Source organism: Aotus nancymaae, unplaced genomic scaffold (genome assembly GCF_030222135.1).
Source record: "Aotus nancymaae isolate 86718 unplaced genomic scaffold, 86718_ANA_hifiasm-v0.15.2.pri h1tg000016l, whole genome shotgun sequence".
Lineage (NCBI taxonomy): Eukaryota > Metazoa > Chordata > Mammalia > Primates > Aotidae > Aotus > Aotus nancymaae.
The window spans coordinates 51,823,489-51,895,577 of record NW_026988428.1 but is presented as its reverse complement, the minus strand read 5'-3'; the positions used below and the strand labels follow the sequence as shown (position 1 = coordinate 51,895,577).

General features: G+C 38.9%; 1 protein-coding gene across 8 annotated transcripts; it reads left to right on the top strand.

The window, feature by feature from the left end:
• The first annotated feature begins 17,906 nt into the window (after nt 1-17,906).
• Nucleotides 17,907-56,917, top strand: MDM1 (Mdm1 nuclear protein). 8 transcript variants are annotated; one of them, XM_012444947.3, is made up of 15 exons: nt 17,907-17,964; nt 20,256-20,370; nt 24,406-24,773; nt 25,850-25,984; nt 28,571-28,738; nt 30,163-30,281; nt 30,360-30,459; nt 35,202-35,231; nt 35,565-35,740; nt 36,548-36,868; nt 37,768-37,880; nt 37,975-38,084; nt 49,088-49,340; nt 54,483-54,542; nt 56,106-56,917. In XM_012444947.3, the coding sequence occupies exons 6-15, from the start codon at nt 30,217-30,219 to the stop codon at nt 56,216-56,218; spliced, it is 1,341 nt and encodes a 446-aa protein (XP_012300370.2). In that variant the 5' UTR covers nt 17,907-17,964; nt 20,256-20,370; nt 24,406-24,773; nt 25,850-25,984; nt 28,571-28,738; nt 30,163-30,216; the 3' UTR covers nt 56,219-56,917. The 8 variants fall into 8 exon arrangements, with proteins under 8 accessions (XP_012300370.2, XP_012300371.1, XP_012300365.2 ...); XM_012444942.2 differs by lacking the exon at nt 17,907-17,964 and adding an exon at nt 19,160-19,266 and having other exon boundaries at nt 30,178-30,281; XM_012444941.2 differs by lacking the exon at nt 17,907-17,964 and adding an exon at nt 19,160-19,266.
• Nucleotides 56,918-72,089: the final 15,172 nt, after the last annotated feature.

Genomic DNA, 72,089 nt, shown 5'->3' with positions numbered 1-72,089 from the left:
TAGACAAAGGGTGGGTTATCATGAGTTTTCTAGGAAAGGGGTAGGCAATTCCCTGGACTAAGGGTTCCTGTTCCTCCCCTTTTTAGATGATACAGGGTCACCTCCTGACATTGCCATAACATTTGTAAACTGTCATGGCACTGGTGGGAGTGTCTTTCAGCTTGCTAATGCAATATAATTAGCAACATAATGAGCAGTGAGGATGATTAGAGGTCACTTCCATCCTCATCTTGGTTTCAGTGGGTTTTGGCCAGCTTCTTTTCCTCATCCTGTTTTCTCAGCAGGGTCTTTCTGACCTGTATGTTGTGCCAACTTCCTATCTCATCCTGTGACTACGAATGCTTAACCTCCTGGGAATGCTGCCCAGTAGGTCTCAGCCTTATTTTACCCAGCTCCTGTTCAAGATGGAGTTGCTCTGGTTCAAATGCCTCTGACATATTTTCTCCCTCCCTTTTACAAGTGGACCCTTAATCCTAACAGTTATAGAGAGATGAAGAGCCATCTTCTGTAACTTTTTCAGGCTGAATAGGGGCAATGATATTCCTGTCTCAGGTCTTTTTTAAGGGCATTAATCCCATTTATAAGGGCTCTGTCCTCATGACCTAATCACCTCCCAAAGGCCCCACCTCCTATTACCATCATCTTGGGGGTTAGGATTTCAATGTATGAATTTTAGGAGGACACAAACATTCAGCCCATAGCATTACAGTTTCCTATTTTCTTGCAAAGCAATAACCAAGTGCTTGGTAGGACTTAAGAAAGGAAGATACCCAGTAGCTGGGGCTATATTTGTTACCAAGGTAGGTGCACAAGAAGTGCCTACCACACACCAAGGGAGCAATGCGACTGAAACCAGAAAAATCACCAAATCCCTGGGGAAAGCACTGTGTCCTAGTTTAATGGGCGTTGCTTTATCTCTCCTAGTGGTATGTAATCGATAACTTCATAGATTTGATGACATATGTTAGTGTGAAGCATTTGCAATCTTACTTGGCCACAGGCTCTTGTTTCCCTAGAAACATCTCTTGGAACTACTGTTCTGTAGAATATAATAATGATAAGATATAATACTTACAATCAGCCAGTCAGTATTTACATTTTTTCATCTATATTGACTAAATTAATTCTCACTACCATCTCGTGAAATAGGCACTATTATTATACCCATGTTGCAGATGAGGAAACTGAGGCACATGGAGATTAAGTAACTTGCCTAAACTCACACAGCTAGTGTGGGAGAATGAGGATTCAAACCTGAGCAGATTGTGTGTTCTTTAGCACTAGGGCCCATAGTTTGGAAAATGCTATTCTAGCCACAGACTAGGGAGGAGAATGCTGCAAATCTAACTCATAGTTAAAAAATCAATAAGTGCTGCAGCCACCATTGCTTCTTAAAATAGCAGGAATTTACAGGGAAAAATAGATTTCCTTGCTCTTTGTTTATATGGTGAATGCATTATTACCTTTTGCACATGCCTTGTTCACTCCCTCCACGTTGGGCACATTAAGAAAGAAAGTCACTCTTAGTGCCACATTGAAGTAGTACAAGTTTAACCTGAATAAAATACCAGAAAAAGCCAGATAAATATCGGTGCCAATGTAGGGCAGATCTGAATGCCCTGAAACGATCTATTGCCTTACAGGTTGTTGCTGCAGTGAAAAAGAAGCTGTTGCTTTTTTTTTTTTTTAACCACAAAGTTGTGGGGGACTTATAGAAACTAGACCACTTTGTGCCACATTTCCCATCTTTTGACTTGCTACTCTTTGTGAGAGATAAATTTCAATGAACCAGATGGACTTGCTTCTATTAGCTCAGTCCCTAGGGAAGAGGCAGGTGACAGAAGGAGTCAGGCAGGAAAATAACCCAGAGAACAAAAGATGGTGTCATTGCTTGGAGTCATGGTGCTGTTCAGGTGCCATCAGCTCAAGTTTCCCAGGCAGCTGAGCTGGGAGGACGATTCTGCCTACTCCATCTTCTTAAGAGGTTTTGAAATCTGCATCATGGTTTCTCCACATGTGGGTTGCTTCTGAAGATTTGTTTGGTCTGCCTGAGATATGTCTGGCCCTGTACAAGCTGCTAGTGAATGCAACACTAGTACCTATCTAATGGTAATTTAAGGAAATTATATTCTTCTGGAGACAAAATGCTGTTCCATTGCTATTTATCTGTGCCAACTGGATAAGAAAGGAAGATGATTCACAGCCCTGTCCACCGGGATCAGTGAAAGGCTTCATTACACCTTGGTTCCAGGCTGTTTTTTGGGGCAAATGCTTTGGCATTTGTGGATTCCAGAAGGATCGTAATGATTCGACATAAATCAAGACTTAACTTGTGTATTAACTTTCTTTTTTTATTTAAATTTTAAAACGTGCACCAAGCTGAATTGGGTATTAACTTTTAAGAGAGAGAACACACAGGTGTTAGACCAGTTCTATAGTGTCTTTCATGTTCTTCCCCAAGATGGATAAAAGATATGGATTTAACCTGCATACATGAATCGTAGCCCCAAATGAATCAGATGGAGTTGGCTAACTTCATGGCAGCTGGCTAAATGGCAGCTATTGAAATAAAAACAAAAGCAAAATGACAATTCCAGAGCTGAGAGACAGTTAACAAATGGAAAGTTCCAGTATGTAAATAAGTCATCCTTGTGTATAATAGCCACTTCACACACATGTTATGGTACAAGCCAAGTGGTAATATAATTCTGACAAGGCTCATTACACTCAGTTTATAAATTAAGCTTCTGGGCTTAAGCCTCAGAGACACTCTTTGTTCTGGGAAGCTGCAAACTATAAGGCACTTGATAAGAAACTGCTAGAAAGAATCCAGCTGTTAGCCATTATCATGTTTCTTTTGAGCATACTGTACAAGGTATGCATAGGTACAGAGAGAGTATCCGAGGAGATTAAAAACCATGGTTACATGAACGCACTCCTATCTCAGGGGAACCACACTGACTTTTCTCTCACAATGTAGGGATGCTTCCTGCAGTTTCTCTGCTTAATCTGGCAGGTCTTCTTTGGAATCTGTAGTGCCTTGAGTCACTTTCAGCAGGGTTGGAGGATAGAAGCTACTAAAGCAGAATAGATGCCAGGGCAAGACAGCTACTAATCCACTTTAATGTCAGTCAAGAATGTGTGTGACAGCTGAAACATCCTCTCACACAAATATTTTGCTGGAGGTAGAATAACTTGTAGGTAACTACCATTTCAGAGTCACTTAATTATCTTTGATACAATTAAATCTGAAGTCTTTTGCGGGTGGAAATCATCTGAGCTTAGGAAAAAAATCATATTTGAATACTAATGAGGTGGTATAAAACATTCATTATATAACAAGGTTTCTTAATTCCCATTTCATTTAAAAAATGCCCACTACTGTAGGCAAATGTAGCCATTTTAAGAACTTTTTAGCCAGGTTTGCACAATCTCCATGTGGCAATCAGAGCAGAAGAGCTGGCCTCTCACCAGGCAGAGTTTTCTGAGGTAACAGGCCACTGGTTTTCTCTTCTCAAACCTAAAGCCAAGAGGCACAACTTCCTAATTAGGTCACAGGAAAATGACTGATTAGTTCAACTCCATGACTTGCCACCTCGGTCTGGAGACGGGCTGTAGTCTTTTCTTCACACATGGGAGGTAATGAGTATAGGGGCAAGAGCCCAGTGTTTGGGGCTATCGCTTTGAGTGTTAGTGTGTTGGCTGCTCAGCCAGACATCAAGGGATCACCCAGCCCTTCGCACTTCCTTCTGAGGAGGGACAGGACCTGGATCACCCAGCCCTTCACACTTCCTTCTGAGGAGGGACAGGACCTGGAGCTCAGGTAGGTGAAGACTAGCTGCTATTTGTGGGGGGTACTTGGCTGATCTTCAAACAGACTCAAGCTAATGTAGCACTACATTATTTGTGTACAGCCAGAACTGTTCCTTTGTAACAAGGCAAAGGAGAGAAGTGCGTTTTTCAGAGCACACCACATAACACCTATTCCCTTTTGGGATAGGGTAGTTGGGCAGTTGCCAATTTATAGGGATACTCATTTCATAACGGACTGATGGTTGGGCCTAGGTGAGCTCTCAAAGCAGTCCTATTGACCTCACCTAAAAATAGGGGACAGGAGGACTTGTTTCTTTTTTAGGTTTCTTCTGTGATTGATTTAGAATCAGAAAAATAAAAAATGACAAATTGCATCTTAAAAATATGTGACTCCTGGCTGGGCATGGTGGCTCATGCCCATAATCCCAGAACTTTGGGAGAGTAAGGTGGGCAAATGGCTTGAGGCCAGGAGTTCAAGACCAGCCTGGCCAACATAGCAAAACCCCATCTTGACTAAAAACACAAAATTAGCTGGGCGTGGTGGTGGGCACCTGTAATCCCAGTTACTTGGGTGTCTCAGGCATAAGAATCATGGACCTGGGAGGTGGAGGTTGCAGTGAGCTGAGATCACACCACTACACTCCAACCTAGGCAATATAGTGAGGCCATCTAAAGAAAAAAGAAAAAAGAAAAAAAAGTGACTATCAAAAAGAAAAAAAAAGTGACTCCTACTTATTCCTTCCCTTCACAACTCAGAAGTGCAGAAATGTTGTATTACTGAAGGAGGGTGAGGTTTTGAATTTCTCTTCCTTGGGTCTTCAATGTATTTTTTACAGTATAATCTTCTTAGAATGTATTTTTGCATTCCTTCACGTATCTCTATATGTGAAGATTACTCTGAGTCAGTGTTCAATCATGGGCAAGTTACCTAGCCTCTCTGTGTCTCAGTTTTCTCAGTTATAAAATGAGGATAATAATATTTCTACTATTTCTAACATAGAATTATTGTAAGGATTAAACAAATTAATATATGTACAGCTCCTTGGCATATAGTATAGTGTGTATTATTAGTAGTATTTTATATTTTACCAATTTATGAGTCTTTTCTATGTATTCATGTCTTTCCCAGGTGTGGAGTAGGGAAGGATGGGGCAGGGATACTGAACTTTAGAAAACAGATTTTATAATCTAAAACACACAAAAAATGGCTTACATTTTGAAACTACATGGAATAACATGCTACAGTATGTCATCAGGGTCAAATATTGGTTTCAGGTGCTGAAGTAATAGGAAGAATGAGGTCAAGTGGGTTTTTGGTCCTCAGGGAGGAAGCTGAGATTGAGCTGGGCAGAAGAACAAACAGGTAGATTGAGTTCGGTAGAGAAGAGTAAGGAGGGAAATTTAGGTGGGAACAACATGCGAGAAGCAGAGACCAGAAAGAATGACATGGTCTTGGTGCAGTAGGGAGACAGGGCAGGCAAAGTGGAAGGAAATAAGGTTGTATAGAGTGGAGCCATATGGAGGAAGTTCTAGAAAGTGCTCTCTTGCTGGAGGATTCTGCACTTGATGGGAATGGAAACAGGGAACACTAAATGTTTCTGAGTAAAGAAAAGAACAATAGTTGGGATCTAAAGAAGATTTCATTATTGGGGCTGGGGAGCTGAGTCCATGGAGACTGTAGCCTTGGCTGCCTTGGTGTGAGGAGCTGGGACTGGACTGGGGCATAGCAGAGGGCAGAAGAGGAAAGCAAAAGATTTAAGTGACACATCAAAGGAAAAATGAGTAAGAAAATTAGCAAGAACTGTTCGTTAACTGACTGAATAAAGAAATTGAAGTAAAGTGCAAGTCAGAGATTATTACAAATGTTCAGTTATGTGGGTCTGAGAAATAGAGACACCATGGAAAAACAAGAGGACAATTGGTTAAAGGAGGAGGGAAACAAATGAGGAGTGTGGTGGTATATAAATTCAGTTGGTGGTGAAAGTGTGATGTCCAACAATGATAACTAATCTTTATTATTTATGGTGTGCCAGGCACTGGGTGTTTTACACATGAAAACTCATTTTATCCACATGGAAACTTTTGGAGACAGACACTCTTATTATGCTCATTTTATGAAGGATGAGAAGTTAAAGATAACCCCAAGTTTATACAGTTAAATTGGGGTTTAAACCCAAGTGCTTATTCTAGACCACTACTTTGCTTAACTGCCTCTCAGGAAGTCCAAGCTCTGATGGGAAGTCAAGACTGAACATTATGGTTGACAGCTATCAGTGCAGAGGTGTTCACTGCGGGTATGGGGATGGAGGAGCTGTCTGAGGGAGGATGCATGCAGATAGGACAGCAGATAACCAAGGATGAATACCAGGGGAGACCTACAATGAGAAGTCAACACAGTGAAGGGTGCAGAGCCCTACCAAGGGTGAAGGAGACTGGAGCACAGCCCAAAGGCTTGCCTTGAAAGGACTGGTTTGGTGATGGGTTTGCAGATGGAAGTCAGGGTTAAGAAGTGAAAGCTGAGGCCAGGAGTGGTGGCTTATGCCTGTGATCCCAGCACTTTGGGAGGCTGAGGCAGGCAGATCACTTGAGGTCAGGAGTTCAAGACCAGCCTGGCCAACATAGAGAAACCCTGTCTCCACTAAAAATAAAAAAAATTAGCCAGGCATGGTGGCACATGCCTGTTACCCCAGCTACTCAGGAGGCTAAGGTGGGAGAATTGATTGAACCTAGGAGGCGGAGGTTGCAGTGAGCCAAGATGGTGCCACTACACTCCAACCTGGGCAACAGAGTGAGACTCCATCTCAAAAAAAAAAAAAAAAAAAAAAAAAAAGTGAAAGCTTCATTCATGATTGGAGGGGGAAGTGACAAAGTTTAGTCAGGGAAATGAAGAAGAAAGAACAGAATGGCCAAATGAAGGGTTTGCTTGTCTTCCCCCTACTTCCCCTGCAATACACACAAAATAAGAAAGACCTGTGCCTCAAGAATATAGAGGAAAGAAGGAGGAGGTAATGTGGAAAAGGAAGGGTGCACATGTGAAAGAAAAAATCCTGTAGGCACTGTAAAAGGGGAGAATCAACAGCTTTTACTCTAGCTGTGAGGAGAGGACTACTGCATCATCAAGGTTGGAAATGAGCCTTAAAATCAGGTCACTTATCTGGCCCTTGAGATAGATACACTGTATTGAGGAGGATAAACCTGAATATATAATTTCCCCCCCAATTTATTTATTTAGCAAAGAAATACATGTGGCATCTTCACTTGTCAGCAAGCCTTGCCTACTCTGCTTTAAGATCTATCAATAATAGATCTTAATATTATCTTTCAATAATAGGATCACTTCTCCACTGATACTACCTTACTCATAGCCACTGGTAATATTTGCCTGGACTGGGGCAGTCTTGCTGCTCCCATCCTTGTCCTCCTGCCATTTATTTTCTTCACAGATGCAAGGGTAAGTTTTTTAACAATGTAAATTGTATCGTGACACTATGGTGTTCAGGACTCTGCAATGGATTTCCCTGTCTCAGAATAAAATCCAAAGTTCTAGCCACAACCTCCAAGGTCATCACCTACCATTACCCCCAGAGCTTCCTCTGCTCCAGACACATTAGCATTCTTGTTCTTGTCTCAGGGTTTTTGCATACGCTCTTCCATATGGAACAGATTTAACAGCATATGGAACAGATTCATTCATTCCACAAATGTTTGTTGAGTACCAACAATGTTACAGGTAGTTGGGATACATCAGTAAACAAGGTAGACAGAGAACCTTGCCATTGCTATGCTTACATTCCTAGCATATCTGCATCTCTCACCCCCTCTGCTCAAACGTCACATATTAGAGAGGCCTTTAACCATTTGCTCTCAAACAGTGATCCCTCCCCCAACCCCCTCATCACATAGTCCTTTATGCCAGTTGATTTTACTTAATAATTCCTATCACCATCTGACACATGATATAATTCATTCCTCTCCCCTCCCCTCCCTCCCCTCCCCTTCCCTCCCCTCCCTCCCCTCCCCTTCCCTCCCCTCCCCTCTCCTCTCTTCTCCTCTCCTCTTCTTTTCTTTTCTCCCTCCAGTAGAATGCAAGCTCCATAGCAGGGATTTCCCTTGTTTTAGTGTCTGCTGTAGTTCCAGAACTGCACCTAGCACATAAAGGTGCAATCACATATTTACAGAATGAATTAATGCATGTGCAGGGTGAGCACTTTTAATTTGGAAACTCTTGTCTTCAATTATGGGAAGATTTCTTGCATTGTTTCTTTGGTAATTTCCTTCTCTACATTTTTTTTTCTGTTTTTTTCTTTTCAAACAGAGGTATTATGATGTCATATTCTGGATATTACTGATGACTACTGACTTTTATGGTCTTTTAATTGATTTTCTTTTTGTTCTAATTTCCAAGAGGTTTCCTCAGCTTTATTTTCTCTTATACATCATTTAAAAATTCTCCTATAATGTTTTTAGTTTCTATGAGTCCTTTTATGTTCTCCCATTGTTTCTATTACATTGGTATGATCATTTTATTTACAAGCTGGACTGAATAGGGGAAAGACTTTATTCTTTCCCATTTCTCCCTGCTAAATCCCATTCCTGGATGCAATCTCATTTAGGTTCCAAACTTCTTCAGTTACTCCTAGTTAGGAAATAAAAAATCCTTTGGTTACTTTTAGTCACAAGAAGAGCATCCTTTTCATGATTTGTAAAATTCACATGCAGCTTAAAACTCTGATCTGGTTCCCTTTTCCCTTCTTCCTGTCTCCCTATCTTCCCAACCATGTGTCTGGTTAGGGCTTGGATATCTGGGTTGGGAGAGATGAACAACTGACATTTCTGCTTCTCTGCTTCTCCTTCTACTACTCTCTGCTTTCTAGATGCTATTTCTGACATTTTCAGAGAAGGAGAGAGGATTAATGAAAAAAAGGCCTTTTGTGGCTTATGCAGTTTGTAATCTGATGATTTCCTCTGAGGTGGCAGGTACACAATTGCTGGCTCTTTCCCTTGAGGGACGTTTTTGGAGGCCTACCCAGTGAGGACCTCTGACTCCAGCTCCCTTTTTGTGGGCAGAGCTGCACTTCAGGGACCACACTGATCTCATCCTCAGCACCCAGACTCTGGCAATCCACAGTTGGGTCACATTTCCCCTCCAGGCAATACTGTTAGGTAGGATTGAACAGGACTCCAGGTTGATCCTTCCATCTGTCCAGCTTGGCTCATGAGAGAACTCACACATTCTTGTCCTGTTGTGTATATTGTTCCTAATGCACCCTCCTCTCTTCATTCTATGTTAAACCAGCAACTCCAGCCGCAAACTTTCCCCATTGCATTTCTCCTAATTAGATAGTAGCCACTCCATATCACAGAGTCTAGGGAGCACATGGGACATTCTCCAAATGGTCCCCTTGAAGCTCTTCACATTCAATTTGAAGTTAAAGAACGCATACCCTTTTCCTCTCTCCAAAAGTACATTCAAGGAAGCATTGTGTAGGGCACCATACTTGGAAGAGACTGGAGAATTGAGGACCATAGATACTATTTTTTCTCCAACCAGAGAAGGAAAAAGGACTTTCTAATAATGCAGCTCTATAAGCTGTCTAACAGTTCACCTGCTACCGAGGGCAGCAGAAATGTCCCAGCTTGGGCCCCAAAGTAGGAATGTATCCCTGAAACGTTGCTTTAGTCCCAGGATCTGTATCTCTTATCCACAATGTTCTAGAATAGTCAAAATATATGCATGCCTCTGGTAGTCACAGAGACAGGGACATAATATCAGAAGAAATATTCTGACAACTAACAGTACTTATGTAGATTTTGAAGGACTGTTAGAGAAGAGTTGTTGGGGCAGGATCATGAGCATCAGACAGACGTAGGTTTGACTTTTAGCTCTATCACTGATTAGCATGCGACCTCAGGCAAATTATTAAACATCTTAGAATTCTATCTGCCAAAAAATATTAACAGTAACACCTATATCCTAGAGGTTATATAGGATATATAGGTTATATAGGATATATCCTAGAGGATATAGGTGTTACTGTTAATATTTTTTGGCAGATAGAATTCTACATCCTAGATACAGTTGTCTGTATGCTGGACAGCCTATTGCTCACTCCACACCATCAGCATCATAAGCCTGTCTAAGGCTGGGAACTACCTTTCCCAGAATCTCCTTTTTTTTTTTTTTTTTTGAGATGGAGTTTCACTCTTGTTGCCCAGGCTGGAGTACAATGGCATGATCTCGGCTCACTGTAACCTCCACCTCTGGGGTTCAAGTGATTCTGTTGCCTCAGCCTCCTCAGTAGCTGGGACTGCAGGAGCCCACCACCATGCCTGGCTAATTTTTGTATCTTTAGTAGAGATGGGGTTTTGCCATGTTGGCCAGGCTGGTCTCAAACTCCCGACCTCAGGTGATCTGCCCGCTTCAGCCTCCCAAAATGCTGAGGTTACGGGCATGAGCCAGTGTGCCCAGCCAGAATCTCCTTTCTTATGTAATTCCGGGTTGGAGTTAGTGAATGAGACTTTGAGTTTGCGACCTGTGCAAGACTTGGTAGGCGGAAATGAGGGGAGACCATTGTTCTCAGGGTAAATCTTGCTGAGGCTTATCAGACATGGTCACCAGACGTGGGAGTCCACAGACCTTTCTATGAGCTCTCACTCTGTAGTGATGGCAGGATTCTCAGTCTTTACCCATGAGCTCCCTACCCATAACAGGCTTTAGGCTGAAGTCATTAGCAACATTTTGTTTTTCCAGTCTTTGGGCTGTCACTGTCTAGACTTTCACTCCTTTACCCTCTCTCACATCTGGGAAAGGTTACATTTCTATATGAAGCTTCTTATTCCTGTACAACCTATAGTGGCTCTGATTTCCTGACTGAACCATTATGGTACAGCATGCACAATCTAAAGACACGTAGCAAGGACTTAATCAATCATAGCCAATAATAATAATAATAATAATAATCAGAAAAAGCATTGTTCAGAATAATTTGAGACTAATAGATGAATGAAGTTAAACTATGTGAGTCCCATTGTTTAGGTAGAGCAAAGATGAGGAGGGATACAAAAGGAGACATTCTTGATAATCTAATGACAAGAACTGCTCCCATTTCTGTAACACTTTTCAATTCACAAAGTGTTTGCATATCACCTGTCTCTATAGTTGCAGAGTTTAGGTTTCCAATCAATGAACTGCTCACATGCTTTATGACATGTACAGTTGTTACTATGCTGTGTGGTAATTAGGCATAAGTGGTAGTAGCTGGTTTATAAATGACTGCAATTGGAATTAATTTTAGGGAGCCAAATTTTTTTCTTTTGGTTCACAAATATGGACAATTTTTCTTCATATTTGTTTTATAGTCTCATAGATAAAAAGACAAGTCTGTATCGTTCCTCAGATCCAGTTCCTTTTTTCTGCTGTCTTCCAGGGCTTGGGTTTCTCTTCTCCTCTCTACATCCAATTCCTATCCTTCCTTTGCCTATGGACGTCATAAGCACAATGTCCTGTTGGCCTCTGAATCTGGCTTTCCTCATTGTTTAAATGGCACCAACACTACCAGAATGTCTGGGAGCACAAGGCCATAGACGATCCGCCTCAGGAGCAAAGCATAACCACTTTGACACAAAGCAAGGAAGGGGAGACCAGCCTAGGGAAGGGGAAGGAGGAAATGCATACCCAGTGTTTTGTCTCTGGGAGTTTGGAACCAGAAGTAGGCTGGAAAGCTTACGAAAAAGATAAAGGATTCTTTTTAGGATCCTGGCAGTAGAAGGAGCCAGTTCTTTGCTAAGGCAGGAACTGGACAGGATGAGTCAATGTTCCATCTGGGACTCTACACTGTGGCAAAAGAAACTCATGCTGACAGGTATTCCCCTTCACTTCTGAAGGTTTGAAGACTAAGAGTCTAACAGCTGCATTGAAACTAGCTCCCAATAGGACCAGAGGTTTTTTTTTTTTTTTTTTTTTGTGTGTGTGTGTGTGTGTGTGTGTGTGTGTGTAAGGCTTCAAGTACATGCTGCTTGTTAGGAATACTGACTGCTTAAACAGGAACATGCTTTCAGCGATGCACTGTCCATATTTCATTTCAAGGAGGATGTGTTGCTGCTGCTACTGGGAGTGCTCTCTGCTGTCAGCCCCTTTAGAGGTTACCTTCACCTTTTTCAAGGTTACAGCCTTCCTAAGGAGGCTCATTTTGGCCCAAGGCAGGTCACCTCTGACAAACCATTTTAGTTCATGACTCTTCGTGGGGCTGGATGAGGCTGTCAGGCCTGCCTTGCAGCTTGACTTCTCCTTCTACCCAGTTCTGCTCCCTTGCCCTCCCTTCCATAGGTGTTGATCTCAGGGGCCCTCACTAATAAACATTCAGCAGGTTAAACTTCATCTCTGGGTCTGCTTTCCAGAGAATCCAGTCTGCAACAGACTGTTCTCCATAACTTCAATATTTGTTAATATCTCTATTTTACAGTTATCTCCTCTGCCATTTTCTTTGACCTCACTGCTTTATACCCGTTTTATTCATTTACTCTCATTCCATGAAGTTTTAAGAGGAAATTGAGATGAATGCATGTGTCTGCCCTGGCATTCAGTTACTGTCATTTTATGGAGTTTTAAGAGGGAATCAAGATGCATGCATGTGTCTGAACTGGCATTGCATTAGTCACAGTTAAATTGCAGATAATATAATTTATTCTAGCTATTTAAAACAGAAGGGGTATTTTCAGGGTATTCAGTAATGAGGAAGACTATTGCAATACTAGTCTACGGATTCTTCATTCTTCCTTTACAGCGTGACTCTGCCACTCCTTCCCTGAAGGGGTTGAGTCTACTTCCCTAGAGCTTGAATCTGGGCTGGTCTTTTAACTTGCTTTGGCTAACAGAATGTGCTAGAGGTGATGGTATGCTGTTTCTAAGCCAAGTCCTCAAGAGGCCTCGCATACTTTGGAATCCTTTGGAATCCTGTGTACTTTGGATCCCTTTTGGAATCTTTCCTTTGCCATGAGAACAATCCAGGCTAGCCTGCTAGAAGGTGAGAGGCTATGTGGAACGATGATGAGTTGTCCTAGCTGAAGCCATCTGAGACCAGCCAGCTTCTAGCTAACCCATCAGCTGGCCACAGATTCATGAGCAGGCTTAGTCAGATTAGCCAAACGCAACCTATATCAACAGCACGGTCAACTGACCCAGACATTCAAAAGCAATAACAAATGGTTATTATTTTAAGCTGCTACATTTGGGAGTGTTTGTTATACAGCATTATTGTGGTAACAGACAACTGATAGAAGTGGCTTAAAGAATCATCAGGAGAGCGGAAGAAGTAGACTCCAGGGCCACATCACAGAACAGACTCACTAAAGGAGTCTACAGTCAGGAAGTCATGGAGCCAAGAAGCTGCCTGCTAAGTTGAGACGCCTTTGCTACAAGCTCTGACTTCACCTCTGCTATGATCAGGAAGCCGCTGGTAGAGCTGCCAACTTCAGAACCATGCTGCTGTTGCTGCAACTGTCATGATTTACACCACTGTAATAGATGCCTGTGCTCTGCTTTTTTCCCATCTAACTCAGTTTATGCGAGTGCTTCTGATCAGCAGAATGCAAATTATACCCGCACTTCAGCTGCAAAGGGGTCTAAGGTCAAAGGGATTTTTAGTTTTCCAGCTTCTGCAGTAGGAGAAAGAGGTTGGCATGAATTTGGAATGAGTCAGTCTCAGCATCACCACAGCATGATTAACTAAAATACATATGATTCCTGAAACTTATTCCATAGATAGTACTCAATGATACTAAAACAATATATTTATATGTGCAGTATTTTACATTTGGGCATATCATTACATTGTCAACCATCATTCATTCAATCAATGGAAGTTGAGAGGCTAAAGGATGAACTGAACAACATGGTACTAAGATTTTATGAACTAATTGCTCTAGCAAAATACATGTAAAAATATTTTAAGGGAATCAACAATTAGCCACAAAGGAGAGGAAACTGATTTTCTATTCTGAAAAATTTTTGATTCCTTATTGATACTTCAGATACCATTATTAGTAGAAAGACAGCTGATTTCAGAAAGAATAATAGTAGCCATCTCAGCTTAAGCTGCAGTTATTAAGATGCACATACATTAACTCTGTGATAAAATAAATATTTAAAAATTTATTTTGGCATAAATGTAGAGATTTACAAGATTCTTCGAAAGGCTGATCTGACCTCAAGACACAGAATCTGATTTTATGAGATGACAGAATTAATGCTTTCAAATCAGCAGTTAGCAATTCTAGAAATTATCTGTGTCCCTGTGGGGTCTTTCCAAAGAGATGGTGAGTTAGGACAATAAATAATCAGTGAAGAAAAGGAAAGGCAATTCTTAGAAAAAAGAATCATACAGTGAAGGTATTAAAATGAAAGAAATTTTGTGCCCCAAGTTTATTCCCTGGGCCTTGTTCAGCTGCAGCACAGCATTATTACGATATGTGAGGCTTGCCAGTGGTTTATGTCTTACTGAGAATTACTTTACTCAACGTGGCCTTGTATGGTGAGGAATCCTCTAGGCTCACCAAAAAGAAAAAAAGTCTTGTTGTCAAGAGAACCTGGAGTCCCTCCAAAAGGTGCCCCACTGATTCAAAAGCCAGACACTCCCTTGTCAACAAAGGCATCTCACGGCTAAAGTCTGGAGGGCAAATTGCACTTGGCTCATTGGTAAGTCTTAATCATAGACCCTATTTATTCGATTCTTCCTGACATTAATGTGAAGTATCAGCAATTTTGCTTCTCAGACAGAAACCATGGATTTGATTTTGTCGTTTTTCTTAGTTGTGCAATCAGAAATTCATTCATAGGAGGAAAACTCAGTTAATACCTATGGAAAAATGCAAAAGAAAGCGGTTGTCAGACTGATTGCTTTTTGGCAAAGGCTGAGCTCAAGATTTACCAATGAAAGCCCAATTAAGTGTGACCTGAGAGAATGCTACAGAGCTAAAGAGCATTACTAAGCCCCAAAACTGGAATTTCAGTTACCTTGTAAGGTATTTCAGAGAAAATTACATATATGTTAACACAAGGCTGTGTATCACTATATTGATAAAACAGTAGTTTCTAAGCAGCTTTACTCTGATTTCTGAAGCAACAAGAAAAAAAAAAAACAGAAAGCAAGTAATTTACCTTTTTGAGAACTGATCTTGAGCAAATGTTAGTTGAATCTTCTTAAAGAACGTCTGGCTTGGATTCAGCTACCCAGGGCAGAACAAAAAAAGTAAAAGGCCTCTAGATCAGGTGTTTCCCAGGATGGAATTTAAAATCAGTTCCTTTATCCTGCCTGTTCTTTAATCGCCCATCATAGATCAAACTTTCTGGCTCCAGATTTAAAAGCATCTTTAGAATACCAAGGTGCTCACACTTAGCCCCATTCTCACTTCCTCCTTTCTATTTCTTGTGTTCTTTGTGTACATATAGGTCCCGCATTAGAAGATTATAATCATATTCAAAGGCACGGGCTATGTCTTATTCATCTTTGTACCTCCCTTCTTTAACTTTTGTCTGATGTGTTTGCTCATATATACTTTTCTTTTGTTAAATAAAAATAAATATAGCTAGAGGTAAATGCAAATTCTCCAATGTTTCAACTGCTACTGAGAAAATGACAGGAGATTATTAATTTGTGAAGTGTTCGACTTCCTTTTTTTTAATAGAATGAGCAGTAGATGAGGATATCTACATTTCAAGTGCAAATAAAATTCGTTTCAAAGGATTTTGATATGTTTTTGTCTCTAAAAGGAGCAACAGCCTTATTGTGATAACTATGTCAAGATAAATCTAGAAACGGCCAACGGAGTTATTTTATTTAAGGGGAATAGCCCCAATAGTAACTATCAATACCTTAACGTTTCCTTATCTTCTCAGTAAACTGAATAAAATGCTCTTTTCTTTATAGCTGCCGCTAATGAAGTTGTACTCATGAGTGAGGGAGAAAGTGCCTGTGAATGACATCATTATACATCATATGACAGTTTTTATTTCTTTTATTCACTTTTCTTTCTTTTATCTCAACTTATGATATACCATACACAGTCTTCTAGGCCTTGCTTTTTTTCTTTGAGAGTTTTCTATGTTAGCTCATAAAGATGTGCCTCTTGCTTGTTGGGGGTTATATGGAAATATCCAATTTAATAAGCAGTTGCATGTCAGTTCCAGTCTTACCCTTCAAACTCTGCAAACCACATTACCAGCTCCCTGTTATGTTTGCCAAGAAAGGATGCTAGGGAAAGACTGGGATGCTCTTTTGCTTGCTGTTCCTCCCTGCAGCACCTGAACAGTGATCTTCTACTCCACAGTGGCAGCTGATTGCAGTCTCCAGCTTTTCTCTTTTCCAGACGTTCCCAGAGGCAGTCTCATTTTGTCTCCTCAGAGGCACCCCACCAGTGGGGCAGTGACCCTTTCTCAGAGGTCTGACCAACTCCAGGAGGCCTCTCCTACAAACCTCCACATTCTAGTAACCTCAACATTTTCTTTTTGTTCTCTCAGCCTTAGAGTGTGAGCTGCTTCCTGGACATCCTCTTCTCTATTTCTCCTTTTGGCTTTAAGTTCTCCAGTAACTAATGAACCAATAGCTTATATTAAGTTCTCTTGGTTGAAATGCCTAGTGTAGGGTCTGTTTTACTGACTGGACCTAACGTATCTGTGCAGGATCAGAAGGCCTAAAGGAGAGCAGCTTGCACTACTGTTTGGATTTGGATGAACTGTAATGTATTTGACTAGTTCTCTCTAAATGGACATTTAGGTTGTTTTCGACCTTTTGTAACTAGAAATAGTACATTAAACAACCTTAAATTAATATTTTTTTTTCACATATGTGTGAGTCTATCTGTAAGACAAATTAATAGAAGACGAACTCCTGGATCAAACTGCCAAAATGCCTTTCATAGAGGTTGTGCAAATTCAGTCTCTCACAGGCGATAGACAGAAATCTTTGTATGAGAAACAGAGAAATCAATGGAGGGAAGAGTGAGCCAGGTGTGATACCATTGTCCCAGTAAGAGGGCTTAGCTAGTGGGAGAGAGAAGCACAGCATGAGATCTGTCACTTGAGGAGTTGCTTTTTGGCCTAGACTCCAAGGACTTCATTTTGAGCCCTTTGGAGTTGAGAAAGGCTAAAATACAAATGAAAAGAAGGCTCTCTAAGATATAGTGTTACTCACTTCAAAGAGGGCAACGCAAAAAGGAGAGGTGCTTTGCCGTAGATTACCACCAATGCCAGGCAGTTTGAGGAGTGGCTGTGCCCAGTTGCTATGCCCAGTGGAGACTCAGTATCAAGCTAGAGTGGCTGTGATAGCAAGAGTGACACCTACAGATGCATGGCTATTGGGACAAGTGGCAGCGCCGCTGGGCATACACTCTGTGGTTGCTGTGAACACACGGGAAATACCTCCTAGGGACTCCCCAAAACATGGGTGGAACTTTGTAGGGTACTGGGTACTGTTTCCTGCAGTAGAGGAGAAAATAAGAGCTGGTAAAACACAGGCTACAAAACTCATTTACTATAAGGTTGTCACTTTTTTTTTTTTCATTTCTGTATCTTTGCCTCTTAAACTGGGGTAGGCTTTTGTTTAACAATAGCAAAGTAAAATCTTCTTCCTTAAGTCTTTATGATACATCTCTAGGAAGCCTGGGATGTGACTAAGTTATTTTTACCATCTGCTGTTTGGTTTCCCTGTCATTTACTCCCTGCTCAGCAGAGCTCTTCTGCAGTGATCATTGCCCTTGTTTAGCAGACAGGCTACATTCTACACATTTGCTTTTGCTGATTTCAACTTAGCATTTTGTGGTAACAAAGCAGTGTGCACAACCAGAGTTGTGCTTTTCTTACCCTGTAAGATGGGCTGCCTTCCTGCAGATGACTTTTGTTTTATGTTCCACTGTGTCTTGTTTGTGCCATTCTTAATTTACACGACCAGAGATGCTGTCATCACCAATTAACATTAATCAAGGGCCCCCTGGATGCATGGCTGCATCAGGACTAATTTAATATGCTCTTTGTTCCAGATATCAGGTGGCTTCTTCAAATGAATTTTTAAGTATCTCAGTGATGATGAAGAACAGAGACATCAATCAGGATTCGGGAAGACAGCTTTTGCGGAAAATGCTTACCGGGAAGCAGCAAGGGTTGGTGTTGATATTTGAAAGTTTAAGAGAGGTATACTTTTATTCAGTCAACACATGACAAATGTAAAAGGCAGTCATTTGTTGTTCCTGGAAGAAGACTGGCAGCATTCCATTCAGATATCTGCCCTTTCATCATCCCACTTTTTATTTATTGCAGTCCTTTCAGTCTGAATATTTCCTCCTGAGGCATTTTCTGCCCTCAGAAATGACTCCCTGCTCCCAGTTCCTGTAGGCCTTATCATTGACACCTTTCATTTGACACATTTCATTACACCATTATTGAATAAATATATGTACGTCCTTCCCAAGTATATTAGAGAACTATCTGGACAGTTTATTTCTTTCCCAATTCTCAGAATCAGCAGTGTTCTGTCAAGAAATATTTATCGACGATGATGGCAATAGTCTATTAAAATCAGACAAAGTTTTGTTTTTAAAAAACAGGTGAGAGGAGAGACAAGGCTAAAGGTTTGAAGTTGAGTCTCACAAGCATCTTTAATAAACGTTTCCTCATCTAAGCGCTGTATGTACATCATTTTGGGGAGGGTAGAGATTGAGGGAGGAAGAACATCACTGGAGGAAGAGACAGCACTTTGTCTTTCGAGTTTCAATGAAGTTTCAAAAATTCTGCCTAAGCTATATTTATTTTTGGCCTTCCCCTTTTGATGTGACAATAAACTGTAATGCGGCTGTCGGCTGTATGAACCGATATTCAGCAGAATACATCTGAGCACTTTCCTGGCAGAAAAAGAAGCGTTCGGTTCTATCATAGATTTTAGAATTAAGAACACACTTTCACGTTTGATGCTGTCAAGCATCAAACCTGGGCCGGCGAGGCTGGCGGCTGGCGAATTCCACCAGCACGCAGATGCATTGCTGCGCAGGAGCCCGCGAACCAGGGACCAGTCGACCCAACCCAGGGCGGCACTACCGGGGTCCCGCCCAGTCGGGTTCCGGGAGCCTTATTAGGAATCCTTCCGCCCGCCATCTCTATCAGCCCCCAGGATTTGACACGGGAGGTGGGCGGCTCCCTTTCGGGTACTCATTGGTCAAATCCTAATGGCGGTGAGGCACTCTGCGAGTCTCTATTGGCCCTTAGGCTCCAAAATGGGCGGGGGAAAACAGAGCGACAGGGCTCTAGGCGGGAAGCGCGGAGTGCGCCGGCGCGTAGTCGGGGACGCCGGGCCGTGGCTTTGCTAGGGAACCGACTGTTATCGCCCCGCCCCTTCGGAGCTTTTTGTCCCGTTAACTGTCCGAGTGGCTGGGGCTCCGGCGCCGGGCGACATGCCGGTGCGCTTCAAGGTGAGGCTGGGGTTCCCGGGCCGGAATGTGGCTGGGAGGAGCCGCGGCGGGGTTGGTACGGAGCGCCGAGGTCACTCTGCTTTTCTGCACCGCAGTCCTCGGCCAGGCTGAAGCTGCCAGCCCCGGGGCCTGCCTGCGGGGCCCCAGAATCTGCCCCCCGCGTCTTACCTAGCTCCCTCACCGCTCACTCACATTTCCAAGTTGCCGTGTGCGGAAGAGTCAGATGGTGCGAGATAGATTTACTTAGGGGGACTCAAGAGGAGTGGAGATGGGAGGAGGTCACTTTGCAAAGAGCACTAAAGGCGACTTCAGATTGGGTTTAGCACTTAACCCCCATTACTTTTAAAACTTTAGTGTATGTGGCTTTTAAAGGCTTGAGAAATGGATTCTTAGTAAAGACGGGGTATAAAGAAATACACATTTTTCATCGTGCATTTTGTCCTAGCGGATGTTGAAAGTTCCAGGTAGCTGGTAGCTGTGAGGGACTAGCACCCTGCAACTTAGCAGGTGGCCACAGCGTCCCACAACTCCTGACTCTTCATTTATCTTAAAGGCTTGTATATAAGAATGGAAGGGAAGTTTGTCTTTTGTTGATTTACCAAATAGCAAAAGATCCGAGGCATAATACATAATATTGTGTATTCGGTGAACACTTGGGATAAATCTAGAATGATGAAAATTTAGATTGTCACTAGTTATCCGACAAGAACTCATGCTTTGGAATCATAATAAGTGAAAGGGTAACCTCTGAGCCTGGGATTCCTGCTAGCATCCACCTCAAGTGGCGTTGAGGATTAAAGGATATAACACGTGTGAACTGCTTAGCATAGGGCTGGATAAATATTAACTCTTGTTAAGGAGCTCGTCTGTGTTTAATTTTCAGTCTGAAGTCTCTCTTGGGAGGTTCAGAAATTATTTTTTTTACTAACGTCTGCTTTAAAACATCATTCCTTAATTGCACTATATTTAAAGTGTACTTTGCATTACAGGGGCTGAGTGAATACCAGAGGAATTTCCTGTGGAAAAAGTCTTATTTGTCAGAATCTTGTAATTCCTCCGTGGGGCGAAAGTACCCGTGGGCTGGACTTAGATCGGATCAATTAGGTAAGTTGAGCAAGCTAATACCCCTTCTGACTTGGGCTAAGTTTATAACTTGGGCTAAGCCGTTATAACTTGGGCTAATTGAACCTTGGGCTAAGTTTACCAAATGATTTATTAAAAGTTCAGTTCCTGGTTGATTTATTCATTTATTAATCAAATATTTATTGAAGGTTTACTATGAGCTAAGACTATTCCCAGCTGCTAGTGGGGCAGGCCAGGTTTCACTAATGCAGGCCTCCATCATAACTTTCAGTACTGACTGAGTGGTTAAGTTAAATATTAAAAGCTAAAAAAAGCCAGTGCCCTTACACAAAGGCTGGGATGTAACAAAAGTCCATCAAGAGTTTTGCCTGTGCCTTTCCTGGGCTGTAAAGCATGACAAAAATAAGGAATTCTTAACAGGACTCTTTTAGGATTAAACAAATTTTACTGGGGGTCTGAAGAAACTCCTGAGGCCTCCACAGACAAGTTTATTGGAGACCTGAAAGAACTCCCCAAACCTCTGTGATTTAGCAGGAGACAAGATAAGGGTAATCCCCCAGCACCTAGACCCACTTAGATTAAGTAAATTTACTGAGGCTCCAGAAAAAGGTCTTCAGGACTCAGACTTTAGTTATAGATTAAAAGAAGATAATCACTTATGTCTTTAGATGAATGAACACTTAAGGTATATAAGCTCTGAAAAACCTTATAATTTTGGGTTTGTGTGGCGATAATTTTCAGGCCTTCTCACTGTAACCCGTTATTGAAATAAAAACTCTTTTCCTCCCTAGTTCCTCTGCATCTTGTTATTGGCCAAAAGAAATAGCAGGCTGAACCTCAGTTTGGTCTGGGAACACTAGGGATATAACCCTGAAACAAAGTCCCTTAACTGTGAAGAGAAACAGTTAGCGAGTCACCCAATAAATAAGGGAATTTCAGGGTTTTATATAAAATTGTAGGGAAGTGTGATAGGTAACATAGGGGAGGCGTGGATTGGAGGGAAAACACTTTAGATTAGATGGTTTGGAAAGGCTCTTTTTGAGGAAGTGATATTTGAGCTGTGACCTGAAAGCTGAAGGGACAAGGCTGGGGAAGAGTGCTCCCAAGGTCTTGAGGAATAAAAGCTTAGGAAGATTAGATTGCTTTCCCCAGCTTTTCAGCTAGTAATTGGCAGAACAGTGATTTGAAATCAAGTCTGTTTTGTGCTAAACAGATTATTTCAGAGGTCATATTCTTGTTATCACACATGCCTCCTCCCTGTATCCCAGAGAAGTCAGAGTCCTGGGCCAGGGTTTCCTAGAGGCCTATAGAAGAGAAAGGAGACAGACTGATTTCATCGTACCTGCTTGTTTAATTCCTCCTTACTAGCATATTAGAGCTTATTCACCACCTTGTTCTTACCCAGTACCTAACATAAGGCTTCGAATAATTTATTGCTTCTTGAAACTAATTTTTGAATGAATGAATAAGCCTAAATTTGAATCCACGATAGCTGTGTGATGTGGGGCTAATTGAGCTGATTTCACCAAGTGAGATTTTAGGAAGCAATCCTGTTGCATAGGATTGCTAGGAGGGTTAAATGAAATGTTGCATATTAAGGGCCTGCTTCATGTACATGGATCAGTGCTTAGTGTCCTACATGTGATGTGTGCAAGCAGGCAGGTAAGTCACATAAATGTTAGATGTTTGAAGCCAGGAGAAGACTTATGGGTAGTGTACCAAGCCTGAGAAGTTAGGAAGATGCAGAGGTATTTTCAGGATTAGGTTTGGAGAATAAAGGGAAGAGTGAGCAAGAGTGGATGTCTCTTTTAGGGTTTCTCTGAAGCATCGTGATCTGACCCAGAGCCAAACTTCAGAGACTGGGTATCCCTGCTTCTCCAGGAGGGTGCTAGGAAAATCCCTCTACTCATAATCCTCTTTTTACAAATGACCAGAAATGCCACATAGTTGAGCCTCCATTAGATTAAGAATCCAAATAAATCTCTGTTTAAGCATAGATATCCCACCCTGCTGAGAGCCTGCAGGGCAATTATGACACTGGAAAATTCGTTAAACTGCATAGTTGTCCAATAACATTTCAGTTTAGATCAGCTGCATTTGAGGGGAAGGTGATGAAATGAGACCATAGGAGCAAAGCCACCTTAGAGCATGGTATGTAATGAAGGAAGGAATGAATTAGAGAAGGAACGTTAGTGGGGAATTTTAGGTCGGGGGAGGGACCGAGCAAGAACTCCATGTTGCTCAGAACGGGAGGTGGGAGGTTAGCAAAAAAACAGCGGTATTACCCAGGACTGGCTGTACCTTCTTTTAGAGTAGTATATTTTTACCCTGGGGATTTGCTTGTGCTGAGAGACAACATCTCTTTCATTTTGCTCTTCTGTGAAAAACCTGCCTCTGTGTTAAAGCAGAGAGAAGTCTAATTGGTGATCTTCAAGCTTTTTTGCTTTTATACTTCCTAGAAAAATTTAGAAAAACATTGTGCCCCCATCACACATTTCTAAATTGCTATTTTTTATAATAAATTTTTATGAATAGTTTTGAATGATATAATTTCTGGTATATTCATAGTGCTTATATGTTTTACATATATTTTGTAAAAACTTTGGAACTGCCAATTTAGCCCATTCCATTTATCATACAGTTGGTAAAGTCAGTATCCATTGGAAAGTAACTGGCCAAATTAGAATTATTTTCTGTGAGGAAAAAGTCTGTTTATCTTTAATTAAGGTAAATGTATTAATATGCATTATATACATTTCACATGACATCCCTCTCATACCTGAATTTTAATACTAAGAAGGTAGATGGAAAATTCTTGGAGCCATATGAAATAAGGTGCTATTCCTTTTTTATTCCTAATATCTACCTGCTTTGCTTTGCTGTCAAATGTTCTCCCTCAGTGATAAGCTTTCTTGAATTGTCCCTTTGTTTGGCTCCCTACCCCTGAGATTTTGTTCTACCTTTGCGGGGTGCACTGGAGTAAGTTTCCAGCTGGTTAAGAGGTGTGTCTTTCTTTTGTAAAGTGCGAAAAGGGAGATTATGAAAGGGGCAGTGGGAGATGGAACTGCAGATGGCAGATGCAGCTCTCAGGCAGATAGATCAGCATCAGGCGAGAGAGCACATATGGAGTTGAGGATCTGGAAAATGATTCCCTTAAGCTGCCCCCTTCTGTTTACCCTCCCTGAAACATCTTTGTATGCCTCCAAACAGATATCCACCCAGTGTGAAGGCCTCCGGTCTCGGGAAGCCTTTTAAAAGGGTAAGGACCCTGGGTGCCAGGGCCAACACATCTACATCGGAGGCTAAGGAGCCCTGGGTTTTACTTTGTGCCCAGTTTTCTTTCCACCTTCCCTTTCTTTCCGTTCTGGTCTTAATCTTCCTTCTCCACCCTGCAACATTCTTAAAGAATGGCCCTAAACTAGGGCAGTCTCTCAGTGGCTGTCATTCTGCAGAGCTCCTCTTACCTCCATAGAAAGTTAAGTTTTTGAACATTTGCTTTTCAGACAGAAATATAGAGAAATTGTATCTTAGCTCTTGTTAAAAGGGCTTATTCTTTTTTAATTCTCAGGAAATCCAGGCAGATGTAGAACTAAGATCCAGCATAGTGACATCTCATCCCTTCTCATCTTGGTCTGCTCCACATAAGAGCAGCTTTGTGAAAAGTTCCAAATTTTGACAGTACCAGGGCCCATTGTTCCGTTAAGTAGCACAGGAAAGTAATTAGAAACGGAGGCAACATGTACTGCCTGGCTTGCCAGGTCTATCATGTGGCAATTCTAGTGACTTTTGTTAGGATAACTGGAACATTGTGACCCCCTGATTTTTAATTTTTTGTTATGGTTAGATTTTTAATACTTTTAAAAGCAAAATTAAATATTTTATGTTGGAAAACCGAACTTTAAAAATCTTATAATCTGAAGGATATTGTGTGGATATATAGATAAATATATCTGAACTAAATTTTAAATTTCATTTCTCCTTCATAAGTGTTCCTAAAAGTTATCTTTGTAACTTTTTGTTTTGGTAACTGCTATTTTTATATACTGTGTTTTGCAGGGATCGTGAAAGAGCCAAGTTTTATTTCAAAAAGAAGAGTTCCTTACCATGACCCACAGATTTCAAAATCTCTTGAGTGGAATGGAGCTAACTCAGAGAGCATTGTGGTTGTATCACCAGAACCAGAAGCCCCGGAAACACCAAAATCACAAGAAGCAGAACAAAAGGATGTTACTCAAGACAGAGTTCACTCACTAGAAGCTTCCAGGGTTCCCAAAAGAACCAGATCTCACTCTGCAGACTCCAGAGCTGAAGGCGCTTCTGATGTTGTGGAAAATAATGAGGGTATAGCAAATCATAAACCAGTTAATGAAAATGTGGAACTGGAACAGTCTGTCAAGGTTCTTTCGGAAAATGTAGATAATAGGGTAGGCATATTCACTGCATTTCTTTTGAAAAGCATAGAATTCTTTGTTGGTGTCATCCTCATTTCAGTAATATTACGTTTTGTGTTTCAGAATTTTCCATTGTTTTCTTGTCTAATGTCTAAGAATAGTTGATAAGAGGCTGTTGACTTTAGTTACTGTGAATTAGTTCTATTATCACTACTTGCTATTTTGTACTAGTTATACTATGACATCCCTTCATTGGATGGACCTCCTGCCTCTGGATTTTATTCATCATATATTTTCACCTGAGTCCTAAGGGAGAGATCAAATTGAGACAGAGAAGGGGAGTAGGCCCTTACTTCTGGCAAGGTGATCATCTGACTTCTACCTAGTCCCTTTTCAGTTTCTTATCATGTACAAGAAGACAAACAGAAACTCAATTGATGAAATGCAAAAGGAAGGAGACTCTGGCTGTCTCTCAGAGATCTTGCATTTCTGCTCTCTTGTGTCACAGCTGGCCTGCAGTAGGTCCCTGTGAGCACATAAGCAGAGGCTGCAGGAACTTGCGTGGGGATCTCACTGCCTTCCACATTTCTTTCTCGGTTCTGTTCCACTGCTTCTTCTCTGGTTCATGTCCACCACTGACTGGGACCCTGAAGAGGTGTTTCAGACTGTTGGAGAAGAATCTGTAGCTTGTTGAAAAAGGTGGGGGTGAAAGGGAACAAGGAAGGTGATGTGTGAGTCTGGTGGACAAAAAAAGGGGTTCACAGAAGCAGTGTGCAGATGAGGCAAGGTGCTGGGACTTTTTGATAATAGATTTAATGATGAATAATTAGTAGGAAAGGACTGAGAGGTATTATATTTTTCTTGGGATGCATAATAGTTCTTTGATTGAAAGGAATTTTAAATGGTTTGACGCTTGAAAAAAGATACTATTTATAAGTTGAAAAAAGTTTGCTGTACCACAATGCACATGTAGTTAACAATTTTGTAATGTAGACTTAACATTTTGTTAAGAGGGCAGATTTCATGTTATGCATTTTTTACTACAATTTTTAAAAAGTTTGAATAGAAATTTTTAATGTCTTTGAGTGGATTTTTTTTTTTTTGAACAGTTGGATAGACTTCTACGTAAGAAAGCTGGATTGACTGTTGTTCCTTCAAATAATGCCTTGAGAAATTCTGAATATCAAAGGCAGTTTGTTTGGAAGACTTCTAAAGAAACTGCTCCAGCTTTTGCAGCCAATCAGGTAGTTTAATGGATGTAATACATTTCTGAGTACCATTATCTAGTAATGTAGATTTACATAGAATTAGGAGTTGAAAGAAATTGGGTACTTAAGTAGCCTGGAGGTAGGTTCTAGAAAGCCAAAAATGAGAGTTTTACTAAAATCATCTGTTACTTACGATTTATAGTAGTAATATTATACTGTCCTAGGCTACTGATGATCATTGTTGCCAGATGCATCACATATACTAAATATGAGACAGGGTAATGAAAACTTGGGGAACTGGTAAGTTTTTGCATGCTATAAGATTTTTTTACTTATTAAAAAATCATTAAATTGATTTTATTCTAAAATGTTGTATGTTGTTGACTAATATATTGCATGTTTCCTGTATTCTAAGAAAGGCATAACTGCTTTGAATAATTATTTTAATAAATATAAAATACGTTGACAGTAATGCAAGATATGGAATTTTGTCCTTGTATCAGATGAATAGTAATAGGCATTGTCAGTATAACTATATTTGTAAAATTCAAAAGCTGTAACGATACGATATTAGATTTCGTTATACTTTTGCACTATTTTAGTATTGAGATACCACTACTAATAAATAGTCTGTTGTTTTACTACCTTCATCCTTTAGGCAGTTCATAGACTTTTAACTCTCATTTATGTTCTTTATAGTACTTCTAGGCATAGACAGGAAATACCTCCACTCAGAATATCCCCAGAGACCTATAATGGCTTAGTCTTTTTTTCATCTGGTCTTTGTGATTTTCTTTATAAATACACACACTTTCACATACCCTCACATTCATTTTCTTCTGTATGTCAACATTCACTTGTATATTATATACACCCTTAAGGACTGACAGGATAATTAGATACAGCAAGACAATAACATCTAGTCATCTTACATTAAGATTAAAAAAACCTAAAAATTGTGGCAGCCTTGGGCTTAATTATTATTCAGTTGTTTTTTTTTTTTTTTTTTGAGACAGAGTTTTATCCTGTTGCCCAGGCTGGAGTGCAGTGGCGTGATCTTGGTTCCCTGCAAATTCTGCCTTCTGGGTTCAAGTGATTCTTCTGCCTCAGCCTCCCAAGTAGCTGAGACTACAGGCGCGTGCCACCAGACCCTGCTAATTTTTGTATTTTTAGTAGAGATGGGGTTTCACCACATTGGCCAGGCTGGTCTCAAACTCCTGACCTCGTGATCTGCCCGCCTCGGGCTCCCAAAGTGCTGGGCTCACAGGATGGGGTTTCACCACATTGGCCAGGCTGGTCTCAAACTCCTGACCTCGTGATCTGCCCGCCTCGGGCTCCCAAAGTGCTGGGCTCACAGGTGTGAGCTGCCGCGCCCGGCCATTATTCAATTTTTAAAATACCTTTGAAATTTATATAACATTTTAAAATCCTACGAAGTAACAAAGTGGTAAGTACCCTTTATTAACCTAGTATATAGGATCAGTACTTATTTTACTTGCTACAGGTTTTCTTGAAGATTAAGTGTACCTAAAACATTACTTACAACCTGAAACTTGTAATTATTCAGTTTTTTATAGAATATTTGACCTTTAAGCTAGAGCTGATTCAAATCAAAGCCTTATCATCAACAAATAGGACTTTTAATGTCAGTGAAAGTGTTGTGTAGAAATGTTACTTTTATAATCTCTAGCAGTATATTCACTAGCAGTTTTACTGCCTTCTTTAATAAGTGTTTCACAAAATTTTTAAAGAATAAGAAGCAAATGCTCATTGTTCAAAGCATATCGATTTCAGGGTCTATGGATTGAAGAGCTTTGAGACAGCTTTCAATGCTTGTTGATAGGAAACCTCTAAAAAGGTTGTTCATTTCTATTAGACACCTGCTTTCTGAAAGGATGTCTTATATTAATATGTAAAGGAGTCAGAACAGTTTTTGACAGGAAAGTTCTTGAGGTTATACTGTACTAAAAAAAGATATACTGTTTTAGATCTGATCTGTATGAAGATTGTACTGTTCAGCATTACAAAGCAGTAATATAACTTGTTTGAGTTCCTTATCTTTTCCATTTGCTTTCCTTGTAATCAGTGGTAACATGTCGTGAAATAGAAACCATATTGTGAAATAGTAAGGGTAAAAGGAAACATTTAACAATAGAAATGTAGTATTTGCTCAGGACATTTTTTTTTTGCCTTAATAAAATACGCTGAAAATAAGCCAAGGGAAGAAAAGTTAAATATTGAACATATTGAGTACTCAAAAATGTCAAGAATTTTCTATTAAGGCAGGAAGAAAAATATTATGTCAGGGAGAAAGAAAAAAACCTATAGAACTGACAACAGAGTTGCCTTAAAGCTAATGTCTATGTCACATTAAAATATGCCAATATTTTTGGTTATAAGCTGTATTTTAATTACAAAGCTATTATTCAGAACATAGTAATGAGTATATGAAGTTGACCTCTGGATGTTAATAATATATGTAAAATGAAATTATAATCATTTATGATTTTGCTATTTTTTTGTCCTGTAATTCAACTTTGTGTATGTTTCATTAAGTAATTGAAGACCAAAGTTCTGTGTATTTAATGAACAAAACTAAACTAAACTAATTTTTGTTTTAAGGTTTTCCACAATAAAAGCCAGTTTGTTCTACCATTCAAAAGTAGCTCAATCATCCATGAAACTGAATACAAAAGAAATTTCAAAGGTTTATCTCCAGTGAAAGAACCAAAATTAAGAAGTGATTTGAGAGAAAACAGAAATTTTGAAACAGTATCTCCTGAAAAGAAGGTATTCATCAACTTTTAATCTTACCATACAAAATCCCCATTATTTTAGATTCTCCACATTTTCTTTTACTTACTACCACTTGGAAGTTTTTGGTTTTCACTAGTTCATTAATTCATTTGTTCATCAAATGTTCATTGAACCAGCTACTAGGAGCAGACATGGGTTGGTAATGAGAATACAAGGCTGGCAAACACAGCCCCAAGCAGCTCTTGGCTAGTGGAGAGACAGGCATAAATAAAAATGAGACAGCATGATGAGTACTTAACAATATAGCAGGTAAGTCTACTGTGTTTAATATCAAATGACTGGATTTACAGTAATCTCCAGGGGTAACAGTAGTGATAGAAATACTTATTTTAGGTTATGGAAATTAAACACATATATACTCACATGTATTTTATTTTATTTTTTTCAAGACAGAGTCTCACTCTGTCACCCAGGTTGGAGTGCAGTGGTGCAATCTTGGCTCACTACAACCTCTGCCTTCCGGGTTCAGGCAATTCTCCTGCCTCAGCCTACTGAGTAGCTGAGACTACAGGTGCATGCCACCATGTCCAGCTAATTTTTGAATTTTTAGTAGAGATGGGGTTTCACTGTGTTGGCCAGGCTGGTCTCGAACTCTTAGCCTCAGGTGATCTGCCCACCTTGGCCTCCCAAAGTGCTGGGATTATAGGCATGAGCTACCATGCCCAGCCAGCCATCATGTGTATTTTAAATCAGAGCTTTAGCATGCCAAATTATAACCAGTGTAATTCATATGATTTACCTCAGAATATAGAAACAACTGCTTTTGTGTGAAATTATAGCCTCTTAAGTTGCAGAAACAGGCTAAAATGATTATAAATTACAGGTAAATGGGGTATAAATACTATTTTTGAATCTCCTGGAATGTTGATACCTGATGTGTTATAGGTCCTAAAAATAGAAAGTATCTAATTACAGGTAAATATGACTGAAAGTTAAATGATTTGTACACACACACACACACACACACACACACACACACACATGTTGGGCCTATGATATTATTGTGGAAAAAAAGAATTGTCATTCAGTAAGGCGATCTGGTAACTAATTCATCAGGATCCTATGTTTAATTACTGTAACGCAATTATAAATTTAGAATATCAAGTTCAGTATGTGCTAACATTATTTAGATATGTATTTGTTAACTTAAAAATTTTCTTCCTTAGCCAAAGATCTGAAATCTTCATTGTTAGAAATGAAACTATATCCTGAGCGAAGCTTCGAAAATAACCAAATATACTAAAAATTTCAAAACTTGTTTGTTGATTTCTTATGATTTTTGTTTTCTTAGTATCTAAGCTTCTAAAAATAGAAATGTAATTAAATATTCAAGTCTAACTTTATAACATCCATGTTTTCACTTTAATGTGTAACATTTTAAGCATAAAAAGCTTAAGTTATTTCCATTTCAGAGTAATAAAATAGACGATCCTTTAAAATTGGAAGCAGAGATGGAATTGAAAGACTTACACCAGCCTAAAAAGAAGCTTACTCCTTGGAAACATCAAAGGCTCGGGTATGTATTTTAATAGGAAAATATGGTATTTCAGTGATCAAAGTGGTGAAATATTTACTTTCATTTCATTTCTATTAGGAAGGTGAATTCTGAATATAGAGCAAAATTTCTCAGCCCAGCTCAGTATTTATATAAAGCTGGGGCTTGGACACGTGTGAAGGGAAGCATGCCAAATCAGGTGAGTGTACATGAGCTCGGTAAGCCCTCATGTTCTTCCAGCCTCTATTAACACTTTAATTTCACAGTGAGTTCTATTAACACTTTAATTTCACAGTGAGTTCTATTAACACTTTAATTTCATAATGAGTTCCATTTGGTAACAGAGACCACAATTTAAAGAAGTATGATTCAGTAATAGCACTAAAAGTATCAGAAACTTATGTATTAGGATGTAAATTATCAGTGTGTGTTTTTTTAATGGCACTGGCTCTTCAGAAATTAATATGTATTGAAGTCTTTTAAGTTAGTGCTTTTTACTGTCAAACATTTGATTGTGTTAATAGACTCAATTTATAGAATTGTATCATTATAGATTTGATTATTTCATAATCTCCAGACCTCCACTTTCTCAACTGAAAATTAATTTTCAAGATTAAATAATTTGTCTGATAGGGATGCCCATTGTCAATGTGTACTGTTACAGTTTGTAGGCAAAAGAAAGGTGCAGCCTGTGCTGTTAGAGGTTTGAGCTACAGTGTTGGGGTACTCTAACATATGGGTGAAACTGGGGATCTGAAGGTAGGTTTGAGGGGAAGGGTAATTCTAGAGTTGGTAAGTGCTACTTTAGTACTAGCTTCTTATACTCAAAGGATAGACAATGGAACATTTTTGTTATTGTGTAATTAGCATCTTTTAAATCATATCTTGACAGTTATTCTGTGAGAACAAGCTAAATGAAAATGTTTCTGTTTAGATTAGGCATTAGTAAACATCCCACTTCCCCCTCTCATTGTAAACAGAAGGATAATTTGGATGGGGAATGAGTCTTTTATTTAGCTCAGTACTTAAAACCGTGGCCCACAATTATAGGTAATCAGTCTCTGGGGGAAGGGGCTAGTGCTCTGAGCTGCTGGTTCTTTGAGCTGCAGCACCCAGACATATGTCCTGGCAACTGCCATGCTCTGCATATTGTTTCAGGAGGTCACTTAATTCCTTCCACTTTGGCCACTCTTTTGCTTTTTACTTCTCTATTTGAGCATGGCTCAAAGACAGCACAGGCAAAGTAAGACAACGTTCAAAGCTGTTGCAGATATTATCTGGGGCAATGTTCATATATTCACCTTAGTGAAATCAAGTTAAAACTATGAGCATTGAAAGCAGCCATGATTGGAGAAAGGCAGTGAGTCAGCTAAACTCTTGAGCAGTTGGTGACCATCCCACATCTTGGCAAAGATCTCCTGACTGAGGAGTCTAATAGTGGGAGTGAGGAAAAGCAGGAAAGAAGCAGAACAGTGTGTGGCCGGCAAATCGGTGTCAGCCGCTGCCTGTTGTGTTTAGGCATGACATTCCGTTGAGGTTATGAGAGACTCCTTGTTTTGGAAGACTGTGTTTTTTCTGAGATTTCTTTAAGCTAAGATGAGTTTAGGCCTCAGACGTAAACATCAAATGGACTGAGAAGATTGTTAAAACTGAAGTCATAGTAAGATGAGATTTCTTATCCTGCCTTGATGGAAGAGAACATTGTTGTCAATTTAAGATAGACTTTTCAAGGTTTCCTATTACAATATCTTAGTAATGTTGCTTTTTTTGCTTATTAAATACTATATTGGTGGTTTTAAATATTTTAATTAGTTGTATAGTTTGCCTTAATTTCTTTGGGAAAAATAATTCAAAAAGTAAATTAAAGTTGGAAAAGAGTAAGAATTTTTAGCTAAGACGTCAATGATCATGGATGATGATAACAGTTTTAGTTGACCAGCTTATAGACATTTAATATGGGCCATGTTTTACTTATGTCTCTTGGAAGTCATTTACTATAGGCAGCGGATTATGAGGTTCCTAAGTATAATGTACAGTACTACTTCATTTTCCCACTCCTAATATTTCAGGAAGGAGCATATTCACACTCTTCAAATGCACTCAGATGTAAGTGACTTGGTTGTTGGAATATTAACTCATTTTTGAGTCACATTAGTTTTTGAGTCCATATGTCATCTTCATTTCTTTCTATGTTTGAGATGTATTTTTTGAATTTGTTTAGAGTCTAGTCACTGGAAATTTTATGCTAAGTCCCAAGTACCTCTCATATAGCATCAGGGTGGTTGGTTTTATTTGCCCAGTGGTTGTTCATTTGTCTTCTTTATTATAATAACCACATGACCATTGCTTTTTAAAGTACTCACGTAAGGGATTGTTTCTTAATAATAGTCAGCAATTACAATTTTTTAGGTTTCTATCCTAAGAATAACTACTTAATCTATGTTAACCTTCTTTTTTTCTTAATTGTCAAGTAATCTTTTCATCATCCATTGGTTGAGGTGATTTTATTCTAATATGCCTTCCACAAATAGGACTGTGTTTCAAGATAAAGTCCTGCATTTGAGAGATGTCCTGTAATTTGACAGACATCGTAAAGACTAGGTATAAAGTGACTCCTCATTTTTGGAGGATGAAATTTGGGTAAAAAGAGTTTTTATCTCCAGTTTCTTGAGTTTGAATTTTCTGCATATATTTTAAATAATTTAGTTGAACTCTTAATTTGGACAAAGAAATTAAGAAAAGGAAACATTCTACTTACAATTATATAATATAATATGATGACATTACTTGACCCAGAAAGGTGTGTGTATGTTGTTTTGAGTTGGGAATGGTTTTCTTTCTATTCTTTTTAGTGGCTCTGGTAATTGGCTGTAGGGGTTGTTCTATTTAACATTGAGATCATGCCATTGATTAGTTCCCCCCCTCTTTTTAGTAGAACATATTATTTTGGGAAATGTCAGCCTTCTAATTTTTCATCTTAGTTTAGGGTTATAGATATTGAAAAATTACATATTTGTAAAATATAGTATTAGCACTAAGATTACTAATAAAGATTTTTGATATAGTAAATTTAAAGCACATAGTTTTAAATGTCAGTAACAAATAGAACTGAGTAAGTCAAAGTTCTACAGAATTTTTATAGAGTATCTTTTTCCCCTCCTTTCTAAATGAAGTTGATGTCACATAAAACTGGATGGCTGTGTACATGGAGGGTATTCATCCATTCTTTCATTCATCACACATGGATAGATGCAGCTGTCTCTGCTGCCTCCTCCACCTCCACTGCCCTGCCACTCTACGCAGCACAGTGCAGGACTGATTGGTCCCCCTTTTGAACCACTTCTTCAGTATACATTTCATTTGTTTATTATGGCATAGAGTCCCACCAATATTATGATAATTTATGTATGGGTTGACCTCCTGTCTCAGACTGTGAGCTCATTGAGTGCAGGGAGTTTCTTGCTTATCTTTGGCTGCCATGTCTAACTCAGCCACTTAGTCCACACTCAGGGCAGGTTGTGGACTCAGTGCTTAAATGCTACATTTTTCCCTCACCTCAAGGAGTTCTTAGGTTGTTGGAGGAGGAGGACATGTGCAATTAATTCCAGTAAAATTGAATGTGTATTAATGGAGATATGCACAAAGAACTTTGAGAACACAGAGGAGGAAGTGACGCTAAGGCACGTAGGTGATGGAATGGCCATGAAACATTTGAAATATGCGGGCATTTATTAGCATTAACATCTAGAGTATATCGAGGCACTTTATAACAAGGTTCCTGTGCATTCAGAATACCCTGGTTAGAAGTTCAGTAGAGTTAATTCATGTACTGCACTTCTACCTGTTAAATGCAAAACCACTGCTAGAAATTTTCTTTAAAGTTATAGGAGTTAACAGAAATGATAAATGAACATAGCTTATTTTTTTTTTTTTGGCAGTGAAGAAAATATTTCAAATTATCTTTTCAGGTATGGTTCATTAGAGTAGGACTCTGTTGGGATTATATGGTTTCTTATGCGATACAGGTGCTGTATTTTGCTTTGGCCAATTTCCTGGAGATGTAACACTTTCATCTCTCTGCACTCACGATTGTATCTTGTTAAGGAGCTGAAAATATGTTTCTACAATTACTTTTGCATTGCCATTTCATTATTTGCCCTTTTTTTTGCCCTGAAAGAGAAGCAATTCTAGAATAAAAATTTTCTATCTTGATGATGAAGAAATTAGTGTTTCTTGAGGATGAATAAAGATATTAAACAGAATTTTAAGGGTAAAACTTCAACTTATTATTTTTTTACCTTGTGGAATTGCACTTGGAGAAGCCAGCAGGTGGCAGTATGATGTATAAAGTGAAAGACAAATTGGTACAGCTCCTTTTCATAAGAAAATGTTACTTGCATATTAAAGAATTCATATTACTTCATAAATCATCAGAGCTTTTTTTATCCTGTCATTATGTTGAACATACTGCAATTATGATCTTATGGGCTATTATTTTTAATTATATATTTAGTACTTTTTTAAGTTGAAGTTTTGCTGATTCCAAGGGAATATTGAGGAATTTGGAGAGGGAAGCCTCATAACTCTGTCAGTGGGGGCTTCTGTAGCAGTAGTAGCTCTATATAAAACCATGAAATAAAGCTAGGTTAGAGATTTCTGGCATGTAAGTACTCTTCCAGAGGTGGGGAAATAGTAATAATAATTAGGTTGCCTAATTTACCTGTCATCAGCAGCATCTCAGCCATGCAAGAATGTGGCTGGTTTTCAAGATAATAATAAGGTATCTTGGTTACTGAACTAATTACTAAAAATACTAAGAAATATTGATTGACAAGTTTGGTAGATACTTAGAAAGGAGAATAATGTGTTTTCATTGGTTTCCATTAATATTCAGTATGGCATTAACTTATCATTAAGTGTGTTTCTGTATTCCTTCTCTAGGGTTCTGTAAATGCCATGTGGTATGCCGAGGTTGGTTGCTTTTGAGTTTTTAAAAACTGTAATAATGCATAGATTACTTGTATAATTTCAGTTGTAATAAAAAGTAGGTGTCAGTATTTTTCTTAGCTGCTATGAATTTCTCCCTGCCTGCTGGTCTGAAATAAAATAACTGCATCATGCTTTAGCTTGATTGTTTTAGTTTTTGCTTAAATGCACAAAGTCTCGTGACTGTATGTGGCTAATTTTGCCTGCCTTTGTCCTTGGTCCCTGGCTATATTTGTGCAATGTCTTTGATATGCTACTTGGTGCTATTTGTAAAGAAGCATTTACAATACTATGTGATTTCTGAACTCTCCTGCATAGGTTAAAGAACTCCGAGAAAAGGCTGAGTTTTATAGGAAGCGAGTTCAGGGGACACATTTTTCTCGGGACCATCTGAATCAGATTCTGTCTGATAGCAACTGCTGTTGGGATGTCTCCTCAACCACAAGCTCAGAAGGAACTGTTAGTAGCAACATCAGAGCATTAGATCTTGCTGGGTGAGATATTCTTTGTGGATGGTGAAAAAGTTTGTTGAAGTTTATGTAGATCACAGAATGATGTAGGAAAATGACCCAACTACTCAAAATATGTCTCCTAGTCAAATGGAAATGTGGCAGCCATTTATTTCATTTTTATTCCCTGTGAAAAATAAAGCAATGTAGACTTGCTTTATTTGTGTATAAATAATACATAATGTAAATCTGGAAGGCTGGAGTTTTATAATATTCTTTGTTGACAATTAGTAGCAGAGAAGGGATGACTATATGGTAGATGTAAAAGGTAAAAAGAAAGTCAACAACAACAATAAAAACTTAGAGTCTATAAGCTATTAATACATATCCATTATCATTCATTAATGGATTTGTGGCTAATTCAGAACTTTGCTCCTGATTTAATGGGAGAGCTCTCTGCTGTTTTGGGTTTAAAGTGAACATGATTTAACTATTTGTAAGAGAAGGTATTTGAAGAACTTAGACCGTGGGGGTCCTAGTTTATATGTGTAAATGCCAGTTTAGGGGCTAGGTATGACTTGTGTCAGCAGATGTACACAAACATATGCGAAGGTAGGAGTAAAAGAAGATAAATACATTTTGGAATATTTTAATGGAAACTCCAGATTGTAACTTTCATTTATTTTACTATAAAATGAATTATATTTCCTTCTTCAGTACCCGAACAAGGCAGTATCTATGGAATACATATATTGTAAACAGTAGAAGGAAATGATGGACTCAGTAAAATTGGTGTAGACTAGAAAAGTACAAACTATTTACATTTAAAATAAAACTTACTTTGTTATGCAGAGACCCTAGAAGCCATAAGACTTTGCAGAAATGTCCTTCTACAGAACCAGAAGAAAAAAGAGATATCATGGAAGAACAGCCCCAGAAAAATACCATGGAGAAATTGGGCGTGTCAGCTCCCACCATACCTGTTAGAAGGCGGCTGGCGTGGGATGCAGAGAACACCAGAGAAGACGGACAGAAACAGCCCAGGGAGAAAGAGGAGGAGAAGGAGGAGGAGGAGGAGGAAGAGGACAGGAAAATGGGCAAGCAGGCTTATATAGGAGAGCAAGAGCAGTTGGATGTACATGAGAAATCTAAGGCAGACAGGATGAAAGAAGGGTGAGAGTTTTAAATTACTCAGTATAGAGAAGCGTTATTTACTTAGTTGATATGTATTTTGTTTTGTCACTAAGTATATTGGTTTGCACTTTTGATTTTATGACTAATAAAGTGCAGATTTTATTTCAGTGTCACAAAGTAGGCACTGCTGTATGGTTAATAATCTGATTCACTCAGGTATTTAAGTCACCACTGATTGGTAATTGAATACTTGAATTCTGGGGTACTTTGGGAGGAAGTAGTTAGGTTTATTTTCATTTATGTCCTGTAATTTATGGTGTGCCAGATTTGCAAATGTGTCTGGAAGAATGAATATGTTTAAAGAAATAAACTGGTGTTCTTTAATATCAGATGATTCTACCAAAAAAGAAAATGTTTTGTAACATCTTGTAAAAAGTGATTTCTGAAAATAGCTAATTCCTATTATGTGTACATTGCTTTGGGGAGTGGCTCTTCTCTATCATTGATAATAGTGCCTTTTGTCTATAATCTAAATCACTTATTTGTTCATGGATGTTACAACTAATAATATGGAACTTGAGCCTTGATATAAGGAAGGATTCTCTGCTGTGTTCGTTCTGACTTGCAGTGATTTTCCGCCCATCCAGTATTCAGTCACTTTTTTCTTTGTGGGTTGTTTTTATTCTATTGATATAGCTTATAGTATTTTTTCAGTGTTCAAATTTTATTTTTGATCTTATGCTTAGTTGTTCTATTCATTATTGAAAATTTCAGTCACTTTTAACTGCCTGTGGATTTGGTGGTTATTTTTTCAGAAACAAAATGGCCTCCTCTTACAAGTTTTATACTTTATTATTGCACAATGATGGCAAAGTATTTTTTTATCATATGTTCCGGAGGAAATGCTGTATCGATTCATAGATTGTTTCAATTTATAGGTCGGATTCTTCTTCTGTATCCTCAGAAAAAGGAGGCCGGCTTCCTACTCCCAAGCTGAGAGAACTTGGTGGAATCCAGAGGACTCATCATGATCTCACTACTCCTGCTGTTGGTAATCGGCAAACATCATGCAGTTCTTATTTAACCTGCTTTTTCTACAGGATAATTTAATGTAATTGAAACTGTCATCTTCTTTATTTTTCCAGGTGGTGCTGTTTTAGTGTCTCCATCTAAGATGAAGCCTCCAGCCCCAGAACAGAGGAAAAGAATGACCTCTCAGGATTGTTTAGAAACTTCAGAGAATGAATTTACTAAGGTAAATATATTTTGGGGAAAAAAGCATCTCATCTGGGACTATTATCATAGACACATGTAATAAATGAATGATGGGTTAAGATTTTAGAGAATTGTGGTTATCATATGATGAGATGATACTATTAACCTGCTTTTAATAAGGCAAAAGGCTTGACTTTTTTTCTGGTAGAAGCATTGCATTTTTGTTAATACACTTTCAACTTTGTCAGTAGTGACTCAATAGGAAGAGGAAGAAAACATACTTTTATTGAGCATCTACTGTGTGACAGTGGTATTCCAGCTATGTTCCAGGCATTGTTTTAGTGCTGGGGATATAGCAGAGAACAAACAGGCAAAGATCATGGCCGTCACTGAACTTACATTCTAGTGGTGGAGAGAGACAATAAACAATATAACCAGATAAAATATGTAGTATTTTAGATATTGATTAGTATTAAGGAGAAAAATAAAGCCGCTGAAGTGAACAGGAAGTGGCTAGGGAAGTCCTCAGTGCGAGAGTGGTATTTAAGCAGGATCTGAAAACGTAAGGGATTGACTTGTATGCGGATCTGGGAAGGTCTAGGTGATGAGAAGAGCAAGTGCAGATCCCTCAGGTGAGAGAGTACTTGCTTCCTTGAGGAACAGCTAGGAGGTCAGTATAGCTGGAGAAGAGAGAAAATGAGAGGGAGAGTAATGTGGATAATGAGTTCAGAGACATAATGGAGTGCTAAATTGTGTAGGGCTTTGTAAATCATAGCAAAGATTTAAAATTTTTTTTTCTGTATGAAGTGGGAAGCTATTGGAAAAGCACAGGAGTGACATGATTTTACTTAGTTTTTTCTAAGGTCTTTCTGGCTGCTGTGTTGAGAATAGATAGTAGCAGAGCAAGAGCTGCGGCATAAAAACAGTTGGGATGGTTGTTTGGACCTTGGTGGTGGCAGTGAAGGTCATATGATAAAGTTCAATTTTGGATACACATGGATACAGCCAACAAGATTTGCTGATGAATAAGATCTGGGGTGGGAGAAAGAGAAAAATCAAGGGTGACTCGAGTTTTGGCCTTAGCAATAAGGAGGGAGTTACCATTTAACTGAGCTGGGGAAGGCAGTGTGAGGAAAAAATATGTTGGGGAAGATCAAGAATTCCATTCTGGACACACTAAATTTGAGAAGCTTATTAGACATACAAGTAGACATGTTGAATAGGGAATTGACTATATAGGTTTGGAGTGTAGAGGAGAAGTTGGGCTATAGGTACAGATTTGAGGTTCTTTATAACTTAAGTGGGTCAGGTATTTAAAGTATTGAGACTAGAGGAAATCAAGGGAGTGGGTATAGACAGAGAAGAATAGTTGCAGACAGATCTGAGCCCCAGTTTTTTGATATTGGGAAGTTGAAGACTAGTAAGCAAAGAGATTGAAGGAGAGCAGCCCGTGAAGTGGTTACAAACAGGAGACTGGTATCCTGGAGGTGTCAAGCAGGGAGAGTCAAGAAAGGAGGTGTCAATTGCTTATTGGATTTAGCAACAATAGGACAATTGCTTATTGGATTTAGCAACACAGAGGTCATTGGTGACCTTGATAAAGGGCAGTTTTGGTGGAAGGGAGGGACAAAAGCCTAAGTGCAAGTGAGTTTAATAGAAAAAAGAACACAAGAATTGGAGACAGCTGCCACAGAATATTCTTTGAAGTGTTTCTTTTCCAAGAAGGGAAGCAGAGTAATGCAGGGGTAGTTGGGAGAAATGAGGTCAAGATGGAAGACATAACAGCACATTTCTATGTTGACAAAAATAATTTTGGAGAGAGAAAAGTTGATGGTGCAGGAGTGGGGAAAGTTGTTGGAAAGATGCCCTTGAGTAGGAGAAAGGGCTTAGGACTTGGTGGAGATGTGGAAGGGTTGGCTTTTGACACTGATTGTTTCTTCATTGTTACAAGAGGGAAAACATAATTCATGAGACCTGCTGGTGAATGTAGGAAAATGTGATGGCAGCTTTTGGAAAGCCTCTTCTGATTGCTTCTTCATGACATGTGAAGAAAGATCCTTGCTGAGAATAAGGCTAGAGAAGATGTTGGAGATTCGAGGAAAGTGAAAGCATAGAGTAGTCATCTCAGAGTGGGAGAGTGAGTGGGCCAGGGGAATGTGGAATATTTTAGTCCAATGTTAAGGGGCCATTTTAAGTTGGTGGTCACAAAGGTGGTGGAAGACCAGTTAGGAAGGATTGTGTGCTTTCTCCAGGAATGTTGGGCTGCAGAGGTGCAGGATAGAGAGAGAGTTGGATTTACCTAGGGTTTTGAATTTGTCATGAGAGTAAGACAAAGTGAGAAAAAGGGTAATGGAGTTAAGGTATATATGAAGAAGGGATTATAATGATTGGCTGTTGAAGTTGAGTTGGTTAAGGAAGGACACTGGGACTTGAAAACAGTACAGAGGTGATAGGATCAGTGGGTGGATGGTCTTGGTAAAATAAAAGACTTGTTGGAATTGGGGCATCCATGGGGAATAGTTTTAAAGTTAGGAGATGGTGGTCAGAAATTGAGATTATGGAGAGGTTGTAGTTACTAGTAATGACAAGGCTTAACATATAATCATAAGTGTACGTGGTTGGAGTAGAATAGAGAACATTCAGAGAAGAGGTTGAAAATCTATAGGTAATTTTGCTGATGACTGTTTGTGAATTTGAGTACAAAGTAGGAGTTTTCAGGGATTGGGAACAGGTGGGAGATGGGATCAGAGCACCTTCTACCTCTTAATCCCCAGTGCTTAGACCAGAGCCCAGCTCACAGCAGGTAACAGGTTGAATGAATGTTATTGAAGTGACAGAATATCCAAACTATTTCCCATTGCTTATGTATACGTTGGTTTATTAAAGGAAATGTGACATTAGGAATACAGTCAGAAGACTCATGAGAATCAAATCTTAGTGAACTGTTCTGCTCCTCCTGAGAAATATCCAGGCTGCCATCTGGAAGGTGTGAGTGTTTAGGCAGCTATATACACACAGCTGATTAAGCCAAAATGAGTGACTAATCCATATTTGCAGCTGGATTTGTATGTAGTATTTTCTCTTACTATGGAATTAATTTATTGAATAAATAGAGTAATATCATCCCTCAGAATTTTAATGCCAATCTCTGTCTCACTGTGCGTGCTATATACTTGTAACATTTTACTTACCAACTTCTCTAAAATGCTTAGTTTCTGGCTGGTGCAGTAGCTCACACTTGTAATCCCAGCACTTTGGGAAGCCAAGGTGGGTGGATCACATAAAGCCAGGAGTTCAAGACCAGCCTGGCCAACATGGGGAAACCTTGTCCCTACTAAAATTATAAAAATTAGCTGGGCATGATGGCAGATACCTGTAATCCCAGCCACTTGGGAGGCTGAGGCACAAGAATCGCTTCAACCCGAGAGGCGGAGGTTGGAGTGAGCTGAAATCACTCCACTGCACTCCAGCCTGGGAGACAGAGCGAGACTGTCTCCAAACAAACAAATACATACATACATATGTATATATGTATGAAGGTTTATTATTGACAACTTGATTGGATATCCTTCAATGTGAATTTTCTGCCACCAGCACTACCAGGGACTATACCAGGAGCTAGCTAGATTTTGTTATTTCCCAGTGTCTACCCTTTGGTTACTGGTAGGCAGAGGAGTTGCTAAACTTTGATATATACCATCAGTTTTTCCCCTTATATTCTCTTATAAAAGCATTTATAAGAAATTATATTATTATAATATATAAAATTAAACTTGTAGGTCATTTAATTTCCAATAAATTATCAGTATATCCCAAAACTTTAGAGTAGAATTCTCATATTGATTTGATCATCAAGAAGCATTTTCAAATCTTAAAATTATGTTAAAAACCCAAGTGTGCATTAGCTCACTTCATTCATTAGCAGATTTACCCACATGCTATGACAATGATAATGAATAGAAACAGACATGGTACGTGAGCTTATGAAGCCTGCAGCAGTCTGATAAGGGAGATACATGTTAACTACACCAAAACAAAAAAACAAAAAAGCAAAAAAAAAGAAATTAAAACTAACAAGAATTTCAATATCAAAGTACTTAGTGCTATTCTGGAAGGAATTGGCCTAATCATGGAGATCAGGAACCTTTTTGGAAGTCAGTGATGCTTCTTTGAAAAAGTCATAATTGAGCTAAGATAAAGGAGAAGAGGAAGCATTAACTAGGAAAAAAGGATGGGAGAAGACGCATAGGCTATGCCAAGATCTTGTGTAGAGAAAGAATGTAGAGTTTGAGGAAACAAAGATCAATATAGTGTGTGACAGGGATCATGGTGCAACATGAGGCTGGAAAACAGCAACATTGGGATTTCTGTCGTTATCTCCAGAGCAGTGGGAAGCCATTGAAATATTTTAAGTATGGGAATTGTGGTGGATATATGTTTTGCAAGATCTGTTTGGCTGCCATAGGAGGCAACAGTAGACTGTGAATGCCCTTAAAAAGCCATTGCAGTAGTCCACGTAGGAGGTGTTGGTAGCTTGGATGAAGGAGGGTGGAAATAGATAGAAGTGGATGAAACTGCACAATTGTGTAAGGGGAGGAATGATAAGGCTTGATGCTGGGTTGGGTAATGGGGGATGAGAGACAGGGATGCTTGCTTAGTTTCTGGCTTGCCCATCAAGATTGATGGAGGTACCATGCACTGAGCAAGAGAACTCTGGACAAGGAGCCTCTTTGGAGGGGAGTTGTATTTTGATTCAATTTGATATTTAATAGGCTTTTACTATGTGCCAGGCACTGTTCTAGGATCTGGAGATTTGTTGGTAATCAAGACAAAATCCCTGCCTTCATAAGGCTTACATTTTCATTGGGAGGAATAGACAAATCATTTTTTAAGAAAATAATTTCACATAGTAGTAAGCACTGTTAATGAAATAAAACTACAGATGACCTCTAAGGGATGGGTAAGGCAGCTTTAGTTTGGGCCATTCAGGACAGGCATCTCTAAGGAGATTACATTTTAGCTGAGACCTGACTGATGAGGAAGGTGCCCGTGCAGAGATGTGGGGCAGATTGTTTTCCAGTTAGAAAGAACAGAGGCTGGGCTCAGTGGCTCACGCCTGTGATCTCAACACTTTGGAAGGCCAGGGCGGGGGGATCGCTTAAGGTCAGGAATTCGACAACAGCCTGGCCAACACGGTGAAATCCTACATCTACAAAATTACAAAAACTTGCTGAATGTGGTGGCACATGCCTGTAGTCCCAGCTACTTGGGAGGCTGAGGCACAGGAATTGCTTGAACCTGGGAGGCGGAGGGTGCCGTGAGCCCAGATTGTGCCACTGCACTCCAGCCTGGGTGGCAGAGCGAGACTTCATCTCAAAAAAAAAACCCAGCAAGCAAGTGCAAATGTTCTTGCCTAGGGCAGGAACCCAGAGATAGTTAAGAGAGTGAAAAGCGAGTGTGGCTGGAGCCTGGAGAGGAAAGAGGAGAGAGCAGGAAGTGAGATTGGAAAGGGAGGCTGAGTAAGAATCTTGGATGTTATTTATTTATTTTTAAATTTAATTTAATTTTATATTCACTTTTTTTTGGCGGGGAGGGGAGGACAGGGTCTCGCTCTGTTGTTCAGGCTGGAGCATAATGGTGCAATCTTGGCTCACTGCAACCTTTGCCTTTCAGGCTCAAACAATTCTCATGCCTCAGCCTCCCAAATAGCTGGGACTACAGGTGCCTGCTGCCACACCTGGCTAAATTTTTGTATTTTTAGTAGAGATGCGGTTTCCTTGTGTTGAGCAGGCTGGTGTTGAACTACTGACCTCAAGTTTTCCACCTGCCTCAGCCTCCCAAAGTGCTGGTGCTGGGAATTCAGGTTACAGCCACCACATCTGGTCCATTTTTTTGCTTTTTGAGACAAGGTCTTGCTCTATTGCCCAGGCTGGAATGCAGTGGTGAGATCATGACTCATTGTAGCCTCCTGGGCTTAGGCAATCCTCCCACTTTAGCACCTGACTAGCTGGGACCACAGATGTGTGCCACCATGCCTAGCTAATTAAAAAAAAAAATTTTTATAGAGATGGAGTCTCATTGTGTTGCCCATGCTGTTCTGAAACTCCTGCGCTTGAGCAGTCCTCCCTTCTTGGCCTCCCAAAGTGGTAGGCTTACAGGCCTGAGCCAGTGTGCCAGCCTGATTTTTTTTTTTTTTTTTTTGAGACGGAGTTTTGCTCTTGTTACCCAGGCTGGAGTGCAGGCTCACCGCAACCTCCGCCTCCTGGGTTCAAGCAATTCTCCTGCCTCAGCCTCCTGAGTAGCTGGGACTACAGGTGCGCGCCACCATGCTCGGCTAATTTTTTGTATTTTTAGTAGAGATGCGGTTTCACCATGTTGACCAGGATGGTCTCGATCTCTTGACCTTGTGATCCACCCGCCTCAGCCTACCAAAGTGCTGGGATTACAGGCGTGAGCCACCATGCCTGGCCCTGAATTTTATTTTAGATTCAGAGGATACATATGCAGTTACATTGATATATTATGTAATGCTGGGGTTTGGGCTACTATTGAACCCATCACCCAAATAGTGAACATTGTACCCAACAGGTAGTTTTTCAACCCTTGCACCCCTCCCTCTCTTCCCCCTTTTGTAGTTCCTAGTGTCTGTTTCCATCTTTATGTTGTGTGTACCTGTTGTTTAGCTCCCACTTATAAATGAGAATATGCAGTATTTGATTTTATGTTTCTGTGTTAATTCACTTAGGATAATGGCCTCCAGCTGCATCCATGTTGTTGCAGTGGACATAATTTTGTTCTTTTTTATGGCTGCGCAGTATTCTATGTACTACATTTTCTTTATCCAGTCCACTATTAATGGACACCTACGCTGATGCCATGAGTTTGCTAATGTGAATAGTGCTGGATTAAACCTATAAGTGAAGATCTTTTTTCATAGAATGATTTCCTTTGGGTAGATACCCAGTAGTGAGATTGCTGGGTTGAATGGTAGTTGTAATTTTAGTTGTTTGAGAAATTTCCATACTGTTTTACACAGGGGTTGCGTTTCTTTTTCTCTGCATCCTTGCCAACACCAACACATTATTTTTTTGACTTTTTGATCATAGCCATTCTGACTGGTGTGAGATGATATCTCATTATGGTTTTGATTTGCATCTCTCTGGTGATTAGCAATGTTGAACATTTTTTCATATTTGTTGGCTGCTTTGTCTTTTAAGAAGTGTCTGTTCATGTCCTTTGCCCAATTTTTAATGGAGTTGTTTTTTTTCTTGTTAAGTTCCTTATAGATTGTGGATATTAGTCCTTTGTCAGATATGTCGTTTGCAAATATTTTCTCCCATTCTGTAAGATGTCTGTTTACTCTGTTAATTGTTTCTTTTGCTGTGCAAATGCTATGTAGTTTAATTAAGTTCCAATTGTCAATTTGTTTTTGTTACATTTGTTTTTCAGTACTTAGCCATAAATTCCTTGCCTTGGCCAATGTCCAGAAGAGTTTTTTCTAGGTTTTCTTCTAGGATTTTTATACTTTGAGGTCTTACATTTAAGTCTTTAATCCATCTTGAGTTAATTTTTGTATATGGTGAGAGGTAGGGGTCTAATTTCATTCTTCTACATATGGCTAGCCAGTTTTCCCAGCACTGTTTATTAAATAAGGTGTCCTTTTTCCATTGTTCATTTTTTATTGTCTTTGTTAAAGATCAGATAGCTGTAGGTGTATGGGTTTTTTTCTGGTTTCTCTTTTCTGTTCCATTGGTCTATGTATGTTTGTTTGACAGTACCATGATGTTTTGGTTTCTGTAACCTTATAGTAGAGTTTGAAGTCGAGTAATGTGATACCTCCAGCTTTGTTCTTTTTTTTTTTGCTTAGGATTGCTTTGGGCCCTTTTTTTTCCTTCTGTATGAATTTTAGAACTGTTTTTTCTAGTTCTGTGAAAAATGACATTGGTAATTTGATAGTAATTGCATTGAATCTGTAAGTTACTTTGGACAGTATGGCAATTTTAACAATATTGATTCTTGTAATCCATGAGTGTGGAATGCTTTTTCATTTGTTTATGTCGTCTATAATTTATTTCAGCAGTATTTTGTAGTTCATGTGGAGGTCTTTCACCTCCTTGGTTAGCTGTGTTCCTAGGTACTTTATTTTGGGGGGAGCTATTGTAATGGGACTGTATCCTTGATTTGGTTCTTGCCCTGAATTATTGGTGTGTAGAAATGCTACTGATTTTTGAACATTAATTTTTGGATCCTGAAACTTCACTGAAGTCATTTAGCAGTTCTTTTGGAGGGATTGTTAGGGTTTTCTAGGTTTAGAATCATATCATGAGTGAACAGAGATAATTTGACTTCCTCTTTTTCTATTTAGATGCCTTTTGTTTCTTTTCCTTGCCTGATTGTTCTGGGTAGGACTTCCAGTACTATGTTGAATAGAGGTGGTGAGAGTGGGCATCCTTGTCTTGTTCTCAGGGTGGAATGCTTTGTGCTTTTGCCCATTCAGTATGATACTGGCTGTGGGTTTGTCATAGATGGCTCTTGCTGTTTTGAGAGGTATGTTCCTTCATTGCCTAGTTTGCTGAGGATTTTTATCATGAAGGGATATTGGACTTTATCAAAAATGCTTTTTTCGTATCTGTTGAGATGATCAATTTTTAATTCTGTTTATGTGCTAATACTATTCCCGAAAATTGAGCAGAAGGGATTTCTCCCTAACACAGTCTATGAAACTAGTATCATTCAGATACCAAAATCTGGCAAGGACACAACAAAAAAGAAAACTGTAGGCCAACATTCCTGATGAACATAGACACAAAAATCCTCAACAAAATATTATCAAACTGAATCCAGCAGCACATCAAAAAGATAATTAATCACAATGAAGTGGAGCTTATTCTCTTGGATATTATTCTAATGGCACTGGGATGCCTCTGGAATATGTGAAGCAACAAAGAAAATATGATATGATTCACAGGGTAAATCAAATCACTGTGGCTTCTCATTGGAGAACTGCTATACACAGGGCTAAGTAGAGCAGTGAGGCCTCTTGGCCTTTTGAGGTTTTAGGCCCAAAAACAGATCACAGAATCAGTTATGTTAAACCTGGGAACCCCGTGTGTTTTATTTTACAGGTTTCTTTCAGGTATTTTCAGCAATTGTAAAACCAATTTGACAGAGATCACAAATTTTGTTCATATATATAGAAAAAGGAATGAAAAAGAACAGTATCTCTTTGGAATTATTTGTATTGTACTAAGTGATACTCGTTTAAAAAGGAAAGCAAGTGGAAGGTTTGTGATTTTATCCTAGATATTAATTTGAAATATGTTTATTGGTTGAGACCAACAGCAGCCCTAGGCCACTTTGAAGCAATAAGCTTTACAATCATAGAAAATGATATTTAAGTTTAGAAACTAATGTTTTGAATGTTACATTGATAGAATCAAAGATAATAAGTGAAGGCAACAACTACAAGAAATAATCAGGAAAGTGTGGAACTGTATTTGATTTTACTGGCTTGCCTTCTTTTGTTTTTAATTTAATTTTTTTATATATATAAATAGAGATGGGTCTTGATATATTGTTGTCCAGGCTGGTCTTCAACTCCTGGCCTCAAGTGATCCTCCCTTCTCAGCCTCCCATGGTGCTAGGATTACAGGCATGAGCCACTGCATCTGAACTATTTTTATTTTATTTTTTTGAGACAGTCTGTCTCTGTTTCCTGGCTGGAGTGCAGTGATGCAATTATGACCCACTGCCATCTCTGGCAATCTCTGTCTCTCAGCTCAAGCAATTCTTGTGCCTTAGCCACCCAAGCATCTGGATTACAGGTGTGTGCCACCACACCCGACTAATTTTCGTATTTTTAGTAGAGATGGGTTTCACCATGTTGGCCAGGCTGATCTTAAACTCTTGGCCTGAAATGATCATCCTGCCTTGACCTCCCAAATTGTTAAGATTACAGGTGTGAGCCACCATGCCCAGCTGCCTTCTTTTAAAAAGTAAAATTGTTAATGACTTTTAGGATAGTGATACTTAGTCATTGTAGAAAACAGCAAATGCTGACCAAACTAAAAAAGAAAATAAATGTCTCACATGTATATATACTGTTTAGGGACATCTGCTGTTAAATTTTTGAGGTATTTAGGTATATATATGTGTTAGTATATTTGGTTATTTATTATACTGTAGAAAGGTTTAATAATCTATTTTTAGCACTATGTTGTGAACATATTTTCATATGAAATATTTATAATCTTATTTTTCTGGAAACATGCAAGCTGTAGTTATACCATAGTTTTTAAAAACCAGATGCTTATTGTTGAAATCTATTTGTTATTTAGATTCCTGTTATTATTTCTTAATCTGTTTTGAAGAACTACTGTAAAGAAATCCATCCTTTAGCTACATTTTTGTTTATATTATTTTGTATATGTAACTACTCCCCAAGTATTACTGTATAGTCAAAGAAGTCAAAGAACACAAAATTTTAAGGCTTCTGCTATGTTTTGCCAGCCCCACAGAAAGATTGTACTCCCAAAAGCAGTCTATGAGATTCCCAATTTTTCCATATCCTTGCCAGCTCTAGTGTCACTGTTTTTTAAAAAATTAATTTTTGAAATTTGGTAAGTGAAAAATTAGTATCTCACTGCTTTCATTTTTTTATAATTATTTGATCATTAGTAAGTTAGAATATGTCTGTGATTTGTATGTACAGTATATGAATTGCTCATTCATACTCTTTTTCTACTTTTTAATTAGGTTTATATTTTTCTTATTGCTTTTAAAGAAACATTTATGTAGCAATGATAATTCATTATCAATCATAAAAGTTGTATATTTTTCCAAATTCTGCATTTTTCTCTTAATTTTTAAAATGTCTACGTATTTTGTTTATACAGCCAAGTCTGTTTGTCTGTATCATATCTTTCCCACACTGAGGTTGCATAAATTCTCTCACATTATCTCCTGTTTTTTTTGCATTTAAATGTTTGGCTTATTTATTTATATATCCACATATAGGTATCTCTCTTTTTTTTTGTCATTTAGAAAGAAAATCGTGCAATATCCCTATTGACTTCTCCAGCTGCTGGTATAAAAACAGTTGATCCTCTGCCTTTGCGGGAAGATTCTGAAGACAGTATCCCCAAATTTGCTGAGGCAACTCTTCCAGCTTCTAAAATTCTGGAACACCCAACAAATATCCCTGGACAGTCGCCTTCTCCACTGCATGTTCCATCCTACTGGCATCCCTCTCGTCGAATTCAGGGCTCTCTTAGAGATCCAGAGTTTCAGCACAATGGTAATTATTTTCGTTTTAATTTTTTGTCTTTTAAAATACAGTGTTATACTGATAGGTACAAAGGCCAAGAATGCACTTTATACTAATAAATCAATTATTTCTTATTTTTGGTTAATGTATTAATGAGATTTCTTTAAATAGGAAAAATCCCTCTTTGGGACACCCAACTGTGCTGCACCTAAGTTCGCTTTTTGCTGTTATATATGTGTGAGATCTCTCTCAAGTTCTTATCTATACACATAGAGGGAACCCACTAGATAGATGCCAGTAGCATGTCTTCTCTGTATGTGACAACCAAAAACGTTTCTAGACACATTGCCAAATGTTGCCTGAGTGTAGAATTCACGGCCAGACATGATTTTCCTTTAGTTGTAGTAGGCATTGCTCAGTTCTTCTAGCTTCCACTGTTAATGTTAAGAAGTTGAATGCTACTTTTATTCTGTATCTTTTGTATGTGATGTTTTCCTTCTGGCAGCTTTTAGGATCTTCTCTTCTTATCTAATTTTCTGAAATGTTATGATGTGCCTCTGAGTGGGTATTTTTTTATTCATTTTGCTGGTACTCCATAAACCTTTCAATCTGGAAAATTCTCACTTCTGGACCATTTTCTTGAATTATTCAGTCAAAAATTCCCTCTCCTGGCCGCGCACAGTGGTTCACGCCTGTAATCCCAGCGCTTTGGGAGGCTGAGGCAGGTGGATCACTCTAAGCCAGGAGTTTGAGACCAGCCTGGGCCACAGGATGAAACCCTGTCTCTACTACAAAAAAATTAGCTTGGTGTGATGGCGCATGCCTTTAATTCCAGCTACTTGGGAGGCTGAGGCGTGAGAATTGCTTGAGCCTGGGAGGCAAAAAAATAAAATAAAAAATTTTCTCCTTTCTCTGTTTCCTGTTTCCAGGACTCCTATTAATTCAGATGTTGGACATGATTTTATGTTTTATCCTACCTCTCCTATTTTTCGTCTCTGTCTTTTAATTTGAAAAGTTACTGATTTTATCTTCTGTCTTTTCTGTTTTTAAAATTTTTAATTTCGATAGCTTTTGGGGTACAGGTGGTTTTTGTTACATGGATATATTCTGTAGTGGTGAATTCTGCATTTTAATGTACCTGTGGTCTATTTTGGAAAATGTTCCCATGTGAAATGATGAGAAGAATGTATATTCTGCAGTTGTTGGGTAGAATGTTTTGTAAACATCTGTTAAGTCTGTTTATTTTAGAGTATTGTTTAAGTCCCTTGTTTCTTTGTTGGCTTTCTGTCTCAACGATCTATCTGGTGCTGTCAGTGGCGTATTGAAGTCCCCCACTATTATCGTGTTGCTGTCTACCTCATTTCTTAGGTCTAGTAGTAAGTGTTTTATGAATCTGGGAACTCCAGTGTTAGGTGCATATAAATTTAGGACTGACTGTAGTATCTTCTTGTTGGATTGAGCTTTTTATTTTATATAATGACGTTTGTCTTTTTTTAAATTGTTGTTACTTTAAAGTCTGTTTTGCCTGATATAAGACTCCAGCTTGCTTTTGGTTTTCATTTGCATGGAATATCTTTTCCTATCCATTTGCAATGAGTTTATATGCATCTTTGTGTGTTAGATATTGGGTTTATGGTTTTTAATCCATTCTGCCATTCCATATCTTTTAAGTGGAGCATTTAGGCCATTTACGTTCAGTGTTAATATTGAGATGTGAGGTACTGTTCTATTCATTATGTTAGCTGTTACTTACTTTGTTTTCTCTGTTGTGTTATTGTTTTATAGGCCCTGTGAGTTTTAAGCTTTTAGGAGGTTCTGTTTTGTTGCATATCAGGCTTTTGTTTCAAAATTTAGAACTCTTAGCATTTCTTGTAGTGTTGGTCTGGTAGTGACAAATTCCCTCAGCATTTGTTTGTTTGAAAAAGACTTTATTTGTCCTTCATTTATGAAACTTAGTTTTGCTAAACTAACAAAATTCTTGGCTGACAGGTATTCTGTTTAAGGAAGCTAAAGATAGGACCCCAATCCCTTCTGCCTTGTAAGGTTTCTGCTGAGAAAGATATCTGTTGTTAGTCTGATAGTTTTTCTTTATAAGTTACCTGGTGCTTTTTTAAGTTACCTGATACTTTTTTTTTTTTCTGACAGAATTCTTTCCTTCATATTGACTTTAGATAACCTGATGACTATATGCCTATGATCTTTTTGCAATGAAGTTCCTAAGAGTTCATTGAGCTTCTTGTATTTGAATATTTAAATCTCTGGCAAGGCCAGGGAAGTTTTCCTCAATTATTCTCTCAAATAAGTTTTCCAAACTTTTAGCCTTTTCTTCTCCCTCAGTATCACCATTTAGTTTTAGGTTTGGTTGTTTACATAATCTCATATTTCTTGGAGACTTTATTCATTTCTTTTGATTTTTTTTTCATTATTTTTGTTTGGGTTAATTCAAAAACCTTGTCTTTGAGCTCTGAAATTCTTTTTCCTGCTTTATTTTCCCCTCATACCTGGCATGCAGCTATCTTCTACTTTTTCTAGTCTGTTTTTGAAACTTTGCACTGCATTTTGTATTTCTCTGTGTTTTTTATTTCCAGAAGTTCTGATTGGGTTTTTATTACGATATCTATCTCTCTGCAAAATTTTTCATTTATATCCTGAAATTAAAAAAAAATTTTTTTTAATGTTGGTTTTCACCTTTCTCTGGTTAATAATCGACCTTCTGAATTCATTGTCTGGTATTTCAAAGATTTCATCTTGGTTTGCATCCATTACTGGGGAGCAAGTGTGATCTTTTAGGGGTGTTATAGAACCGTGTTTTGTCATATTGCCAGAATTACTTTTCTGGTTCCTTCTTTTTTTGGGTATACTATTCTAATTGTTTTCGAATTTATTTTTGATTTGACTGGTTTTTGGTGTTTGTTTTTTTTTTTTCATTTTTTCCCTCTTAAGAATTTTGACTTCAGTGATTATAATTTGTTATAGTTTAATTTGGTTCTTGGTGCTTTTAGGGGTGAAGAGTCTTTCTAAGTTCTTTGGTTATAGAGAGACTTTGTAGGATGGCTTTCTCAGATGCTGGTTGTAGTAGCTGTGGTACTCAGTGTGTGGGCAAATTCACTGTCCTGTGGGGTTGGAATGGCAGAGGTCTCTTGAAGCTTATCTCATTCCCCTGTGGTGTGTACTTTTTTATTAATCTAATTTTTTTCCAGTATTTTGTTTACTGAGTTGATAGTTCAGGCTTCAGGCAGTACGGGAGGTATCCCTGGGTAGGAAATTACTGTAGCAAACAAAGGCAGGTGGGTGAATGCAATACACACTGGTGGGCAGAGGTGATGGCCTTGGTGAATGTGGGTGGGGAAGCTCTCAGTTAGATGCAATGGGGTCTTATCAGGGTGAAGGGTGGTAGCCACCTCAGCTCCCCTGCCAAGCCAGCAGGAAAGCTATCCACCTCCCAGCCTCACTTCTGTCTCAGTGGCCCAGCTACTCACATCAGACATGCACCTCTTTTTGTCTGTAGGAATATTGATGTTCCAAGTAGATAGGAATTGTGACTCTGCCTCTCATGCAAGCCTGTACCTGGGGAGTGCTCCTTCTGTGGGGAAGCAGTCGCCCTGAAGTGTTCCAGGAAGGTTGTCTATAGGCACACCCACACCGAGTCCTATGGGAGAAGTTCTAGCTGTGTCTGCAGTGGCGGATGAGGGGAAAGAAGACCCCTTCTCCAAGACCCTTCATGAGCACTAAGGCTGCCTGACTGTTGGATAATGGGGTAGACTCCCTGCTGAGCATAGCACTGCAATTGTGTCTCTGCTGAAAGAAATTTTTCCACCAGTGGAAAGATCTGGGACTCCTGAGATTCCTTGCTTATAGATAAGCTTAGAGTGCTGGCTTTCTTGCATGTTGGTTATAATAGTAATGAACTTGTCCCGTAGACAGATTCAGGACCACTGGTTTGCTAGAGTGTTTGCAGGCAGTGGTGATAGCTGAGGTCACACACTGGCTTTCTCTGTTCTGGGCACAGCATTATTCTACCTAGAGATGGTGTAATGGACTGTGTCAGTTGGCCTGTAATCAGGAGGTGCTGCTTGCAAAAGAGCACCAGCTGCAGTAGTAGTAGTTGTATTTGAGCTTGCCCTATGTTGCCCAGGGGAGATATTCTGGCTTTTCACACCATGAGAAGGGTTATAAAGCTCCCCAAAATTATGTCCTTGGTATTAAGCTACCAGGGTAGGTGGAAGGGCACAGCCAGGCGGGGGCTGGGTCAGGTGGGTCTGCTGTTTGACTTTCCACATGCTGTCTGTTAGTTTTTTAAAAAGATTTTTCTCTTTCTTTTTTAAACATTGCATATTCCTTTTATACAGCATCCCATTCTTATTTCATGAATGGTATGTTTCACCCCTTTGAAGAGGTAAATGATATATATATATAATGCCTCTGTTTTGAATATAGTACCCCTGCCCATAGTTGAACCTGGTATCCTCAGTCACAGTAGCTCTGGTAAACTTTTAGAGACAAAACTTGCATGCCTCTTTTGGGAAAGAGGGAATTGCCCAGCTGTGCAAATTTAAAGAAGGATCTGGCATATTAACTATTTTTGTAAAAAGACTTTTAGCTAGCTTCCTAGTTCAGTCTTGCCCTCACTCCAACTTTCAGTGGTACTCAGTACTCCCAAACCCACAGCCATGAGGGGAACAAGTTGGTTGTTTCTTGGTTGCACTCTTCTGCTGGCTTAAAAGTCAGCTTACTTGGGTATAATTACACACTCACTGCCCTTACATTTGCTTTCTACGTTCCAAAAAGTTTCTTGCTGTCTTATTTGCTCCCATTCCCTTTGTTCTCTGAGTTTGTTGTTCTTGTAAATGTGTATATTTATCTTATCTAATCAGAAGCCTACTACATTTCTTTAAAGTTAGATCAATATTATCATTGGAAGGAATTTTAGGGCGTCCATAGTTTGTTTACGTACTTGCTAAGTGCATTATAAATTATGAATGGCCCTTTTATGGTATTCTATTAAGATATAAAATTAATAATTTTTTAAATTTTTTAAACCTTTACTCACATGTAGGTTTGATAATTAATAAAATTTCTGACAGTCTGCTTTTGCTAACAATTTAGTATATAATTGAGACAAGCTGTTTGGTGGCATTTGAAGGATAATTTCTTCTGCTTTTTTTTTTTAAGTGGGAAAAGCAAGGATGAACAATTTGCAGTTACCTCAGCATGAAGCCTTTAATGATGAAGGTATTCAGTATTCACATATCATAAAAGTTTGAGTTCTAGTCAATGATAGTTTATAACAGTATAATGGCTTTACATTTGATTAGCACTTTATTATATAGTTTATGAAGTACTTCCACAGTTTTTTCATTAGATCCTTGAAACCCTGTGAGGGAGGTGAAATTACTCCCATTTACAAATAAATAAGCTGGGAGTAAAGTGGTTAAAAAAAAATTGTTTCTAGGGCAAACATCTAATAAGAGATTGTGCCTAACATCACAGCTGATTCTCTTTTTCCACCTTGTCTAGCTGAGGGCTCAGGAATTTGACCTAGCGTTATATCCATCTTTTAAAAAATGCCTCCGTGGCTCACGCCTGTAATCCCAGCACTTTGGGAGGCCGAGGCGGGTGGATCACAAGGTCAAGAGATCGAGACCATCCCGGTCAACATGGTGAAACCCCGTCTCTACTAAAAATACAAAAAATTAGCTGGGCATGGTGGCGCGTGCCTGTAATCCCAGCTACTCAGGAGGCTGAGGCAGGAGAATTGCCTGAACCCAGGAGGCGGAGGTTGCGGTGAGCCGAGATCGCGCCATTGCACTCCAGCCTGGGTAACAAGAGCGAAACTCTGTCTCAGAAAAAAAAAAAAAAAGCCTATATATTTTTGTCAATTTTCAGTGCTCAAAAAAAATATGATTAGAGAAAATTGACATTTTTCTTTTTTTTTTTTTTTTTTTAGTTTTTATTCTGATATTTGCTTATAAATAGTGGCAGGAGGAACTTGAATTCAATATGAATAATTGAATCACTATTTTAATTCATCCTAAGAAGTATACAATTACTGAATTTATAAATTTTGAATTGGAAGTAAATTTAAATTTCATACTCTATATCATACGTTAAAGACTTTCTCTCCCTTTAGCAGGTTTAGGACTTTTTGTTATAATTCATTGAGCTAGAAATCAAGTTGTATGTTTTGAAATGCAAATGTCTGGCAACTTTGAATCCAGTCCTGTTTTCTTTCTGATGGAGGAATTAATAGTTTATATAAATAACCTTATAATAGACTAGCTTACCTAGAATGAGGAATTTCAGTACTAATGAAGGTTAGCATATTAAAGTCAAACATTATTTCTACATTTAGTGAGATTAGTTTAGAAATGTAATGTAAATAGCATGTTAAGGTATAGCATTTTGTTTTGAAAAAATTTAGAAAACCTTTTTGCTCAGAATAGCTGTGCTTTTTAAAGTAGGATAAAACAGTATTATGATGAATTGTTTTCAAGTAATACTGAAATCATAGGCCATGCTCTCAGTTAATGACATTAGGGGATTTCAGGAAGGAAAAAAATTTAATGTTACATTTTAACATTAAAAGATTTGATTTCTATGTGTAATAAACCTGGAAGACTACTGTGAGCTATCATGAGAATGTTAGTATCTTATATTTCAATAGGTTACTTTTTTCTTGATGACTTGACATTGATACACAGTTTGATGCTTTTAATTTTCTGTTATATAAAACATAATATTTATTTAATAGATATTTTTTGCACTGAATATAATCTTGGGATCCTTTCATTGCAGATGAGGACAGATTATCTCAGATTTCTGCTCGCTCTGCAGCTTCTAGTCTCCGGGCATTTCAAACTCTGGCTCGAGCTAAGAAAAGGAAGGAGAATTTCTGGGGTAAAACATAAACCTAGTTGAGTTGCCTTTAAGGAACCACTGGCATAATTTTTCTTTATTGCTTATTGTGTTAAAACTTTTTGAGTGTTTGAATTTTTTCCTAACGTTTCCTACTTTGAAATATTTAATTTCCAATAGAACAGTTTACTTGGAGATTTTTAACATAGGCTTATAAAAATTTAACTTTTAAAGAATTCCTTTTACATCTGTCCCAGAGTACAAAGACATAGATTATTGAGTTTTTCACATGTTGTAACTTTTGTAATAGGTGTCATGGATAGAATTTCACCTATCCAATATTTCTAAAAAGATAAACACAGTGAAGTAAGAGTTAAGATCCCAGTGTGAAGTATATTTTCACCTATGGTTGGAGATATATATATATATGTATATATATCTTTATAATTGATGATGTCATAAAATGAATTTGCTGTTTCTTTAACCTTTGCTGTAGTGTTTCTTTTTATTTTAGTTCCTTCTATACGCGTTTGCAGTGTTAATTGTACTTTGAAAATACCAACTGTATATATTTTTCTTATTTATGTAACAAAGTTTGCTGAAAGATGTGTATATTTTTGATCTTTGAGTGTATTCTATTTGTATAAGGACTTTGGCTTACATTCGAATAATGTCAAGATTTTGAAAAATTACTTGTATAATGGAGAATTAAAATTTTGTAGACATTTTGAAATAAAAATTGATCAAGTGTGTTTGGCTTTTCCAGAAAGTTATTACATGGAACAAATAATTCTTTTAGAAGAATTTTACTTGTAACAGGTTAATGAAAAGTTATACTTGTTTTGCAGCTATCAGAATGAAATGGAGCCAAGTCTGTGATATTTTTGCACAAATGTAGGACAAATAATTTCCAAGGCAGACTCATTTACAGAAATTTAAAACTTTTTTTACTGTATTTCTTCACTCACAGGACATGTTCTGTTGTCTTACTGTTTATCATGCAAATCATGATAACTATAAGTTTATAAAAAATATGGGTGTTACAACTATTTTGTATAAAATATTTACAGTAACACATAGAAAGTCCTAAAGCTAAATACACAGAATATTCATGCTTGTTGGTTGGAAAACAAGTGAACAATCTGTTCTAAACTGATAATTTGGTCAAAAGTACCTTTGCAAATCATTGGTTGACAGTAAGTTTGTTAAAGATCTTACATTATCATGAGGTGGTAAAGAAGTGTAGGCATACAAATACTTGCTTATCTTCCACTGACCTTTAAACTAGTTTGTTCATTAAAAGTTGCTAAGGCATTAAATATGAAAGTAAAAGTTTGAAATTGGAGTATAACTGGACTTTAGAACACAAATTGCCTTCTATACATATCTGCACTGAGGCATATTCATTGCAAAATAGATTTGAACTTTTCTCTCTAGACACATAGATATATCATTATCCTCTTCCTCAAAGGTTGGTTAGGACAGAGTTTTCAATGGGTTGACCACTGATGTATGGTAAAGAAAGGAATTACAGCTAGCTTGCAGGGAATTTTGCATAACTCACGGTCTATTTTATCTAAGCTATAGACGTAAAATCTACATACACCCATTGGAGTGAATCACACCACATAACTTGATCTATCAGGTGTTAGATGGATTAGGATATGGTTCTTATGGGGACAAGTTCATGACCCCAGTCTCTATTCAACAACAGCTCTGCATTTATTATTGACTGCTTCTCTTAAAAACCTTACTCAGTGGCCCCGGGGGAGAGAATAGTGTTGAGGGTCCAGGACTGTTTTATTGCTCATACTAAGGGCAACTCAGATGACATGCATTTGAGTTGGTGAGTAAGTAGTCTTAGTACATGATAACTGCCCCTTAAGATTTGCTAGTATTCAGGAGCTGGGATTGCAAATTCAATTTTTTATTAATTTTATTAAAGCCTACTTTTCTGTACAATAAACTGCAATTGTTAAAGAAAAATTACAGCTCAATGAGTTTGAAGAGATGTACATATCTGTGAAACTAACACCACAATCATGATACATTGTGTTCCATCACCCTAAAAGTTTCTTCATGTTCTTTCGCGTCAGTCTGTCCTTCCACCCTGGTCCCCAAGGCAACCAATAATCTGCTTTCTGTCAGTATAAATTAGTTTACAGGAATTTTATATAAATGGAGCCATCCTTTACGCCTGGCTTTTACTCAGCATGATACTTTCAAGAGTCATCCATGTTTTGGTGCACATGTTCCCTTTTAATTTATTCACTTGCTGGTGGACTTTGGGGTTGTTTTCAGTTTGGGATTATTATGAAAAAAACTGGTATCAGTATTTGTGTGCAAGTCTTTGTGTAGATATAGGCTTTCATTTCTCTGCAGAATATCCAGGTAATTCCATTTTTATTCACCTTGAATATAACTTCTGCTTTGAATATTCAGTATATACCCAAATAAATATTATAAACTGGTAGCTTGGTCTTTTTGTCTAAATTAATATCTCACAAGCCACATGGAGAGCCAACCGCAGAATTGCAAGGAGAGGTTTTTCTAAAATGCATACACCTACCTGCTCTTTCCCCTGCCCCCTTCCCCATCTTCACCCCAGCTGTTGAGGTTCTCAATGTATCTGTGTTTGACAGCCCTTAAAAAAATACACCAAAACACATACATGGGAGATTTTGCATATTAGTTTCTGGTCTCATCTCTGGATCCCTGTGGAATTCTGAACTCCAAGTTAACCCTTGAAAGATGGTTTTGAGGATTAAGGATAAATAACATGATAAATATGCTTGGTATGTAGGAGGAAATGTTACCATGAGATTTAAGCATAAATATCCTCATTTTACAGATGGGAAGACAGATAAAATAACTGGCCCAAGATCTCAAAGCTGGTGAATTAAATCTAGGTCTCCTTACTCGAAATCCACCCACGTTAACTCTTTTGAAGTGTGTATGCTAAAATTGCAAGTCCCACTGTGATTCAGTTCTCTCTCTTGTTGATTCATTTGGGAGTTATTTTTCCACTTTGCCTTCTTGGAAGATAAATGTCTACCTTTTCTAGTCGGAAAATAGAGTATGTGAGCATTGAATTATTGTACAAATGGATTCAACCAGAATGAAAGCAAATTAATACTCAAAACGTGCTTGTCCTTATGCAGAACAATGTTGAGATTGGCTACTTAGGGAGCTCGAGGATGGATTATATATTTTTGTTATAATTGTGCGTGCACATATCAGACATCCACAAAATATCCTGACTTCTAGAAGTTTACCAAAGGAACAAATAATGTAAAATGGTAGATGATCCTAGAATTATTTCTATTTGGTTTTGGAATATGTTTTTGGTACTTTTACATCTGATGGTGGTAGTCATGTTATTGTGCTCAAAGCCCAGTCTGTCAAACCACCATCACTCAGTTTCCCAAGGTGGGATTCTGCTGACAGACTACTCCAGGCCAAACAACAGTCTGTGTCATTGGACTAGCTCAAGTTGTGCACCAATGGGTCTGGTCACATAGGGTCTCTGAGAAGCCAACTTGCCCCATGAGCTTAACTCATGGACTAAAAGGCTACTGATCTCTTCAGCTCCATGCTGATGAACTTTCTTGCTAACGTTGACCCCGCAATCTAACCATACCCAGCCCTTTGCTCTCAGGCTTAGAGCCAAGCTTCTTTAAATCCTGTGCCATGTTTCATTCCCACCCTGATGCTCTCACACAGGAGGCAGCTCCCCATGCTGCTACCCCTGCCATGTGGCAGGTAAGAGCAAAGGAGCAGTCATCTTAAAGATGGCATCCATTTCTCTTCTACGAAGTGCTCTACCCACTAGTCTCCATCCGTGGTTTCATTCTGCCCTAGATCCATATAAAGCTTATGTGGAAATTGAGAAATGAGGACTTGGGGGACAGTGAGCCACCTTTGAAAATCAGAGCACGAGACCAACAGGTAGGGTAATGTTTGGGGAATTTACACCAATTCAAACCACATAATGGACAATTCAGATAATGCTGGGAAATTGTTCAGTTTCTCTCCTATTCAGTCTACACGCCAGTAATATGTTGGAGCTGACTCATGGGCCAATCATTAGATATTCAAGAATGTTGTGAGCAAGTTGTTAAAGTTATCAGTAGTTTGAAATTGGCCATAGTAGGAGTATTTACACCACTGAAATCAGCAGATGCCATAAATCAGGGCTTCTCCCATTTACTGGGAGGCGGTTTACAAGCCCATCACTGTAGCTACTACCTCAGTCTCTCTTACTCTTTCCATATCACTTGCCTGACAGAGAAAATAATCTACTTCAGAAAGCCAGCTCAAGATAAGCTGCTATAATATTTATTACACCACTTAACGCATTCCTTGGCTTATAAAAATGGTTTGGGTTAGTTTCTTTTCTTGGCTGAAGTCCACCTAGAAAATAAAAACAAACCACAAATACGAATAGACTTACAGAGGGAGACTACGCAGAGATGGCCTAGAAATCTATATGTACAATTTTCCAGATGACTCTGATACTCAGGTAATTTGGGAACAACTGGCTTTGGGGTTATGGTAGCCTGTGTTCTAATCATAACTCCACCTTGAGCAAGCCAATTGAACTTCTTTGAGCTTGTATTCCTCATCTTGCAGATGAAGATAACTCGCCAATTTAGTTTTAAGATTCAATGGCATAAGGTCTGTAAAGTTTTTGTATATACTTTTTAAATGTTATTCACTTCAAAATGTTTAGTTTTATTATGTTGGCAAATTTTCATTGGAACAAGAAAAAAAAGCCTTGTTTTAGAGAGGCTAAGGTTAAATCCAACAAATAGGTGACAGGTACCCTGAAATCGTGGCTTTTCATCACAGACCTATCAGTTGTGACCTACATTCAGCTTACCCAGAGGCAGTTTCACGTAGGGGTGCTGAAATGATTTGTCTATTTCCGTTATGTGGTAAAGTGAAAAAGACTGACTACAGTGTTGTGACTCAGCGACTCTAGAAGGTGGAACTAATTACCTGATATATGCAAACTATATTAGCGTAACCATGAATTGGAGATGTTATCAGGTTTGAGTCAGGAAATGCAGCGATAAAGTACCCACGATAATTACTGATGAAAGGAAAGATAGTCAAGGTTGGTCCCTGAATGAATGTGTGCCCAATATCAAAGATTTCCTATGTTGGCTGCAAGTTTTTGTTTTAATAAGATAATTTAAGTAAAACTCAGTTTTGTAATTGTAAGAAGAAAATATAAACCAACCTAAATGCCACACATTATGGGAAGATGTAGGCGCTTTACACTCATAACTTCAATTATAGTCAGAGTTTGGGCATCTCAGAAAAATTTTGCCTACAATGAGTATCTTAGCATTCAATGTTCCTGTCAAAAAATTATTCTTGTCAAAACAGTTAAGGTTCTGGAGAAAACAAAAGAAAATTGAAAATAGGTTGCATGACAATACTAAATTTTGGTTCTATAAGGAACAAGTAATATTATAAAGTTTAACTTGCAATTTTGCAAAGATGAAACATCTGAAGTGCTTTATTAATTTGGAAACATATACCTGGCACTAGCAAATACCCTAGCATGATCATTTAAATCAATTACTGGCCAGGCCTGGTGGCTTATGCTTGTAATCTCAGCCCTTTGGGAGGCCGAGGGAGGCGGATCATGAGGTGAGGAGTTTGAGATCAGCCTGGCCAATGTGGTGAAACCCCATCCTTACTAAAAATATAAAAATTAGCTGGGTGTGGTGGCAGGCACCTGTAATTCCAGCTCGGGAGGCTGATGCAGGACAATTGTTTGAACCCTGGAGGTGGAGGTTGCAGTGAGCCAAGATCGAGCCATTGTACTCCAGCCTGGGCTAGACTCCGTCTCAAAAACAAAACAAAACAAAAACCAAATCAATTACCATGAATCGTTGCTGCCAAGACTTTAAAAGCTATGGATCAATACACTAAGAACGTGTCAGTTTAACAATCAGAATCAAAATGTCGGGACTAAAAAAAATGTTATTCAGATTTATTTTAATAATTTGAAGAAATATAAAAACAGAATAATGGAGACATATATCAACGTGTACAGTTCTTCAGTCACTACTTAATAATAAAAATAAAACTCAGAAACAGTATTTTTTATTAGAGAAGCTTCTCGAAAAATGATGACTCTCCTTATTATTCAGATTTAGTGATTATTTTCATTCTCTAATTAAAACTGCCTGCAAAAATTCCAGACATTTTCTGCTATGTACAACACATTAATCTTAGTTTCTAAGTAGAAATCTGTTTAATCTTAAAAAGTCAGTCACAAGTTACAAAATAATTTACTCGACAGCTAGCTTTTTTTAATTTGTTAATTTCATATAAGGCGAAGGATGAGTTTCCATTGATACTTCAGGGAATTTTAGATTTTCTGTGACAAGTAATTTCCATTTCCTCTTCTCTCTGAATGACAGCATAGCCAGCGAGTCTTACTTTTTCCCATGCCAGGTTCCTTTCAGTAAACTCTATTTCCTAGTTGCTAATTTAAAAAAAAGTTTATCTAAGCCAGAGGAAAATATATGAGTTACGTGGCTTGTGTGTGTGCATGAGTATATGTTCGCATGTGTGTTAATGACAACACCAACTCACTCCCATTGTGTCGTTTACCCATGTTCCTTTGTGTACACTGAAAGATAAAGATGTTACAAATTCTGTACATTTTTTCTTCTGCCAAACCAACCTGCTTTAAAGAATATTTGCTTTGTCTTTGCCCTTCTGGTTTTCCATGAGAAGCATGGAGCACATTCCCTTTTGTGTCTAAGGCACTGGTTACTCTAGGACTCCAGAATTCACCTTTTCCTTGGCCTTTGCAGGTCATCTTGAATCTAGACATGGCAATGACACCAACTCAGGTGTGTTTAGAATACATTCACTGACCTTATTTTTCTGAGTGAATGATTCAATCTCCACAAGTCTCCTTACAATAGATTTTCTTTAATAAACTTAACAAGACCACCACCGAGTTAGAAAAAAGAATCAGTCACAAATGTTAAATTTCTTTTTTTTTTTGACAGTGTCTCACGCTCTCACAGGCTAGAGTGCAGTGGTGTTATCTCAGCTCACTGCAACCTCTGCCTCCCTAGTTCAAGTGATTCTCCTGCCTCACAGCCTCCAGAGTAGCTGGGATTACAGATGTGTGCCACCATGCCTGGCTAATTTTTATATGTTTTTTTTTTTTTAGTAGAGACAGGATTTTGTCATGTTGGCCAGGCTGGTCTCTAACCCCTGACCTCAGGTAATCTACCCATTTCAGCCTCCCAAAGTGATGGGATTACAGGTGTGAGCCATCACACCTGGCTCACAAATGTTAATTTTAAATGAAGCTTATACTCTTGGGTCAGACGACAGCATGTTCTGCCACTTGTTAGCCCTGTGATCCTGGGCAAGTTACTAAACTCAGAGCTCCGGTTGCTGAGTAAATAGGAATAATAATTATATGTTTTCTGAAATGGTTGTTGTGAGAATAAATCATCTCATGCATTGAAGTACGTAACATTGGCATGTAGTTAGAACTCAATAATTGCTAACTATTATTGCTATTTTATATCTTATTTCCTACACATAGCTCTATTTTATGGGTGGTGAGAGATTCGGAAGGGATAACAATTGTTTTAACTTGGTATTTAAAAAAAATGTAACTAGCAAGTGAAACATGAGTAGTTAGGGCAGTGGCCTAAGGGCCAGGCGGGTCAGACCGAACAGGCACTGCAGCACATTCGCATCTTTTGGTCTGAGCCCTGCGCATTTACTGCGCATTCACCCTTGAGGCATTCACTGAAGCACACACTGGGTCTTCACCTCCTAAGAAATGGATCAGGGCTGGCAACAAGTGGTCTAACCTTGGCAGACAGTGCTGGCAGGGGCTTTGGGAGATTGGAGAGGGAGTGGATTCTCGGTAATGTAGTCAGATACTGTTTTGATATAGTGAATACAGATTCTTCTCACCTCTTTCTCCAAAATCTGATATTTTCCATTAAACTCTTTTTTTTTGAGATGGAATTTTGCTTTTGTTTGCCCAGGCTAGAGTGCAATGGCTCGATCTTGGCTTACTGCAACCTCTGCCTCCTGGATTCAAGTGATTCTCTGGCCTCAGCCTCCCGAGTAGCTGGGATTACAGGCACCTGCCACCACGCCCAACTAATCTTTTGTATTTTTAGTAGAGACAGGGTTTCACCATGTTGGCGAGGCTGGTCTTGAAGTCCTGACCTCAAGTGATCCCTTCACCTTAGCCTTCCAAAGTGCTGGAATTACAGGTGTGAGCCACTGCTCTCAGTTCCGTTAAACTATTTTTATCTCTCAGTTCAGCATTAGTCAAGAAGCCATGATTGTCTAATGGCTTATTACATAAGCCAGTACAACCAGAGGGTTGTCACTGCATAACTGGAGAAGTAGAGCCTGGCTTTTGTTTTTGAAAGATAAAAATTGGATGACAATGTGGACAGGCAAAGCCAATGTTTCTAGCCCCCAGCTAGACTGGGAATGAAAATAGAAAAGAGAAGGGGTAAATGCTGGTGTGTTCCTAAGGAGGGGCTGTTCCCTGAGACTCTCCTAAATGGAGCCCTGAGTTAACTGAGTGAGGACTGTAGACATTTTGGTTAGTTTGGGACAACAGTGTCCTGGAAACAGCTTCACCCTCAGGAGTCACTGGGGCGTTTCTTCCCCTCTGCATTTGGTGCTTTCATGTTGCTTACTTGGCCATGGTGGGAATATTCACATTGTAGAAATTGGCAACTGCTACAAATCAGAACTTTTCTCTTTGGAGAGCTGATTGTTAAGCATTTGCCTCCTCACACCACTGGTTTGGGACCTCTGTCTTACTTCCCTGGTGCAGTCCAGAAAGATTGCAAACTTTTGGAAATCTGCCTCCTCCTTGCCCTATATCTGGCAAAAAGTAGAAACGGCTGTGTGGCCTGTGACCTATCTTGGCAGAAAGGTTGTACGACAGCATCCAGAACTTCCCATGGTCACAGAGGGTTATGGGAGACCACACCAATTTGTTCTGTACTTTTGAGAGAGGCTCAAAAGTGACTGAAATGGAGCCATGCCTGCGGGCATGGACAGTCAACGATCATTCAGGAAGACGCACATCTCAGTGGATAAGAGAGTGAACAGGTGGGGCTGGGAGCTGTAGCTCAAGCCTGTAATCCCAGCACTTTGAGAGGTCAATGTGAGTGGATTGCTTGAGCCTAGGAGTTTGCAACCAGCTGGGGCAATGTGGTGAAATCCTGTCTCTACAAAAAATAAAAAAATTAGCTGTGCATGGTAGCACACGCCTGTAGTCCCAGCTACTCAGGAGGCTGAGGTGAAAGGCTTGCTTGAGCCCAGAGGCAGAGGCCGCCTCGAGTCGAAACTGTGCCACTGCACTTCAGCTTGGGTGACACAGTGAGACCCTGTCTAAAAAAAATAAAAAGAAACGAAAAGGAAGAAAGAGTGGACAGGTGATGACACAGGACTGGTAGAGAAGTCAGAAAGATTCTTGATTACAAGTGCCTGAAGTTGGCCCCATTCTACCACCCACCTGAATGGAATTTTGAAGATAAGTTAAGTATTATTATAGTGAAAAATAAATAAAATTGTGTTTCTGGTACACCTGAGCTTGTAGTCTGCACTTTGTAGGCAGCACTTTAGCTCTTCAGAAAGTTGTAATACCATCTGGGGTGTCTTTGCAAGAACCAGTTGAGAACCACTTCTATAAGCCCTTAATTGCACAAGTTCTAAACATTTGATAAGTGAAAGCAACAAAGTGTTCATCAGCTTGTGATTTCTTTTCAGAAAAGCATCTTTATGGGAGGTGCAGTGGTTAAACTCACAGGCTGTGCTCTTTGATTGGGTTCAGTTCTCTGCTTTGACAGGTACTATGTCATCTTAGGAAAGTTACTGGGCTTTTCCAAGCCTGTGTTGAGTTCCTCACATAAGAATTAAACAAGCAGGTCCAGACAGGATTCTGACATAGCCGCTTGTAAACAGCAAACACTCACTACACGTTAGCTATTACTAGAAGGGAAGTAACAGAAATCGGTAATAGGCAGATGAGGAACACCTCCAGCTTCCTCTCAAATCAGTGACCAACTGAGAGCTAGATGCCGAAGTTCAACTGAAAACACGATTCTGACTCCAGATCCATGAGGAGTCTGCCTTGTTTAATTCAGTTTTCTCAATGATCTTGTGAGTACCGTCTTTCTTCTGCCAGTAAGAAAATTGAGGCTAAGTTGAAATCCAAACTCAGGTCTTTTGCCTTCAAAGCCACGTTACTTTGGTCTCCACTGCTGTGGAGAGGTGGATGAGGGGACCTCCAGCTTCCTCTCAGATCAGTAGCCGGCTGAGGGTTAGATGCCAAAGTTCAACTGACAGCAAGAGATTCTGACTCTAGATCTATGAGGAAGCTCATACAATTTTTTTGACATATGAAGTATAAGTGAAACATGAAAAGGTTTTCATTAGAGAAGAATAAAGAATACCAAGTTTATTCTAAACAGGCAAAGACAGCTGTTCAACTATGTCAGTATAAGAATGGTGTCACAGTGGACCCACCTACTTATTTTTATTTATAATAAATACCTTAGTCTAAATTGCATATTATTTTGTTTTTACTAAGCAATTAGATCTTGGTAAAAATAATTGCGCTAGACAGTTAATGAAGCTGCATTTTGGGCATGCCTGGGAGAGCTCAGCTGCTGTCCCACGGAGCCTGAGGCTGGGGCACTACCATGTACCTGGTGGCAGCTACGTAAATGTCAAAAGTGATGACCTAAGACCGGGTGCAGTGGCTCACGCCTGTAATTCCAGCACTTTGGGAGACCAAGGTGGAAGGATTGCATGAGCCCAGGAGTTCAAGATCAGCCTGGGCAACAGTGGGAGACCCCATCTCTACAAATAAAGAAAAAAATTACCTGTGCATGGTGGCATATACTTGTAGTTCCAACTACCGTACTAGGGAGACTGAGGTGGGAGGATCACCTGAGCCCAAGAGGTCAAGGCTACAGTGAGCTGTGATGGTGCATCACTGCACTCTAGCCTGGGCAACAGAGTGAGATCCAGACTCAAAAAAAAAAAAAAGTGGTGACCTAGATGAAAATACCAGTCCAAGGGGCTGGTCCTTAAAAGTACAACATTATGACATCACATATGTAATTAGATTGTACTAAGAAAAGTTGCATTTGCTTCTTTGAGACAGCAGGTTTAAATTAAATGAAGATTAAATTCAATTATTAGATTGGACCATAAGAAATTGCTATTTTTGGCTGGGTCTGGTGGCTCATGCCTATAATCCCAGCACTTTGGGAGGCCAAGGTGGGTGGATCACTTGAGGCCAGGAGTTTGAGACCAGCCTGGCCAACGTGGTGAAAACCTGTTTCTACTAAAAATAAAAAAATTAGCTGACATGATGGCGCACACTTGTAATCCCAGCTACTCAGGAGGCTGAGGCACAAGAATCGTTTGAAACCAGGAGGCAGAGATTGCAGTGAGCCCAGATCAAGCCACTGTACTCCAGCCTGGATGACAGAGACTCTGTCTCAAAAAAAGGAAAGAAATTGCTAGTTTTTTACAGGTAAAAAGTGGTAAAATATCAGCAATTGAGGTGGCTCAAGCTATTGATTAAATTAAAACTTCAATTCCAGGCTAATTTTTCTTCATCCCTAAAGAAGGATTGGATACTAATTATAGTAATAGGAGGAGGAATCTTTGTTATCGCAGTTCTTATACTCACTGAGCTCTTATGAAGATCTCACTTCTAGTCTGTTTATAGACATTAACTCAGTCCCACAATAATCACAGGAGGTAAAAACAATCATTATTTCTACTTGACAGATCTATCAGGTTACATGTGGCAGCTTTATTAAATAATACCTGTAGTTTCGGGTGCTGGCAATGTATTGAGTGTTGTACTAAATGCTCTTCACAAATGATCTCTTTACCTCTGAGATGTACGAGTGACCTCATTACCTCTCATTACTAATATTTTCCTTATTCTTCAGAGTTGGATCCTGGGGTGAGAGGTTCAGAAATTTTCTGAGGTTCACAAAACTAGTAGAGGGCAGAGGAGAAATTTAAAATGAGATTGGTCTACTTCTGGGCCTCATTGTTTAACTATGAAGTGACTCTATTTCAGTCTATGCTTTTTCCATCTGGCCTTTCCAAGTCATGGCAGCCTCCCCTATCTTCTTTGATAATTTATTGAGTTGCAATAAGTACTTGATAAATATCCTTACAGGTACACTGATTTCATATGGGCTGATTTTTGAGAATGTAACATTGCCAAAGGGCTTGTAAGACTAGGCCAATCAAATGTATTGATTCCAATAAAGGTCTTAATAAATTTGATTTCTCCTTATAAAATTGTGAAATGGCCATAGAAACACCACTAGAGTTAAGTATGCTCAATTTCCCTAAATTGGATTCTCAGATAAGCATTAGCCTCTTAGAGCTTATGATGGCTGAGAAAATAACATATAAACACCCTTGCAATGATGTGGCAGTGAAATGATTTCTCTGGTAGTGGCTCATTTCTTAGTCACCAAGTAAAGTATTTACGGAATCTTCCCTCAGGTACAGATATTACTGTTATCACGAACAATGAGATGAGAAAATTGAGGAACCAAGGTGATTACAAAACAGCTAAAGCCAAACTGGCTATTTGGCACCCACATTGAAAAGATTTTCTGAAGTCTAATGATTTAACTGGTTGTAAAGGATGTGCTGAGTTAAATCAAAGATGTCCAACCTTAGTTCAGATTTTCTTCCACACATGATTAAATTGCTGTAAGTGGCCTGTTTCCTGCTGTGCAGGGTCTCCCTGCAGGTTTGAATAAGAAGAGTAGGTTCTTTTGGGAGACTAGCTTCACTCACATGGCTCCAATAGGAGCTGTGAAAATGGGGCGTTACTCTTTAACTTAAAATATAAGTTGAAATGAAAAATAAAATGAGGGGTATAGTAGTGCTAGTATCTGATATCCCTCCTTCAACATGCAACAGGATGCCAAGGCAAGAGGATTGCTTGAGCCCAGGAGTTTGAGACCAGCCTGGGCAACGTGGTGAGGCCCCATCTCCAACAACAAACAACAACAAAAGCTTGCAATGGTGTCCAGCCTTGATGAGACACGGAATAGGCCCTCTCTAGTGCAGGCCAAATCACATTAATGGCTTCTATTTACTAAGCACTTACTATGTGTCAGACATTGTACTAAATGCTTGAATGTCTATAATCTTATGTAATTTTGACTATTATTACCTGTATTTTACAGATGAGGAAATTGAGGTTTACAGAAGCTGAGTAACTTCACCAAGTTCACATCCTTCATAAATGATATACTTGGGGCTGGAAGCCATGCCTAACTGACCTTGGAGACCTTGGTCTTGAGCACCACAGTATACTGCTTCTCATAGAAAATGCAGCTCATACACAGCCAGACTGAATCTGCAAGCTGCAGTCCCTTGACTGTAGAGTCCTGCTTTGTTCAGCACTCCTGCACAGTACATTCCAGATTCCCTGTCTTGGGTGAGGGATTATAATGACTGTTTATCTCCAACCACACAACGAGGCTCTCATGTCCTGCCTTCCCTTCAAATATGAAGTCTGCCTGTGATCCCATTCCTGTGTCTGAGCAGGTAGAGCTCCCATTCCTGTGCCATTCTGCAAGTAGAGGCTCCTGTCCATCTGTCATGTAATAAAGCTTCTTCCGGTGGGAAAAAGAGTGACTCAATAAGTATCCCTGGAAAAGCATAGTTCTGCAAGTCTTGGGCACGTCTTTACCTGAGGATGTGATTTACATGTTACAACGAAAAGTGAAGGCAAAAGCATGGGGTGTTTTTCAGTTTTTATATCTTATTCTATGCCAACATTATAGTTCCTTAATACTTTACTTCATTCATTCAATAAATAATATATACATATACAGTTCAAAATCAAATCAATAAAAAGCAATTATATATAAAAACATTTTATTTCTATGCCATTCTCATTTACCCTGATTTTTTCTCTAAATTAATAAGTATTTTTCTTAGTTTCTTGCATATTCATCTCACGCTTTTAAAATGCAAATGTAAATACATTTTTATTCTCCTTCTTTACACAAAAGCTGCACTCTGCCCTCACCTTTTTTACTCTGAATATTTTAGCAATACATAGACAGCATTCAGTTTTCACTCTTTGCATCTGCATAGTATTCCTTGTGTGCCTGTCCCACAGCGTATCTAACCAGTCTCCATGGATGAGCATTGAGGTAGTTTGCCGTCTTGTAATTACAAACAACATTGCAACGAATTTGCTTATGCCATGGTATCTGTAAGATAAAATCCCAGAACCGAGATTGCTAGGTTGAAGAGTAAAGACTTTGGATAGTTATTGCCAAATCGTCCTTCCTAGGACTCTCCCACTAGCATTAGATAAGAGATTCTCCTCCACTGCCCTGCCAATAGAGTATGTTGTCACACTGGATTTTTGCCAATCTGAGAGGCAAGAAATGGTTTCCTAGTGCAGTTCTGACTTAATAATTTTTTTTAAAATGACTGAGGTTGAGAATGTTTTCATACGTGTAAGGGTATAGTTCCTTTCTGTGAAAAATATGTGCAGGGGAGTCTAGGTTGCCTGAGATGAGTTACAAATATTTTTGCGAGCCTGCCACTTATCTTTTGACTTTGCCTTGGTGTGTTACTGTTGTTACTACTCTTATTGCCTTCAGAGGGCTTTTGTTTGCTTATGTAATTGAGCGTCATTACTCTCTCCTGATCTCTGGATTTTCAGCAATAGTTAGAAAGGCCTTCCCTACGCTGATGTAGCAAAGGAATTTGCCTGTGTTTTTATCATATTTTGACAGTTTCTTTCTCCCTCATGTTTAAATCTTTGAATTATTTGGAGTTTATTCTGATGAGTATTATGTTAGATATGGATCCAACTTTGTCCTTTTGCACCTGACTACCCAGTCGCCCCATCACTGTTTTATTTAAAAATCATCTTGACTGATTTGAGATGCTCCCTTTATCATATACCAAATCCCCAGAGGCACGTGCTTAGAATTCTGACTTCGAATGTTTTCCACTGGTCTATTTGTGAATCCATTTAGCAGAACCACTCTGCTTTAATTATTAAGGCTTTATAGCCTCAATAATATTTCCGGCCTTGTGGTATTTCTTTTACGGAGAGAAAAATGCTTTAGTGCTTTCGATGAGAAAGAGAGTAGCCCCTGTCAATTATTTTGAGTATAAAAGTTTCACATTTTTACACATCAATACGTAGCAGGACTGGGTATCCTTATGTGCTTGGAGCTGGATGATACAGGATGCTCCTTTTTGCCTCCTAATTTGCCAGGAGGCATGAGGAGTGTGTGAGTTTGGGGATGAGAGGGGTAGAGACCTCCTGTTCTACTTGGAAGCTTGAAATGATTTCAGGGAAGGAACCTCATTGGAGGAGCACTGAGAGACCAACACTGGGAATATCTAATTGCTACCAAATGGCATCTAAGTTGAAAGCATTATGCTCAATGCCTGGCTTGGAGTTCTAAACTTTTTGCTCACTGACTTTAAAAAAGATACTATGAATTTAGAGCTCTGAACTTGGCTAACTAAGCCCCCTAAAGCATCTTTTATCCCCCTAAACTATGTTCCCAAAAAACATAACCACTGTGTGGGAAGCTCTCTGGATTGTCTTCAAGCAGGACATGTGTACACTCAATGATTTGCACTTCAAACAATGCTACAGAACAATGTTTAATTAAGAGAAGAATGTGTATGTAGCATAAAATAAATCTGTGACTTTCCCCAAGGTGTATGCAAATTGAGGTTGCCTTTTCATTCAACTCCTATGATAATAACTTATTATGAGCCTGCTGCTGTCTTAACCACTTCCATAAATTCTCAAGCAGCCTTGATGGAGTTGGCTCTGACAGTTTAATACCTTGCGAA

Coding starts and splice junctions, on each gene's coding strand:
- MDM1 (XM_012444941.2), top strand. Junction 20,371..24,405: donor ACTTAGATCGGATCAATTAG/GTAAGTTGAGCA, acceptor TGTGTTTTGCAG/GGATCGTGAAAGAGCCAAGT. Junction 35,232..35,564: donor ATGCCATGTGGTATGCCGAG/GTTGGTTGCTTT, acceptor TCTCCTGCATAG/GTTAAAGAACTCCGAGAAAA.